Source organism: Bos grunniens, chromosome 13 (genome assembly GCF_055505025.1).
Source record: "Bos grunniens cultivar Pamir isolate PY7600 chromosome 13, Bosgru_T2T1.0, whole genome shotgun sequence".
In the NCBI taxonomy this organism is placed as follows: Eukaryota; Metazoa; Chordata; class Mammalia; order Artiodactyla; family Bovidae; genus Bos; species Bos grunniens.
This window is the reverse complement of record NC_141177.1, coordinates 26433491-26504731: the sequence shown is the minus strand read 5'-3', so window position 1 is coordinate 26504731 and position 71241 is coordinate 26433491. Positions and strand designations below refer to the sequence as shown.

The window sequence follows — 71241 nt, the reverse complement described above, 5'->3', positions numbered from 1 at the left end:
TTGCATCTTCCCCTTTCCAACAACTCCAAAGAAGCTCACTTGTGTAGGGAAGAGGGTCAAGGCTTCAGAGCTGTCCTGCAGCAACCAGCCAGGTTCACATGATAAAGAACAGCAGAGCCAGGTGACCTCTGACCCTGAAAATCCTCCATCCTTCTGGGAGCCTCTGCTCCTGTGTCTGCCCAGACCCTCATCCACCACCTCCCTGCATTTGGCACCGGCTGCATATCCTGGACTATTTACCATCGAAAGTGGGTACCTCTCATGATACCTGGGAGAGTCCCCATCTCTGGACACCTGATCCTAGTCAGAGGCCTTCATAGCACAGAGTTCAGGGCTGAACTGATGAAGGGGATGAAGGGGCAGAAGATGCTCAATTCTATGGTTTGAGGGACTGATTGGCCTGTGCCCCTTCGGCAATCTGTTTTAGGAGTCTCCTGGGGACACACATTCTTCCGGATTCGATTTTTCCTCCATCAATTAAGGATGCTGTGTGTGAGCCCACTATGTCAGCTAAAGATCAAACTCTAAATAATGTTTAGTGTCTGCCCAGGAAACACGTTTGCTGAGCCTAGATCCTAGGCTGGAGCAGAGAGGCTGTGAAATGTCAAATGCCCAACGCAACGCAAACACCCCGGGGAGCAGCCACGTGCCAATCAATTAAAAGGATGGTGATTAGCATTTTGGTGAAGGCAGCCAGAAGGGAGACGAGACACAGAGGGGTCTTTTCTCAACTACAAGGTCATTTCGACTTCATCAATCTATCAACTGTTTTCATCCCTGGAATTAAAAAATACGGTGTGTTACCTGAGTAAAAAATGCGGTGGTGAGATATCATTACCACTCAAGTCTGGCTTCCTGGATGTCAACTAGGAGAGAGTGGAGTGGGCAGGTGGCTCCGAAATTCTCTGCTTGCCCTGACCGCTGGGAAGGAAGTTTCCAGGAGGAACTTGGAGTTCTAAAGTTCTGGGGCTGACAGCTTTCCCCGAGGAGGGCTGCTGGGAGGACATTTGGCTCATTATGCTGAACTTGGACAGCTGGCGTGTCCCAAGATGTGCATGGGCGGGGGTGAACCCACCCTGGGTCCCCACAGACACCAAGGACTATTTCCTACCCCATTTCTGTGCTCCGGCCCGTGGATTCTCATTTGCTCTCTCTATCCCTTTGCGCTTTGCCTCTATTTCAACTCCTTCTCTCGACTTTCTCAGCCCTATGTGGGTTTTGATTATTCCCTGGTGGCTCAGATGTTATAGACTCTGCCTGCAATGCAGGAGACATGGGTTCAGTCCCTGGGTCAGGAAGATCCCCTGGAGGAGGGAATGGCAACCCTCTCCTGGGAAATTCCAGGCAAGAGGAGCCTGGTGGGCTACAGTCCATGTGGTTGCAAAGAACTGGACATGACAGAGTGACTAACACTTTCACTTTCACACTTTTCTTTCTTAGCCCTTTAAAAAAATTTATATGCTTCGGGGACCCTGGTGGAGCCACCCTTTGAATGGGAAATGAACCTGCTGTGTGGACACCAAGGCCGGCTCCAGCCTCAGCTTCTATGTAAAGCAGAGCTGCAGGACCAGTCCCTCCCAGCCTGTGTAGGTCAGCCCAGTCCATTGTAGGCCAGTCCAGCCCAGCCCAGCCTCAGTCTATCTGAGTAGACTTCTCTCTTGCCATCACCCTGGGCTGGAGAGGCCAGAGCCACGGGGGCCAACAGGAACGTGCTTGTCAAGCAGCCAATGTTATGAACTGATGGAACAAGGAAATTGGATTCCTGATATTCTAAATTAAAAATTATGCTAACTTCTCTTTCAAAATGCCCACTCTAAATACAAATCTATATTAAAATGCACGGAAGGAGAAAGCAAGGGAGGGCTGTGAGCAAAGTGGGACCTGTTGAAACTGGGGGCATGAGACAGCCATTTCCCCATCCTCCCCCCCCCACCCCTCAGATTCCAGAAAGTCTTCAACATGCAAATTTCTGGCACTCAAAGGAAGAGCTAATATAAACAGTAAATGAGAAACTATGACTATGATAACTTCAGCTTCTGGGGCCCCTCTCAGTTTGAGCGGAAGACGCCTGCTGGGTGGCGGAACATCCAATTGGGAATTTAATGAGGCTCCAGTCCCTCACTAACCAGTACTCCCCAGGGTAGGCCCCCCGCGCCTGCAAATTCACCCGAGGGCCGGAACAGACGGACCAGGCCTTCTGCGCACCAGGCTGCTGCTTCTTGCTCAGAAATTAGCCCAAGAGACTCCTGGGGAGTCAAAGTGATTTCTTCAATAACTGTGATTTGAACTTCTTCCCCATGTTCATGGGGGCCTTAGGTCTACATGGACCACACATATCAGCATCCACATCTGCCTCCTCTCTCTCAAGATCAGAGATGCTCAGTCTTGGCAGGTGCAGTTTTTCTTCAGAGCTCCTCTGTAACCCCACCATCCCAACTGGCCTGGCTGTAGAGGGGTCGGATTGATCAGTGGCCAGTCGGAGAGAGAAGTGGAAGGCCAGCCCGGGAGCAAGGGTGCAGTGCAGGAGAGGTTGGCTGGTCCTGAGCAGGGTGTCCAGGAGAAGTAGCCCAAATCTGGCCCCAAAGGACAACTTCTCTGTGCCTCCTGGTGGCCCCTCTGCTCTCCTCAGAGTAGTAGTTGGGGGTGCATCTTTAAACTTCTGTGCAACTGTACAGAGAGGGGCACAGCACCCTGAGGCACTCATTGATCCTCCAGGCCATGACACCCGGTAACCGAGCTCTCAAGCCCCATGTCACCACCCTGCAGTCACCACTGCCTTTGGAAGGGCAGTTATGACCCTGACTCCCACTAGCATCACCTAAACTCTTGGCACATTGTTAAATGGAACCATTCAGAGCAGACCTTTGAAATACCTGGCTCCCTTCACCCCCCGAGTCTGGGATTCATCCAGGTCACAGAGGTTGCCAATGGCAACTAGCACAGGATTCTGTCATGGGGATGGACATGATATGTTCATCTCGTGTCTAGTGACCAGTCTTTGGGCTGCGCCAGGCCTGAGCTCTTGGGGAAAAACTCTTCTGTGAATACTCAGTACCTGAGTTTGGGTGGACGTAGGAATCTGTACCTGGCAGTGGACTGGGGCCAGAGGCCAGGCATGCATATCGCCAACGATGCAAGGCGAGTGTTCATACAGATTCTACAAATGAGTCTTCTTATTCTTCACTGGATTAAGCATTTTGATTTTGGGCATTGCCAAGGTAGCTTTCTCTCTGGATCACAAAACCTTCTCCCTTGCCGTGACAGTGACTGCTACGGCCACTGTGTTTCTCACTGTTATCGGAGTGGTAGTCTCCGACGAAGTCTGCCGAAAGTCAGAGCAGCTCCTCGCTCCCAAGGTGGAAGAGTCGCGGAAGTACAGAATCGAGCAGGTGGGAGTTTAAGCTTAAGTCACGGAGTCAGCAGCTGCCTCTCATCTTATCTGAAGCCTGGATATCTTTAGGCCTTTGGACCTTTTTAGTCTCTTGAGCATTTTAAAAAGGAATAAATGTTGACTTTTTAAAAGCTTTAAAAAAAAAAAGAAAGAAAGGCTGTCTGGCTCTCACCATGCAGGGTCCATCCAAATGCCACGTGCCCAGAGGTGCCTCCCCAGACCTCACAAGCTGACACTCCCCACCCCCTTCAGGAGGTTCCTCCTTTCCTTCTCTGCAGAGCACTTGTCAGAATTTGTAGTTGGATGTTTATTTTTGTATATTTGTTTAACACCTCTCTCCCTGTGGTGCTAAGACCCCCATAAAGCGGGGAGCTGATTCTGCCTTCTTTGCATTCATCCACTCCACTGACATTTATTAAGCTCCAACTGCATGCATGGCACCTGAGATTCAGCTGTGCATGAGACCAAGTCCCTGTCTTCAGGCATGGTGAAGCCAAATGGTGCAGGGAGATTTTAAGCAGACAATGTTGGAGTCATAGGTACTCAGAGCAGAGTGGGGGATGTGTAGAAAGAGCAGGGGCTGCAGAGGAGGAGCAGGAGGGACGCAGAAGCTGCAGCAAGAAGCTCAAGTGGGAGGGGATGAGGTCAAGAGATAGGGTGGGAATGAGGATGGTGGTGGAGGAACATCAGGGGGTCTGCTCAGAGGGTGGGAGCGAACCCCAAGCCCAGTCCAGTTCTCAGGTGTTTGTTGAATGAATGAATGAATGTCCTCCTAATCATTCATATGGCTGACACAACTTCTGAGCACTCTTCCTGTCTACCCCTTGGAGTCCTTGTCCCTTCTGGAAACTGCAGCTTCAGAAGGTCCACTGAACATATTTGTACATAGAGAGTCTCTCAGTTCCCCTCCCTGACCTCACTGGGCAAAACCACCCCTGCCAACACCTGGCCACGTTGAGTGGCATTTCCAGGTGGTGCTAGTAGTAAAGAACCCTCCTGCCAATGCAGGAGACATAAGAGAACCAAGTATGATCCCTGGGTCAGGAAGATCCCCTGGAGGAGGGCATGGCAACCCACTCCAGTATTCTTGCATGGAAAATGCCACAGACAGAGGAGCCTGGTGGGCTATAGTCCGTAGGGTCGCACAAAGCTGGACACAACTGAATCGACTTAGCACATTGCAAGTAAAGGCGCAGGAAGCTACATTCAGGACATGGGGACAAGTAGCAACTTAGGATCCTCTGACCCTCAAGGCTGCTGTTCCATTTCTATGGAGGAAATCAGCTACTTCTAAGAGGCCACCCAGGGCCCCTCAATCCTTGACACCTGTCCCTTCGTCCCCATCTATTCTCACTTTCCAGAAATGCCACTGGAATGGCAGCAGAATACACACTTCTCTTTAGAACTTAAATGGAACTCTGGATCTTCAGGGGGGATGGGGGGATGTGGGGAGCCCTGTGGGCACCAAGCCTGTAGAAATGGCCACACTTGTAGCAGCTGTTTCCATGGGAAAGAACCCCCAAGATTAAACAATGATGGCTTGTTTTGGCCGAGCAAACTTGGGAGTTGAAAGTCTCCAGATAATGCATGTGAAGTTTCACAGCTCTGAGAACAAGTACATGATCAGAGGCAGCTGAGGAAATCCAGGCAGAGGTCAGTATTCCGCTTTGAGCTGTCTGCACACAGGAGGGCAGAGCGCCGGGCCCAGGACGGGAGCCAGGAGAGACTGCTGTCTCCACGGTTTGGCTTTTCAACATCGGGACTGGAAACAAACTTGAGAAAGGTCAGTGAGAGATAAACAGGAATGCAGTGTATGCGGGATGGTGGGGTCTCTCTTTTCCTTCACCCACCCATCTCTCTCTCTCTCTCTCAAGAATCAAGCCAGTGGAAAGCATTTTGTTCATCAATGCTAAGATTCTGAATCACCCATTTAATCATGCCATCCTCTATCCTAATAAACAACATTTTGTTTATCCATATATTCAACTATCCTGGCATTGACTCATTTACCCATCTTTCTGATCATCCACCCACCCATTTGTTTATCTGTTTGCCCTTCCTTCCATCCATCTAACATTCAACCATCCATTGAACATCCAACCATCCATTCAAACAGAACTATCCACCCATCCTACAAATACATCTTGTACCAACTCTGGACCAGACACTGTTCTAGGAGGGACATGCATGCTGAGTTGCTTCAGCCATGCCCAACTCTTGGCGACCCTTTGGACTGTAGCCCACCAGGCTCCTCTGTCCATGGGATTCTCCAGGCAAGAACACTGGAGTGGGTTGCCATGCCCTCCTCCAGGAGATCTTCCCAACCCAGGAATCGAACCCACAACTCTTATATCTCCTGCATTGGCAGGAGTGTTCTTTACCACTACCGCCACCTGAGAAGCCCTCTAGGAGATACAGTGGTGAACAATACAGACCCAGCCTTCCTGGAGCTCATTTCCTAATGATAAAATCCCACAGATACTCACTGACTGCCTAGGTTGGCCCTGAAACAGGAGAGACAGATGCAAAGTGAGCAGTTGCCCCAGACCTCTAAGAGCTGGGGTGGGGAGACACAGAATCCAGGGGGCATCAAAGAGACCCCTGCCTCCAGCTAACATGTTCAGGAAAGGCTTCTGGGGAGAGATGCTCTGTAGGTTCTGGGCAGGGAGTGGAAGCGAACCCAGCAGGAAACAGTCCATGCATGGGCCCTACCCTGTCTCCCCAGCATCTAGAACAATATGGAACATGCAGTGGGACCTCAAGAAAACCTTGTTGAATGGACATCTGGTGAAAGTGAGAGAGAGAGAGAGAAAGATAGTGCTTTAGGGAGCCAGAGAATCCTGTTTGGCACAGGGCCCCAGATACATTGTTAATGGAACGAAAGGAGGTTAGAGGGTATAACTGTTAGCCTGTCTCTACCTTGAGGATGAAAACAGTGCCTGCCTCACAGGGTTGTGATCAGTTACAGTTCTCAAAACACTAGTGGCCTGGCCCAGAGGGGTACTCAGTGTTACGGTTAGTGAAAAGCAAAAGTGAAAGTCAGTCAGTCACGTCCAACTCTTTGCGACCCCATGGACTGTAGTCTGTGGAATTCTCCAGGCCAGGATACTGGAGTGGGTGGCCTTTCTCTTCTCCAGGGGATCTTCCCAACCCGGGGATCGAACCCAGGTCTCCTAAATTGCAGGCAGATTCTTTAACAGCTGAGTCACAAGGGAAGCCCAAGAATACCGGAGTGGGTAGCCTATCCCCTCTCCAGAGGATTTTCCCAACCCAGGAATCAAACCAGGGTCTCCTGCATTGCAGGCAGATTCTTTACCAACTAAGTAATTAAGGTCAATAACGATCACTAATAACAATAGAGCAACAACATCGATACTTGGGACTACAGTATCAGCATATAGCTGTTATTATCGTCATCGAATACTGTCATCCATCACAGGGTGCTTTTCTGTATCATTTTGTAGGAGGAATTTGCCGGGGAGTCCAGAGGGGGCCCATGGCCTTATCTCTTCTCTCCCCCTCCTGAGCCCTGAGTGAGAGCAGGAGCTCTCAGTGGAGGAGCTCCCCTCAGGCTGGAGGGACTCAGGTTTTCAGGAGGTCCTGCCATGAGCCCAACCTCAGGCCATGGCAAGGGCTGCAGAAACGTGTAGGCGGGCTGGTTCCCACCTGACTGGAGCCAGGCCTCGCCCATGGCCCCATCAGTGGTGCATCCTACTCTCTAGATCATGCCATTATGGCTGTCACCCACGAATGTCACTAAAACCTTTTGGAAATTGTATTTTCAGCCGATTGACCTCTTGGGGTAATGAGTTTCCATAATGACTAATGGGTGGCCCACATGCTTCTGCCAGGCAGGGTACTGCCGGCTCGGCGAGTACCGATGGCTCTTCCCGTTCACGTTCTTCTGCAGGTGAGGGTGCAGTGTGGGAAGGGCCTGGGCCTCTGGCTTTGCCCCTGACCACCCTGTGTAGCGTGAGCCTGTCCCCACTTGGGGCTGAGGGGACAGCCGTGTCCGGCTGGAAGCTTGCAGAAAGCACTCCTGGATCCGGACTGGAGGGCGCCAGGGCTCCAGGGCCATCTCTGCAGCTAAGCAAGGGGGCAAGCTTGCAACGCAAGAAATTGAGGGTATAAATCAAAGTGTCAGCATCCATGCCTGGGCTTCTTTCTCTGTCTGCTGTTCCTGGCGGTGGGGGAAGAAGAGAAGAGGAAATTTAGAGAGACCCCGACAGACCACCTCCAGTGGAGGTGGGTTTTAAAATAGAATGGGTCACCTCTGACTTGCAGTAAACATGTTGCCAGCCAGCATGCTATGCTAAGTCACTTCAGTCGTGTCCGATTCTGTGCGACCCCATAGACGGCAGGCCACCAGGCTCCCCTGTCCCTGGGATTCTCCAGGCAAGAACACTGGAGTGGGTTGCCATTTCCTTCTCCAATGAGTGAAAGTGAAAAGTGAAAGGGAAGTCGCTCAGTCGTGTCCGACTCTTAGCAACCCCATGGACTGCAGCCTACCACGCTCCTCCGTCCATGGGATTTTCCAGGCAAGAGTACTGGAGTGGGGTGCCATTGCCTTCTCTGGCCAGCCAGCATACCCCAGCCCCAAACCAGGAAGCCCCAGTCAGGCCCCCTCCCAGCCTGAAATTGGGAAGATTGGGCTCAGTTTCCAGCCTGGAACACTCTCAAGCACAGTGCCCACCAGAGGGCCAGAGGGGATGTGCTGTGCTGTACTTAGTCGCTCAGTCATGTCCAGCTCTTTGTCACTCCATGGACTGCAGCTCACCAGGCTCCTCTGTCCATGGGATTTTCCAGGCAAGAATACTGGAGTGGGTTGCCATGCCCACCTCCAGGGGGTCTTCCCAACCCAGGGTTCGAACCAAGGTCTCCCCCATTGCAGGCGGATTCTTTACCAACTGAGCCACCAAGGAAGCCCAGAGGGGATAGGTGATCCTAAACTGTTTTCCACAGGCACGGGTGAGCTGATGGACAGCTCTTAGTGAAGGATTAAGAGCCCAGGAAGCACCCAGCAGATGTCCACGGCCTCAGAAAAACTGTCTCTTTCTGTCTTGCCTCTCACCAGAACTGAGTTCCTAGTGCCAGTTTCAACTCCTCAGTCTCAGGGGCCTTGGTCACCGACAAGGTGAGGTGGGCCCATCAACCCTGAAGTCCTTTCTGCCAGAATCAGAGGCCATCGGACACCTGCTACCTCCTTTACAAATCTAGAGTTGCCTGGAGAGTGCCCCCAGGGTGGAGACCCCACTAATAGCTACCAGGAGAACCCTCCCAGGGCGATCAAACCACTGGGACCTCTGTTCCCTCCCTCAGCTGCAAAATGAGAAGCTCTAGAGAGATGAGCCCGGACTCATAAAATGTCATGGCTACAAAAGGCCCATAATGATAACTGGGCTCTGCCCCAGGGCCTCTGAAACTCAGAGCACGTTCATTCATTCATTCCACTGACATTTTTGAACATCTTCTTTGTGCCGGACAAGGGGCCAGGTATGCCAATGCAAGGATGAAAGGGCATGTTCTAGTGGGGCAGGAGGAACATAAGCAGGTAAACAAACTGAATAAAATTCCAGGCTATGATAAGGCGTGATGCCGTATGAAGGGAGACAATGTAACCTGGAGAAGTGACCATTGAGTTGAGGATTAAAGAATACGACGGATTGGCCATGGGCAGATCAGAGCATTCCAGTCAGAGGAATCAGCATGTACAAAGGGCCTGGGGTGGGAACCTACTCAGAGAGTACCACCGGCTGAGCAAAGCCTGGAGTGGCTTAGGAGAGTGAAGGGGGAAGGGGAGGCATGGGTGCAGGCAGAGAGGACAGAGGAGGACCTGGGCCACTGTCCCCACCCCTGGCTTCACTCCCAGTGAGTTGGGAGCTGCTGGTGAGTTCTGAGCCAGGGTTTATAGTTTAAGGTTCATTTTGGTAAAAAGCGTGGATGTAGGAGCCAGATAGGAACTGACCCCTGGAGATGCTAAATCATGGCTCCTGGGCAGAGCCAGGCTGTCAATATTTCTGAAGAGTTAAGTTCTTGGGCAGAGGTAGACCACTCTGCAGGCTCCGGTCCCTCGGTGGTGGACACTAGCGAACTGAGACCCTGAAGGATCAGCAACGCTCAAAGACAAGCCCAGGGCTGCTGGCTTCTCTGCCTTCCCTAGGCACAGAAGTGAAGCTGTGCCAACAGAGGTGAGAACTCAGAAGCGAGAAACTTTCTGAGACTCTGTTAGTCGTGCCTCAAGCAGAAAGGAAGAAAAGAGCTTAGAAATGAGGGAGGGGGGTCGACAAGCCACATAAAATTGGGCTTATGAAAGAAAAATCAATTTGTGCTCCTTTGCAGGAAGAGGGCTGCATGTGGCCCGAATTACTCCTCTGGGTTATTTGGTTTTGCCTTCAAACTAGAAAATTGTAGTTATTACAGCCCCAGGATTGACTGGCATGGAGGCAGCTTCAGGTCAGCACCTCTGGCTTTGTCTCTCCAGGTGCAGCTGTGAAGTGGGTCTCATTTCCTCCCTGGTAGGGTCCTCTCCAGGGTGATGAAGAAGGGAGGGCAAAGGCTGGGCATCTCCAAGCGGCTGATGAAGCAGCAACAGTTCCCAGTATGTACTGAAGCCCTGGTTCCCTGGATTTGGCACTTGCCAACATATTGCTTACCTCTGATAGTCAAAGGGGTGCAGTCACAGCAGCCCCCCTCCGAAGTCCCTGCCCACAAGGCTACAATGTGCTGTCCCCCACTCCAACATGGCAGTAATTGCCCATTGATCATCCACAGGCTTTAACCTTAATTCCCTTAAGCCTCAGTAAATAGCCCTTAATTCACAATCACCTGAAATGCTATTGATTTTTTAAAAAAATTTAACCTGTAGTAAGTCTCCAGCCCACTGCCTCCCAGAAGGAAGTAGATGATTTCAACCCCCATCCCCAGAGCCATTAAAACACCTCCACCCCAACCCACTGCCCCCCCCAAATAAAATCCCATCTCTCAAGCACAAAATAGATGTATTTTTTTTCTGGTCTTTTTTTTTTTTTTTCCAGAAACAAACTCATTTAAGATTTTTTTAAAGTCTTATGACTCCTTTACCAACAAATGTTATATTACTGCAAGATTGTAATTCAGTTTTCTCTTTGTTAAAACTGATCTTAGAATATTCAGTCTTTTCCCTAAAATGTGGATGAAATCTTTGTTTACACTGTGGGTTGTCTGCCCAAATAGCAGAGGTCTCATATTTCCTCCAAATAACTTGTGCTTTGTGCTAACGTTGGCGTGTTTTGGTCATTATTTATTGTAGTTCAATGACCTTTTAAATTCCTAACAGCTCCAAGAACAAAGACAAGGGGCTAGGGTGTGTTAGTTTTGCAATTTGTTATTAATTTGCAGCCCTTGGATGTGAGCAGCTACCTTCCCTCTGGTGTGAGGGGGGCCTCGTTTTTGTTCAGTTGCTAAGTCATGTCCAACTCTTTGTGACCCCCTATGGACTGCAGTACGCCAGGTTTCTCTGTTCTCCACTATCTCCCGGAGTTTGCTCAAAATCATGTCCACTGAGTCAATGATGCCATCTAATCATCTCATTCTCTGCCGCCCCTTATCCTTTGCCATCAATATTTCCCAGCATCAGAGTCTTTTCCGATGAGTCGGCTCTTCGCGTCAGGTGGCCAAAGTATTGGAGCTTCAGCTTCAGCATCAGTTCTTCCAATGAATACTTAGGGTTGATTTCCTTTAGGACTGACTGGTTTGATCTCCTTGCAGTCCAACCCTCATCCTGTGTGAGGTGGGTTTCCATTTGCCAGCGGTTTCTCCCCCAACCCTGACTGTCCCTGGTCACTTTTGCCCACCCTATTAGACTAGAGACATGTGACAAAGAGCCCCTTCTCCATGACACTCCACCTGTTCAGGTACATTAAGGCCATGCCCAGACAGTAAGACACTTGCACCACACTGATTTTTTCCCTAAAGCTCTGTTCTTTGCATATCATCTTTAGAGGAGATAAATTGATAAGAAGACATTTTTTTTTTTAACCACAAACTGTGTTTGTTGTTCAAGTGCTAAATTCATCCACTAGTCAAGTTCCCACATATTAATCATGTTCCCAACTGGGAGGGGGGTGTGTATTGGAAAGCCTAGAGGGGCAGGTGGAGTGTGCAGGCATCTGAATTTGATATTGCTTGGCTTGGCCACTTACTAGTTATGTCATCTTGGACAAGTCTCTCTTCAGCCTGTCTACAGTGTAGTTTCCTCATCTATGAAAAGGATATCAGAGTGACAAAACTGAATAGAACCACACACACATATGCATACACACACACACACACACACACACACACAAATGGTGCACGAAAAACCAGTGATTTCTGAATAAGGGCTACAGATTCAACCAGTCAAGATCCTGCCTTCAATACTATACTGTTGTCACATAAGATACCACCCTTTGGGGGAAGCTGGGTGAAGGGTACATGAGACCCCTCTGTTCTTTGTTTGCAGTTTCCTGTCTATTTCAAAATTTAAAAGTTGCTTTTCATAAGCAACAAGGTCCTGTTGTTTAGTGCATGGAGCTATGTTCAATATCCTGTAATAAACCATAACAGAAAAGAATATGAAAAAGAATATATATTTGTATAACTGAATCACTTTGCTGTAAGCAGAAATTAACACAACATCGGAAATCAACTATATTCAATAAAATGAAATGTTTTTAAAAAAAGATTGTTTTCCTAAGGATATAACAGCATAGATTTCACCAGAGTTGGATGGGATTCAGAGAACTAAGTCCATGCAGAGTGCTGAGTGCCAAGCCTGGCATTAGTATGTGTTTAATAAATGGGATTTATTTTCGACCTACCAGTCTATGCATTTAAACCACTGGCGGCTCCTTTTCCCATTAGGAGTGCCCAGAAAATCAGAACAGTTTGTTGAAAGGGTGTCTGCCCTGCTTGGGAAAAGTGAAACCATTCCTTTTGTGGATTCATTTATTGTCAAGGTTAATTGTTGCTAATTGGCCAACAGGTGTCAAAACACCAGCTCAATTAGATGTGCTGGTTGTTCATTGGCTCCTGCGAAGTGAGCAGGGAGCAAGCAGAGCCTTGGGGAGAGTTCGGGGTCAGCAAATCAAGACAAATAAAGTATGAATAAGGTACGGAGGACCTTGGCTGCTGGCTGTGTGGTACTTGTCCCTCCTACCCTGTAGGAATTCAGGTCTCCTCCAGCCCCTTGCAAAGCAAAGTCCATCTCAGATAGAAATAAAGCTTTGCCCTCATTTCCGCTCTTAAGTACCAGACATCACCTTCTGCAGACACCGACAGCTCTGCTCCTTACCTCTGATAAAGACAAGCCCCTGCTGCTCCTTTTTAAGCCCTTTGGTTGTTCACACTGACAGGCAGCTGAAGGGCCACAGGCAAAGCTGCACCCAGATTCACACTCACATCGTTGCTGTGTGACCTTGTGCAGCTTCCTTAACCTCTCTGGGCCTAAACTTTCTCTTAGAGACTGTCCATTAAAAACACTTTGATGTTAACACAGAAAACTGGCTCAGGGGGCCTATAGGAATACTATTTTTGCCACTCTTTTCTAAATCTCAACTGATCTAAAAATTAAAAGTAAAAAAAAAAAATTAACCCGAGCACTAACTTCCTAGGTCGTATGAGGACTGAAGATGACAAATGTGAAGTTGCTTGGCACGTACTCGGCAATCGCTAGCTTTTATGCAGAAGAAACAAACAGCCCAAACATCGCTTCATCTTTTTTTTTTCCCCTCTACCCCCTGCTGTACTCTGTTTCAGATTAGGAAAACAGATTGATCCAGCTCTAAAGGGGTGATGTACATTAAAGAAGCCGATGGTGTACGAAAGCACAGTGGCGATTCCCTGAAGGGAGGCATGTTTCTTCCCCTTGGAGTTACAGTCACAACCTTAAAAACAAATTCCTGGGACCACCAGCTGAATGCACTGCCACTTCTCCCAAATGAGGGATTTGGGACCACCTTCTCCCCAGGGCCATGCCAAGCAGGAGATATAGGGGGGCTGGCATTAGACCCACCTGGTGAGACTAGCAGGAGGCTGAGCATCTTCCAGTGGGTAATCTCCTAGGCACTCCTGGCAAGTTTAATGCTTTGTGTCGTTCTGGATCCTGGGGACAGGTGAAAAATGCCCTGTATCATTTCCGCTATTAAAGCAGGAGGGGTCCCTGATTATACTTACAGGGAGAGTTGGCAGGTGGAAGGCAATTCAATTAAACCAAAGGCAGGACACAGGGGAAGTTTGGAAGGAGGGTTGATGGCTGAAATGCTTCATCCACACACAATTCCATCTCCACCTGGAGGCCGCAGAGAAGCCACGTCCTGCCCAAGATTTACAGCCCAGAGCATCGCCTCCACAGGGTAATAAACTGTGTCTTCTAATCGATGCTGGCGCTGGCTGCTGTCTGCAGCCTGGCCGCCCATTTAGCAAAATCACTGAGTAATGGAAAACGCAATCAAGTTGCATAATGAGTCTGGGTAATTAGATGGACCGGGCCGAATGGCCCAGCTAAATATATTCAGGCCAGCGTATTAATTAAAAGGTTGACACTACAAGCGCCGCCCGAAGTGCCCCATTAATTATTCTTTGAATCCAAAGGTCAGACGTAGTGGGAGAATTACAGGACGTCGATCACATTGCTCAACGCCAGGCCTTTGCGATGAACATCCACCATCCACCATCCACTGCGGCGTGGCCTGGACTGACCTGTGGCTCCCGAGGAGGTGGACTGCCAGCCCATCTCTGTCACCTGGGCACCTTCACTGCCAGATCCGGGGAGGGAGTGGGGTGAAGGGCCGGCACCTGCCGGAAGCACTGACCCGGTTCAGCCCCCACGCAGGCCTGGGGCCACAGTCACCCAGAAGCCAAGTCTCCCCTGCATGGGCCCAAGGAGGCACTCACCCCATTAGGCCCGTCATCTGTGAGCGCCACAGGCACACACAGGTGAAGGGACTTGCCCAGAGTCAGCAGGTGAGGATTCAAATAAGGCTGGCTGTCTCCGCAGCCATACATTGGTGCCAAGTCGCTTCAGTCCTGTCTGATTTACTGCAACCCCATAGACTATAGCCCACCAGGCCTCTCTATCCATGCATGAGACTCTTCAGGCAAGAATACTGGAGTGGGTTGCCATGCCCTCCTCCAGGGGATCTTCCCAACTCAGGGATTGAAACTGCGTTTCCTGTGTCTCCTGCATTGCATGCAGATTCTTTACCGTTGAGCCACTGGAGAAGCCCCCACAGCGATAACGTGGTTCTTCTTTTATATAAGAAAAAAATAGGAATTTTGTGCTCAAAGCAAAAAATGGAGCTTCCCCTGGGAATCTGACAAGCTGGGTGACCTTGGGAGAGTCACTTTGCCTCACTGGGCCCCTGTTCGCCTGAAAATGAACAGACCACCTCATCTCTGGGACTTGAAACCATTTCACAGAGGAGTGGACCATCAGGAGGGGTGGCCCTACTTAGTGGCTGCCCATGGGGCTTCAAAACACTCCTTAAAGTAAGTACAAGGGCTCAGTCCATGTCAGCTGGAAGAGCAGCAGCCTCTAGAGTCTTCCATCTCTACCGTGCTGTCTCCCAAGCCCGGAGGGTCAGGTGGAAGGACTGTCTGTTTAAGACTGGGGAAAACCAAAACCTGTTTCAAGAGTCAAGGATGAGCTATCTCTTCAGATGGGTCAGCAATATGGCAATATCCATCAGAATTAATGACTTAGCCCGTCTGACTTGGGGACTCCGCCTCCAGGGATTCATCGGTTTATGCGTCTAAGAAGCAAGAGGCTGCCAAAGCAGAATTTCTCACAATCCCCACTGCCAGCTCCGTCGGGCCCTGAGAACAACAAGGGGGTGTCACATCCATCATGAGAACCCCACAGCCAGCCAACAAGGAGGCTCATCTGTATTCCTTCACTCTTCCCAAGTATTTCCTGGGGGCTACTTGGAGCCAGGTGCTGAGCTAGTGAGCAAAGTAGGGCCTCCACACCTCTGGGCTAATATGGGAAGAAGTCTCAGCAGATTCAGAGGAGAAAAAGCTAGTGGGAACCAGCACACATGCAGTTCCACTGTAGTTGTTAAAATATAAGATACATACACACAGGTGAGTAGATATGGAAGACTTTCAGAAAATGTAATGTCAGGGTGAAGAAAGGGGGAACATTTTTTCTTTTTATCGTATTTCCTCCTGTCATGATTAATTTGTTTTTGTACTGTCATGAACACGTATTTTATAATACTTTGAAAAACAGTTTGAATTTTAAAACTTCCATGACCAGCTCAGAAGTCTGTGGATGAGACAGAATTCCTCCTCCCTCCAGGAATGCACCCCTATCCACCCCACCCCCTGGGCTCTGAGTAACCCGCACACACATCAGAGTTCAGAAGCCATCAACCCCCAGGAGGGGGCAGCCAGGCGGTGTTCTGAGCTCGGCTAGCCCTGGAAACCGCCTGACTATTTATTTAATTGATGGCGGCTGTCTTCATTCAAATGATGTCCTCCCCATAAGCAATGAATGCCCCGAATCTGTCACCGTGACAAAGTGCACCTGTGTGTATCCTTCTGCCACCAAGCTGAGAGTTTAAGATTTTGTACATTAATATTTAACACCTTTTTAAAAATGGATCTTCAGCAAGGGAATCCAGGGGACATCACATAGGGTCTCCTCACTTCTTCCCTCTCCCAGGATTCAGCTGGAGGCGGTAGAGACACACTGAGGGGCCCTGCTGTTGGAACAAAGGTCATGTTCCCACCAAGCTGTGGGCAGTGGGCAGAGAGAGAGGCAGGAGACTTTCTAACAGTGAGAGGCCACCCTGGCTTGTGCCCAGATGCGTGTGCCACCAGTATGAACATCCCACTCTCCTTGGAAAATGCCCAAACCTTGCTGAGGCCCCTGGGCTGCCTTCTCCCCTCACTCAGCCTGCACTGGCCACATGAGCACCATCCCTACTCCTGGTCTTAGCCCCTCAACAAATGTTCACCAGGCAAACTAATTTATTCTGTTTCTATGAGGCTCTGACACATTCTATTTTGTTCAGTCACTCAGTCATGTCTGACTCTTTGCGACCCCATGGACTGCAGCATACCAGACTTCCCTGTCCTTCACTATCTCCCAGAGTTTGCACAGACTCATGTCCATTGAGTCGGTGATGCCATCCAACCCTCTCATCTATAGGGAAGGACAGCATACCAGACTTCCCTGTCCTTCACTATCTCCCAGAGTTTGCACAGACTCACGTCCATTGAGTCGGTGATGCCATCCAACCCTCTCATCTATAGGGAAGGACAGAGTGATCCTGCTGTGTAAGCTCATTCACTCATTCTCAGCCTGTATGAAGCTCCTGCTGTGGTCCAAGTACCACGTTGGGTCTGGGGACCTGGTGATGAACCATCACACAGGAAAGCCCATCCACAGGAAAGAGGCAGTCTTCCCAGGTCTGGTGGGTACTCAGTAATGGATGCCCCCTCCACTACTGCCCCCGTGGTGCTGGAAACCAAACGGTGCTCAGGACGTGTGAATGGGTAAGATTTGAAGGTGAGGGGAGACAGCCAAGGTGTCTTTCCGGGGTTTTTCTGGTTTCTAGGGGCTGGAGCTACACCGACCTCGGTGGTGTGTTTCTGTTGCTGTGTCCCATGCACCTTGGCTCACACTGAGTGGAGCTCATCCTTAGACCCTTCCCCACCCACTGCCTGCACAGGCTCCCTTCAGCCCTTGAACTCCCTGCTGCCTCGCTACCTGATTCCGCCAGCGGGGATGGAACAGCTCCTGCATTCGAGCATGGCTGGCTGCCCCCGAGCCCTGTTTATGCTGTGTCCCTGCCAGTAAGCCCAGCAACCAATGCAGCCAGTTCCAGCTCTGCCTTCGTGACCCTGAGAAGGAAACCAAGACTCAAAGAGGCCAAGGAACAGCCAAGGCCACGTGGCCACTGAACAGCACAGCTGGGATTTGAACAGTCACGTCCAACCTGAGCGCCGATGGCCTTGACCACCCTGCCTCCCCCGTGGATGGGGGTGGGGATGTGCTGGGCTGCTGCATTTGGAGGCCAGGGCTTCATACAACCAGGCTCCCTTTCAGCTTCCTTCCTTCTGTCTGAGGTCCAGCCCGCATCCGGTCAGCATGAAATACACCACAGATGACCTCGTCCCCGTATCCGGCCAGGATGCGGCCTTGGGGCAGTGCCCAGAGGGGGTCCAAGGCTGGGCCACAGTGAAACCCCCAACAGCAAGTTTCCCAGGTTTTCCCAGAGCTGCAGCTCAAGCCCACTTGGGAGCCCACCAGGTGGAGGCAGGGGCCCCCTCCATGTCTGGAGAGAACTCCTGGTGTTTCATCTCAGTCTTTTGTTTCTCAGAGGGCGAGTGCTGTGAGCAGGTGGGGACAGGGAGACAGACATGGAGAAAGAGGGGGTAGCTGTCCTGGGGACAATGGTGAGCACAGCAGAGAAGCCTGGCCCCAATTTCCATGCAGCTGAGTGGGGCGGGGGAGATGTGCAGAGGTCAGGAAGGCCAGGCAGCACTTCCCTTCTGCTGTCCTGAACTCCAGGAGCCCCTTGGCACATGTCCCTGTGGTTCCCTTGGGGCTGTGCCCGAGCCCCTGCATCCCAGTGATAGATCCATGATAATGGGGGCTCCCCTGAGGCCCACTTTCTCCTTCCCCATGTGCACTGTTAATAATAACACTGAGGATATTCAAAATAGCCACTTCCTGAGCCCTGGCCATGATTCCAGCAGACACTCTGGGAGAGGCGCTGTAGTCACAACCATTTTTCAGGTGCATAAACTGAGGCTCCAGGAGTCCAGCAGCCCGCTGTCCAAGGTCATCCAGCTGGGACAGCAAGACTGAGCCTGTGACCCTGCCTATTGTTTGCTTCACCAGTCAACTCAGTGATTAGACCCCCTGTGGAAGAGTCTCTCCACTTAGAAAGGATCCCCAGATAGGCCTGCCTCCCCAGTGAGAGCAGACTCACCCAAAACAAAGACTCCAGGCCGGTGACCCGGGGCAGTTTGTTGTTGTTCAGTCGCTCAGTCATGTCTGACTCTTTGCGACCCCATGGACTGCAGCACGCCAGACTTCCCTGTCCTTCACCATCTCCTGGAGCTTGCTCAAACTCATGTCCATTGAGTCGGTGATGCCTTCCAACCATCTCATCCTCTGTCATTCCCTTCTCCCCCTGCCCTCAATCTTTCCCAGCATCAGGGTCTTTTCCAGTGAGTTGGCTATTCGCATAAGGTAGCCAAAGTATTGGAGCTTCAGCTTCAGCTTGGCAGTTACAGAAGCCCAAACTTGAACTGTTTATATCCAGTCTCAGCCTTATTAGGTAATACCATACATTTGTATAATTATACTTCATTGAAAAGGATCAGAACAAACTGTGGAAAATTCTTCTAGAGGTGGGAATACCAGACCACCTGACCTGCCTCCTGAGAAATCTGTATGCAGGTCAAGAAGCAACAGTTAGAACTGGACATGCAACAACAGACTGGTTCCAAATTGAGAAAGGAGTACATCAAGGCTGTATATTGTCACCATGCATATTTAACTTACATGCAGAGTACATTATGAGAAATGCTGGACTTGCTGAATCACAAGTTGGAATCAAGATTGCCAGGAGAAATATCAATAAATTCAGATATGCAGATGACACCACCCTTATGGTAGAAAGTGAAGAAGGACTAAAGAGCCTCTTGATGAAAGTGAAAGAGGACAGAGAAAAAGTTGGCTTAAAGCTCAACATTCAGAAAACGAAGATCATGGCATCTGGTCCCATTGCTTCATGGCAAATACATGGGGAAACAATACAAACAGTGACAGACTTTATTTTGGGGAACTCCAAAATCACTGCAGATGGCGACTGCAGCCATGAAATTAAAAGATGCTTGCTCCTTGGAAGAAAAGTTATGACCAACCTAGATAGCATATTAAAAAGCAGAGACATTACTTTGCCAACAAAGGTCTGTCTAGTCAAGGCTATGGTTTTTCCAGTAGTCACGTATGGATGTGAGAGTTGGACTATAAAGAAACCTGAGCGCCGAAGAATTGATGCTTTTAAACTGTGGTGTTGGAGAAGACTCTTGAGAGTCCCTTGGACTGCAAGGAGATCCAACCAGTCCATCCTAAAGGAAATCAATCCTGAATATTCATTGGAAGGACTGATGCTGAAGCTGAAACTCCAATACTTTGGCCACCTGATATGAAGAACTGACTCATTTGAAAAGACCCTGATTCTGGGAATGATTGAAGGCTGGAGAAGGAGACAACAGAGGATGAGATAGTTGGATGGCAACATTGACTCAATGGACATCAGTTTGAGTAAGCTCTGGGAGTTGGTGACGGACGGGGAAGCCTGGCGTGCTGCATTCCATGGGGTCGCAAAGAGTTAGACACGACTGAGCAACTGAACTGAAGGGGAAGTGGCTTTTATCACAAAAGGCATACTTCTGACTTTGCTTTTTCATTTAAAAAGTTCCATTCATTTAAAAAGCAAAATTAAAGGCCTAAGGGGATAGCGAAAGGGGTACTTTGGCTGAGGCAGGAAGAGCCAGCCAAGTGAGTGTGTTGGGAAGAGCACGTCAGCAGAGGGCACAGCCGTGACTCTCATGTGGGCCAGCAGGGCTCTGGCTAAGGAGACAGGGACCACCAGTCTCTGCTCTGTGCAGATAGAATGAAACAAATGGTCGTAGCAGTGGCCAACTGGGGGTCAGCGAAATCTATCGTGGATGACTATTTTAAGAAATGACTGACTAACACTATCTGGGGAGGCCAAACGCTGTGAGGAGCAGAGAACAGGGTTACCCAAGGAGACCCCCAGAACCATCACTGAAAAAGTAGAACCAGCCAGAATCCAGCAGGCCAGGGTGAAGGGCAGAGGGCAACGTGCTCCGCAAGAAGGAAAGGAGCCCCGCCATCCCCTGGGAACAAATTACTAATGACCCAGATCATTCCGGTGGCACCAGTCCTGGATTCCTTGAACAATTCAGTGCTGAGTCGGGTTGAGGCTCAGGTGGATGAACACCACCCGCCCGCCCTGGGAGGAGGCGCACAGCATCCGCCCATCCTCAGGTGAAGGGTTTCAAGACAAGAGTGGCACAGTTGCCACCACACTCCACCAGGGAAAGCAAGTTTCAACCACTCCAAGGCCTCCAAGGGATTATGAAATGCCACCACGGTTCCAGAGGGAGAGAAAGCCATTTTTCTGTTTGTTTCTTTTTCGCTCCTCAAACTTCGCTTCACTTGCTAAGGCTTGCACAAGTCTCCTGCTGGCAGGTGGGGTACCAACTCAGCAAGCTGGCATACATGCCTCACCCACCCCTACATGCTTCTCCCACCTGCCTCGCTCTGCCCCTGCCCTGCCCTGCCCGCAGGAGAATGGGCCCTCCCTCCCCTGCGTCCCCACGACCTGTTAACACCCTTCATATGACTGAGCTGAAAAAGAGGTATTGATTTGATTGTCCTTTCCCACCATGATTAGCGACGGACCTCTCGAAGGATCACCACTGTATTCCTAAGGGCTTCGTGCGAAGATCACATCATGGAGGTACTCGGTGGTACTGGATGGGTAGATCAAAGGAAGGAAGCAAGGAAGACTTGCTGATAATTAAAGCAGTGTCATCAAATTTTAGTGTGCAGATGCCTCATCTCCAACATGGGAATAGTGGGATGTCCCTGGAGGTCCAATGGCCACGACTCCACTCTTCCAATGCAGCAGATTCAGGTTCAATCCCTCTAAGATCTCACATGCTGTAGGGCAAGGCCAACAAATAAATAAAATGAAAATAGTAATCCTGCCTCTGCGTCAGGGATATTGTTGCCTCCAGTTTACTGATGAGAGTGCTGAGGCTTCAAGAACCCAGGATCTATCAAGCGAGAGCACACAGCCCCAGCCTACCTGGTGATGAGACACACTCAGTTCCTGTGCCCTGACACTCAAGTCTAGGTGGGGAGGGAGGTGGGCTTCTGGCTAATTTGTTCTCTGGCTGCCACTGGGTAAGGATGTGGGAGAAGCAGAACAGAAGGCAAGGAAAGGGTTAAGGAGGCACTGCTACTGCTAAGTCACTTCAGTCGTGTCCGACTCTGTGCGACCCCATAGACGGCAGCCACCAGGCTTCCCCGTCCCTGGGATTGTCCAGGCAAGAACACTGGAGTGGGTTGCCATTTCCTTCTCCAATGCATGAAAGTGAAAAGGAGGCACTAGTAACTGGCAAAGTAAAGAACCCACCTGCCAATGCAGGAGACGTAACAGACTCAGATTGGCTCCCCAGGTCAGAAAGATCCCCTAAAGAAGGGAATGGCAACCACACCAGTATTCTTACCTGGAGAATCCCATAGACAGAGGAGACTGGTGGCTACAGTCCTTGGGGTTGCAAGAGTCAAACATGACTGAAGTGACTTAGCATCCATGCACAGGTTACTCAGAGAGCTGTAGAATGGTGACCTGGCCCAGTCAATCTGTCAACACCATCACCCCTTGGAAGGGCAGGTGGTGAGGAGGAATTCCTATAAAAGAGCTGAGGGCTACTCTGAACTTGCCCCAGGCCTTCTTGTCTTAACTGACATCTTTAAGAGCCAGATTGTCTTCTGGGTGGCCTGCTGAAGCACAGACTCATAGCTTTTCTGATACATTAAATGGTCCCCCCATTAAAGAGGTCTGTTTGGCTGTATATCTTCAGGGGAGAAAAGGAGAGGTGCATGATGCCATCTGTGCAGAGAGTGACAAACAGCCCAGCGCCTTGGGCAGGCCACATTAAATGTTCATGTCCTCATGCCTACTTTTTGTTCCTTATGTATTTGTTTAGATTACAACATAATCCCTGGAAAAGGTAAAAGGCCGTTACAGAATACATGTTTAAGATCCATTAGGAAAACCCTGCCGTATTCAAATGCAAAAACAGAACCTCAGTGAGTGACCTGCTTACCTGTGTTTATTTTATCTTGGTGTCCTAGGGTGTCAGTGTTGGTAGCAACCTGGATGGCCCTTTCCTTGTGTTTTACAGAGGAGGAAGCTGATGCTTTCTGGACAGTAGATTTGTCACTGTTAGATGGCATAAGCAAAGAGGGGAGGTGAAAGTGATCCATGAAGTAGTGGGTTATACTTGGAGATACAATAGGAAATTTCAGTAAACAGCTACCCTAGGTTTTCTAGCAGCTCAGCCACTGTCCATCAAGAGCCTGACACATAACAGGTATGTGCTAGGTGCTTGGAGGAGGGAGGTTTGGTGTTTGAAAGGCCTAATGTAGCCTCTGTCCATAATCTGTCCTTTGGTTTTCAAGGTCAAGTGTTACTATCTTCCCTTTTACCACAAGGAAAATGAGGCTCTGAAAACTTAAGTGACAACTGCCAAGAGGCAGGAGAAAACCTGACCTGACCTGAAGTCCATGCTCGTGACCTTGATGCCACACTTTTTTACAGGCCTGTCCATCTTTCTGGACACCATTCTCTCGCTTCTCTGCCTCGTGGGTAAGCAGAGTTATTATCGACATTACAATGGCAAAGTCAGGACTCACGAAGTCCTGAGGGTGGCAGTGGGTCCAGGCCAGGATTCAGGACTCACCTGCCCACACTCCCCTGAACTCCCCTTTGCTTGGCAGAGCTTTGATTTCCAGGGGCCATGTGGACACAGAAGAGCATTCACATCCATTGCCCTCAGTTGCACTTTCTAGAACTGTGAGCTCCTCCCAGCCGCGTGCTTCACCAAATGAGTTTTGCTGTTACTCCAATTAGTGCTGCTTTTGGAATCATTGTCTGTGTTGTGTTTCTCTCGCCTTAGTGCAGCCCAATATGTTCATTTCTATGAGCCAGAAGCCCCCACGCGGTGCTTAGAAACAGAGTCTGAGCTACAAACATGCCTGATGTTCTCTCACTGCTCAGCCTGGGAGACAAGGGCCACTGCAGAGACTCCGGGCCATGAGCAGTCAAGACGTGATGCTGCTTCTTTCTCTGGTAAGTTTTTTTTTAGGTTATTGAAACAAACCTCCTATTGACTCTGGTTCTGTTATTACAGGGACTGGCTCTACTGGAGCTGGAGTCTACACTCGGGACCCAGCATCCACCAGTTGTGTGATTCTGGGTTGTCACACAGTGACAGGTATCTCCTCTGTCTCCTGTACATCAGATAGCATTTGCTGCATAACAAACAAGCCCCAGACTTGCTCCCTCTGTGTCTACTTCCTCTCATCTTCCAGGAACACCATATCCCTAAATATGAATATGCATCTGGGCCTAAAGGTGGCCAGTGCCAGGAGGTCCTGGTGTTTGCCTTTACCTGATTGGTGGGCTACCAGCGGGCACTGAATTGCTCTCAACTTTCCATTGTTCACCAGGCCTGGGATGGACAACCTTGGGCTTATATGCCTGCACTACTGAGGGGTTTCTTCCTGGAGGTGAACCACCGAATCCAAGAATACACCAACTCCACGTCTTGGCCCCAGCCACTGATGACCCTCCAGAAAGGAGGCCATCACTCCGGCTTCTCCCAGCTGTGTATCAAGGTGTCTACCTCCTCACACTCTTTCCTACAGCATGCAGGCAACTTTCAAGACCCCTGGGATTTCGCCCCATGACTGACCTTTTGAACAGCCTAACCTGAATGCAACCAGTGCCTTGATAATGTGGAACAGGAAGGGGCTGAAGGTGTATGGAAATCCCCCAAGACTAACTCAGGCTCTGAGGCAGTGCCAGTGAAACAAAATATGAATCAGAAAGGCACATGCAAGTCTCAACCCTTGGGAGACCTTTGCCCACAGCCTGACCATGTCAGGCATGTCACAGCCCAGCAGGTCAGACCCACAGGGAGGGTGGGTGCTGGGGATGGGTCGGAAGAAAGGGGGCAGTGGGAGGCACTCTGCGGTCACCTTAGCCTCCCTAAGGCATGAGTTCTCAGCCAGATTGATTTTGCCCCCAGGGCACATCTGGCAGATCTGCAGACATTTTGGTTGTCACAAGTGTTGGGGGGTGCTACTGGCATCTCATGGGTAGAGGCCAGGGATGCTGCTAAACACCCTGCATACACAGACAGCCCTACGACGGGGAAGGACCCAAAACAAAACATCAGCTGCAGCGGAGCTGAGAAACCCTGGTCTACAGAAGTGGTTCAAGGTCCACAGTTCAATATTAGCCCCTACCCGTTCTCCTGAATCCCTCTCCTTTCCTGTTTCCTTGCCTATGAGACATAGATGGGCTTCCCAGGTGGTGCTAGTGGTAAAGAATCCACCTACCAATGCAGGAGACATAAGAGACGAGTTCGATCTGATGAAACAGGCAGCTGGGACCTTAGCCCAGAGCAAATGACGAGGACCCCCATCACCAAGACCCATGTCTCTGAGCAGATGCCCAAGGCTGTTCCTGGACAAATGTGCAGCTCACGCGGCAAAGTGAGAACAAGGCAGACTCAAAGCAGATGCCACTGCCCTGTGACCTCCCCAGGACACCTCGTCCCCATCTTTGGGGACAAGCATCTTGAGGCCACACTAAAGGCTGCCTTCTCCAGGAAGCTCTCCGGATGCCTTCCCCCAATCCCAGGGCAGAACAATAACAGGGAGCTTGTGCAAGTTTTCCAAACGCTAAGATTATTATCTCATTTAACCTTCACAAAAATCACAGATGAGGACACTAGCACAGAGAAGCTGAGTAACTTGCCCTAAGTCACAGAGCCAGTAAGTGGGGAGCCCAGCCGCCCATCAGATGGCGGTCACCATGCTGCCAGGCGGCATTTTCTTTGACAAAGGAACTCGGGGCTCTGGAGTTTTCTGGGAAAGAATCTGTATTCCACGTGCACCTGAGTTCAGCAGCAGCCAAGCTCCCTCCACATGGGATAGGCCAGGAGAGAGACACATCGCATTGTGACCCATGGACCTCTCTTGAGCAGACTTGGGAGCTTGCCAGCAGCCCCCCGCCTTTGTCACCTTGTACCCAGCTGGACTGTTGTCGCAGTGCCCTAGGGTCTCTGGGGCTCTGTCTAAACCCACCACCACTGGTGAGGAATCCCAAAACCGCCCCTTCTAGAGTGAACCTAACTTCTCTCCTCCCCGCTCCACTTTATGGCTGCCCAAGGAGGCTCATCCTTTGAGGCCTCACTACAGGCTGCCTTCCCACAATCCCAGGGCAGAGCAATAACAGGGAGCTTGTGCCAGGTTTCCAAACACTTAGATGTAGTACCTCATTTAACGCTCACAAAAACCACCAGCACAGAGACGCCGAGTAACTTGCCCTAAGTCAGAGAACCAGTAAGTGGGGAGCCCAAATTTACGCCCTGGCCATTAGGCTTTGGGCTTAGAGGCTTAACAACTGCCCTATACTGTGGTCTCCAGAATGCTCATCACCCTGCCCCCAAGTCCGTTGCTGTCTCTTAAACTTTGATCACGCTCCCAATGGCTCCTGGATACTGCTGTGGGATTCTAGTAGGCAAGGCCCAGCCCCAGAGCCCCAGGGCCGAGCCCAGAGCCTGGCGCCCAGTCAGTTCTGAACTGTTTCCACCAGGCCCTCTGGTTTATGTGTGATTCTGAGTTGTTTGAAGGACAAGCTGGAAGACTCCCCTTTCATCCACATCCATCTCCCCAGCTGCTCCCAGGCAGGCACCCCAGCCTCACCACAAGGCTGAAGCAGCACACTGCCCTTTATGAGTGAACCCCAGCATCCCTCGAGTGAGCACCCTGCCTCCTGCTGGTCTTTCAACACATGACTCTTTGCAGAGATGACCAGTCAGGGATTCCTGGTCTGTCACGGTACACATTGTTCCCATAATCCAGATCAGGCTGGGGCTTACCGCGGCCAGAGGGAACTTCTCAGGCCACACAAGGTGGGCCACCAGATGATGGAGGGCTGCATGGCAGACACATAGAATGCTACGGGCACAGACCCCAGCACAGACCCTGCTAAGTGCTTACAAGCACCAGCTCCCATAGCCCTCATAACCATCTTACAAGGAAGTATCCTTACTGACTCCACTTTACAGATGGGGAAACTGAGGTAGAGAGCGGTCGAGGAGCTTGCAGTGGGCACCCAGAGATATGAGGAGACCAGGTTTCCAGTTCCGAGCCCTTGGACCTCCTGGGGTGCTGCTGATTAAGGTGATGCTCGGATGTTTGGGCTGCACCCCAGCCCAGCTTTTGACGGCAGGGCATCAATGCTGCCTCCTGGCTTCTGCCCCCACCTGCACAGGTAGAATTTCTCGGAGTCCCCACGGTCCTCTCAAGTTTTACAGACACAAGGCCATGCACAGCCTCTAGCAGGACACCGGCCCTGCTTCCTTTTCCTGAACTTCCAGGAGAAAATCCATCCTCAGAGAAAGACCTTGCTGAGCAGATGTTGAAGGTGCCCAGAACCACGTGATGGTTTTAGTGGGTCCCAGGCACTTTCTCCTTACTGGTCCCCTTCTTCTATAAAAAAGTATGGAATAGCGTATTTTACAACTGCGTTGGTGTAAGGATGAATGTAACCCAGGCGGGATGTGTTATTAGATACTTATTTTCCTAATGTTCATTTTTCTTCTGACTTGAAATGTCAGCATTGTCAAAGGGACCTGGAAGCCTTACATGCCCCTGCGCTCTGCTCACTGTGTCTAGTGGGGGTGCTGGCCCTGAACTCTGGGCTTGCAGCACAAATGGGGTAGAAGCCCTATCCTGAACCCTGGCCCCCGGGGCTGATTCCACAGTCTTGTGAAACTGCAGCTCGAGTCCACAGGGCAAGAGAAAGAGAGATCAGGGAGACCCCACAGAACCCTCCTGCCTTGTTTCTGCCCTACAGGAAAGCCTCTGTTGCCCCAAACTCTTTCACACACATCAACGTTATAGGGAACCCACAGCCCATCAACTCCCCAAACATGAGGCAATGCTTTAGATTCCAGCCTCAGCTTGGCCAGACCACCGTTTACCGCCCCCCCTTCCCCCGTCCCCCAGCATTCCAGGATCTGGCAAGCCTGTGACTGCTTTGGCAACAGGGAGCCTCACCCCACGCTGGAATTGAAACCACAAGAGCACCCTCCCAGTGCACTGCTGCCAGCCTGACCTGAGCCTGTCTGGAGCCCTTATACCACCTCAGACGTCATTAGGCAAAACTGTTGTTCCTGATGGGTTATTCGTGAAAGGAATTTTCAATGCATTTTATATGTTTCCTAAGACACCAATCCAATACTCTGATTTCATTTCTATGAGCGTAAGTCGCTCGGTCAAGGAATCAGCTGATGGTGTGTGAGTGAACTCTGAATGGTAAAGGGGCCAGTGCATCTGCAGGAGGAACCCCTCTGAACATGGACAGTCACCTCCAAATGTCCATCCCCAAGATGACAACAGCCCAACCAGAAGACTACATCATGTTTTTTTTCTAACCCCACCGAAATCTTTGATAGCCATCATCAGATTCCTTGCTTCTTGCTAGAAAATTTTGGGGAATATTTCAAATTATGCAACAGGTTTTTTCCCCTCAGGTTTTTTGCTATTTTGAGTAACATAGTGATGAATACCTTTGTGATCAAAGTTCAGGGTATGAACATTTGCAAGTTCTCCTATCATTTCGACAGACTGTTTACAGATGGATCCTTCCAGTTTGCACTTCTGCCAGGATGCGATGCAAATGGTAATTCCTCTGTATTCCTGTCAGGTTTGGTAATTGCCCAAGTCAGTTCTATACTCAGAAAACTGCTGTTTTGTTTTGTTTTCCAATTAGGGAGTAAAGGGGCTGAACCAGGCCAGAGACAGACATCTGTTGGAAAGTGTAGAACGAAATCCCCTCGATCTTGGGTTACCAGAAGAAATACAGGACACACAGTTCAGTTTGAATTTCAGATAAACAACCAGTAATTTTTCAGCATAGTATGTCCCAACGATTGTATGGAATAGACTTCTACTAAAAATGTATTGTTTATCTGAAATTCAAATTGCACTGGGTTTCCCACACTTTAGTTTGCTAAATCTAGCAACTCAATCCCCCATTTATCTGCTCTTTTCCTTCACACATCAGAGTGAAGCTCACTACCTCTAACATTTACACGCTCTTACACTATGCTAAGACCATCCTAAGCACTTCTCCAACATTGACTCATTTCATCCTCAGACTAACCCTATTGGTCAGTATTACTATTAGCAGTATTTTTTGGCTTACAGTAATTAAGCAGTTTATTATCTTAAAAGTTTTTGGTTAAGAATCCACATTCTAATGCAGGAAACACAGGTTCCATCCCTGGTCAAGCCCCACATGGCTTGGACCAACTAAACCTGAGAAATGCAACTAAGGCCCAATGCAGTCAAATAAATTAAAACTTTTTAGAAAAGCTTCTGGGAGTCAGGCATGTAGGAGGGCTTAGTTGAGTGGTTCCTGCTTGGGGGTCTTTCCTGAGGCTGCCATCAGGACCGGCCCTTGGCTGCAGGCTTCTGACTCGATGCTGGAGGATCCACCCCCAAAGTGGTCCTTCTGGCCAACCTGGCACATTGCTTATGACTGTTGGCAGGAGGCTCTATTACCCCCATTTTACAGGTGGAAAAGTTGAGGCTCAGAGACGGTAAGGACTCAACCAGGGCAGCAGGTAGCAGAACTGAGGCTGGAACCCAGGCCACCTGACTCTGGACATGAGCCCTAAATTCCTTATCAGCTTCACTGTGGATTTACTATTCCCAGTGCATCAAAAAGGAAACAGTTGTAATGAGCTACATCAAGTGCTTCTGTGTGTGACTCAAGGCACAACCAAAACCAAGAGCATGTCGCCCACCAGAATCCTGATCAACTTGGAAAAGACTCATCAGTAATTACCCTATTAATTTACGACACAGTAACAGATGTGCAGAAAGGGCATGGACTTTCTTTCTATAGGCACGTCCCATGCCATCAGGATTATGCTCTTAATTTGCTTTTTCACAGATAATTGGAAAATCCAATCCGTTCCCTACTAGAACAATTATAAACTCGAAATTTATGGAGCCCACATTACCCAGTGCGGGCCACACAATTCTGCAGGTGCAGAAAATCTGACATCAGGGGATGATTTAATTCAAACCTGAGTGCAAAATAGTGCAAATTCTCCTGTTCCGGACCTTATTGCTAATTAACCCTGAGGCTCTGGGAGGCTTGCAGGCTGAACACCCATCTCCCTAATCCTCTCAACATACAGTTGCTTTCCAGCTTCCTCTGTATTCCCCCACAACTCCCCAGTGGGAGATGGCAGGCCACTCCTCCCCAATGAGGTTGGGGTAAATGTGAGAACCAGAGCAGGTGGGCACCACTTGTGGTTGGCTCCAATTCCAGGCACACAGCTGCTGCCCAGCTGCAGGGAGCCAAGTCCCAAAGTTTTCTGAGGATTTTCCCAGCATTTGCGTTCAGGAACTCCCAGGCCTAGAAGCTTTCTCGTGAGCCAAAAGGGTCCAAGTGTCCCATTTCGGATGTAACCAGTGCCTTTCCCAGCCCATTCCTGACCCCATGAACATTTTAATCCTCTCCCACTAAAGCCCCCGGCCCCCGCCACCTCCCGTAGCAATGAGGCCCCATCTGTCCTTCAGCAAGGACTGTCCATCAGAAGACAGGCTTCTGCCCAGACCTTCATCCGTGCCTGGTTCAGAAAGAGCTTGGAACCTCTCCAGCAGTATTAGGTTACCCTTTGCTGTCACTGTGGTTTTACGTTCTATCAGAGAAAAGAAGAGCTGACTCATTGGAAAAGACCCTCTTGCTGGGAAAGATTGAGGGCAGGAGGAGAACAGGGTGACAAAGGTTGGATGGCATCATTGATTCAATGGATGTGAATTTAAACAAACTCTGGGAGATGGTGAAGGACAGGGAAGCCTGGTGCGCTGAAGTCCATGGGGTCATCAAGAGTCAGACATGACTGAGCGACTGAACAACAACAAGAGAAAAGCATCATCTCAGATTTCTCAGAAAAAGCCCTTTTCCCATCCTTCAGAAGCCTCGGGTTATTCACCCATTAGCTTTGTAGCAGTCCAGACATTCGACACACAACAGGGTACCAGGGTTCTGTGTCGTTCCTCAAGAGACCCCTGGAGCCTGGCCAACCGTCCTTGCCTTCTTTTTCTGGCCTGCACTCTATTGCTCTGCTCTTGAGGAGCAGGTCTCAAATCATTTGCTCATTCATGCAACAGACCTCCCCAGCCACAGACATGGTGCTGGGCTCCAGAGGGGGCCAGCAAAACAGCAAGAACAGTTATATTTATTGAAGACGTTAATGAGCATGTCAAGCCCTCAGCATATATCACCCAAGTCCACATGGCAGCCCTCTGAGGGAGACAACACTGCCACTCCATCTTGAAAACAACCGGAATTCAGAAGATCGATTCATTGGCTCAAAGGCAGATGGCTAGTGAACAGCAGAGGTACAAACCTCAGAGCCCAAGTCCTCTGCTAAGACTTCGGAACCAACATGAACGCTTGACCACCACGCCACTCGGTGCTGGCGAATGCACAGGTTGCATCTTTGCCACTTGACATAAGGTCCAGGCAACATAAATTGCATCATATGGGACAGACAGAATTGGGATAGAGTGAGGTTCCATTTCTTGCCAGAGCTAAAGGTTTTGTTGAAATATGAAACATGAATGAGGGATTTGCTGTCCATCTCTGATAAATACACAACTGTAACTCCAATTTCCCACCTCTCTCCATATCCACGCCCTTTGCAATAGGATTTTAGGGCCCCTAATATCCAGAAAGAGAGTTCGTTTCTGGACTCCTCGAATACAAGCCACCTTGTGCTTTGCTTTCAGAAGCTGATGCACCCCCAGACACCCAGCATCACCCCTCTCTTTCACACTCCTGCCTCCAGCAGGAGGCCAGCCTGTGGAAAGACGAGTGACCACATGGAGAGGAGCCAGGTCAGCTCAGCCAAGGCCATGCTGGCTCAGACAGCCCTGAGCCAGGCCACCAGCTGATGGCACATTATAAGCCAACCTGCGGACAGCAGCCAAGCCTGGTCAATAGAACCACACAGATGGTTCACAGACTTGTGGGGAAAATAACAAATGACTATTTTTTTAATCCACTAAATTTTAGGATGATCTGCTACAAAGTAGGCTTTCCTGGTTGCTCAGACAGTAAAGAATATGCCTGCAAGGTGGAAGACCCCCCCTAGGTTGGGAAGATCTCCTGGAAAAGGGAATGGCAACCCATTCCAGTATTCTTGCCTGGAAAATTCCATGGACAGAGAAGTCTGGTGGACTACAGTCCATGGGGGTTGCAAAGTAATGGCTAACTGAACTGTTCACAGAAGCTAACCCCCAACTTGAAGCATGTTGCTTTATTTCCAAAGACTGATCATTTGAATGTAGGCAGTTCTTGGAGCCGTAATAATTAAGAACCCAAGTAACAAAAAGATAAAGAAAAAAAGAACCCAAATGGCAATCTGGAGCCATTTTACCCTGAAGCACTTCCTTATAGGAACAAGGTTTTGGGTGAGAAAACTTCCAAGGGATCGCATTTCAAGGCTGGAAAAAAAAAAATCTACTGGCTCAAAAATACAAACAAACCTTGCAAAACAGAATTGATAAATGCTTCATTACATGCCTTCAAAACATAGCATTGTGTCAACTAGTAAGTACAACTCTACCATATCCGCACGTAACTGTGTGAATTAATTCAAATTCAACACGCCCAACCCAAATGAATAATTGCTTCTTAATAAAACACCCAAATGTTGAAAATCATGAGAGTTTGCATTGTGATCTTTTCCACCTTCACTGAACCTAATTCCAGATACCTGTCCAAAGAAAAACAAAGCTTTTGGGGAATTTTGCAGCCCCCGTAAAGTCATCCTGTGCGGCTGCCGGTGCACTTCCTGTAGTCGGTACATAGTAACCCGAGTCTGCTGACCATGACCGTGACTGAGGCCTGTGGAAGCCTATGAACAGCTCTGGGAAAGCATCCTCACTTCTCAGATGAAAAAAGTGAGAACTTGAGAGGCTAATTGCTCCTAAGGGGACATTAGCACTGATCTGAATCAATAAACATGCCAGAATGTGGGGACTCTTGGTGAGAGAGTGGAAGAGCCCCGCGGTTGGCAGGTACCTGTTAGGTGCCCCGGAGAAGAGGTCTGCTTGGCCCTTGCTCCTGTAGCATCCTACAGGTCACCGAGCTCCCAGGCTGATCATGCTCGGTCTGTTGGCTTGCTTTCTGCTGGATGGTGCACCCTGCAGGCAGGGACCAGGCGGTGCTTCCTGTGAGCGCTAAGTGGTGGGCTGAGTGCTGTGATCACGCCGTGAACACGGCAGACTTCAGCTCTACCTGATGAAGGCGACAATAAGCAAAGTGACAAAGGAAGTGTGTGCAGGGCAAAGTCCTCATGAATGAACAAGGAGGCCTGCACCCTCAACTTTACCTCTCCCTCTGGCTCCTTGACCGACCCGCCCCAAAGGGTGAACCCTTCACAGGCCAGCTCTCTGGGCCCTCTGGGGGGTGACCCTGGGGAGGGGCTCTCAGCTCACTGGAGATGTGGAGAAGGTGCGAGCAGGGGCAGGTGTGCGGGGAGATGCTCACAGGCATCCATCTGCTCAGTCTCCCTTCCCCACATCTGGGAGATTCAAGTAAAGGACTCAAGTCTTTCTGGTCACTGAGTTGTGCCTCTTTGTGGCTCCCTCCTGAGACAGGACCATGTGGATGAGGACTTGGTGTGCATAGTGAAGGTCACTAGGAGGAGAGGAATTCAGGAAGCTGCAAGGAGTCTTGTGTGGCTGGAGCATCAGGAGTAACTGGGCAAGATGAGGTTGTTATATTAATAGATAAATACCAGGTATTTGACTATAGGTCCCCAGGTATTGCACGGGGACCTACAGTCAATATCTTGTAATAACCTATAATGGAAAACGATCTGAGATTGTATACCTGAAACTAAGACCATGTATGTTGTCCATCAATGATAGTTAACTTTTAAAAATAATTAAAAAGATGAGATTGTGGATGAAGAAGGACCAGATCAAATATGGGCTCACAGCCACATGAAGGATCTGCACTGACTTTACCTTAAGAGTATCTGGTAAATAGTGCATTCTTAGGAACTGACTTCCCCCCCCGCAAATACTGACTTAATGTTTATAGAAACCAAGTCAAAAGTGAAACTGTTAGCTGTTCAGTCGTGTCCAACTCTTTGCAGCTTCATGAACTGTAGCCTGCCAGACTCCTCTAATCCATAGAATTCTCCAGGCAAGGATACTGGAATGGATTGCCATTCCCTTCTCCAGGGGATCTTCCTGACCCCAGGATCGAACCCAGGTCTCCTCCATTGCAGGCAGATTCTTTACCATCTGAGCCACCAGGGAAGACCAAGAGAAAAGGTAAAAACCTCTAGAACTCATCCTATCCCAGTTCTAAGCTGGGATCACAATTAAACTTCCTGAGCCAGTTGGAAGTCCCTCTGTTACCAAATAACTTTGAAGAAGATTCAAGAGTAATTCTGATTCATACTGCTGCTTTCTTATCTCTAACCTCTACCTGCATTTAGGACTCCTTGATCCCAAGTAAATCTATTAGTTACTAGGAAAATGTTTCCCCTGATTTTTGATTCAAGCAACTGAGTACACAAGTACTTAAAATATGAAAGGTTTGACTTTGAAACTTGACACTCTGACCCTGGGTATGACTTGGGTATGGCTGTAGGTGATAGTTTTTTGGGCGACCCTGTAAAGTTTCACACACACACACACACACACACTCATTGATCTCATTGCTGTTTGAGAGGCAGTCTCCTCTAATATACTTTTCTTAAAAAGAAGGCATATTTTCCCTTTGAGTTTTCTCTTTCCCCCAATTAAAGTCTAAGGGTCTTTCTTGGGTCACAGGGCATGGAGAGAAATAAAGATGGCACCAAGTCTCTTCTGATGAGAATTGCTAGAAGATGTGCCTAGAAAGAAGTCCCTGAATAGGATGGGGGACACATGTACACCCATGGCTGATGGATATCAATGTATGGCAAAAACCATGACAATATTGTAAAGTAACTAGCCTCCAATTAAAATAAATAAATTTTAAAAAATAATAAAAAAAAGTTCCTGAATATATCCGTCAAGATGCATTTCACATGGGCAGGCTGGAAATTGATGAAAACCATAGTTTCTCTTGCAAGCACTTAGTTCCCTTAATTCAAGGCAGACATGATGTCTTAATCAACACCCTTGGGTTACAGCCCCCTGTAATAGAGCCCTATGCATTTAGCTGCCCATATCTCATTTCCCTCACTTTCTGAGAAGAGCATCTACACTTCCTTTGGTCCATGAGCAGAGAGAGTATCAGAGCCCAGGCCAATTCTTATACTGTATCCTCTTGACCCAGTAACTGGTTCAGCTATAGACCAATGATCCAGTTTGGTCCAGTCCCAATGAATGCAAGACTTTATAGGAGCAATGGACTCAAACCTCTCTCTTTTCCCTTGGACTTGAAGCCATAAGAACTGGTAATTACTGGATCCTCTTTGGTAAGTTAGAGGAGGATGCCCACATTAGAACTTGTATCGCATTACATGAGCTTCAGGAACTGGAGGGATTTTTCTAAGAGAAGAACATGCTATTTTATGAAATCCAAGTGTAAAATACAGCCAACCAGCAATCACAACAAGTAGAGCCAGAGACAAAGCATCACCAAGAACCAGGCTTCATGCTCTCATGTCTCCTGGTAAGGACTTCATCTGAGGGAAAAAAAGGGGAGCCCATCTCGAGAATATCATAATTCAAGAAAATAAATGCACCAAAGAACTGATGGTTTTGAACTTTGGTGCTGGAAAAGACTCTTGAGAGTCCCTTGAACTGCAAGGAGATCAAACCAGTCAATCCTAAAGGAAATCAACCCTGAATATTCATTGGTAGGACTGGTGCTGAAGCTCCAATACTTTCACCACCTGATTTGAAGAGCTGACTCATTGGAAAATGCCCTGATGCTGGGAAAGATTGAGGGCAGGAGGACCAAAGAGGATGAGATGGTTAGATAGCATCACAGACTCAGTGGACATGAGTTTGAGCAAACTCCAGAGATAGTGAAGGAAAGAGAAGCTTGGCATGCTGCCGTCCGTGGGGTCACAAAGTATCAGATTCAACTTAGCAATTGAACAACAGCAACAACAATGGTCATAGCAGCACTATTTACAACAGCCAAGACATGCTGCTGCTGCTGCTAAGTCGCTTCAGTCGTGTCCGACTCTGTGCGACCCCATAGACGGCAGCCCACCAGGCTCCCCCGTCCCTGGGATTTTCCAGGCAAGAGTACTGGAGTGCGGTGCCATTGCCTTCTCCAATTCGTGAAAGTGAAAAGTAAAAGTGAAGTCGCTCAGTCGTGTCCGAGCCTCAGCGACCCCATGGACTGCGGCCTACCAGGCTCCCCCGTCCATGGGATTTTCCAGGCAGGAGTATCGGAGTGGGGTGCCATTGCCTTCTCCGAGCCAAGACATGAAAGCAACCTAAATGTCCATCGACAGAGGAATGGATAAAGGAGATGTGGTACATATACACAATGGAATATTACTCAGCCATAAAAAAGAATGAAATAATGCCATTTGCAGCAACATGGATGAACCTGGAAATTATCACACTAAGTCAGACAAAAACAAATATAGTATATATTTGTCTTACAGTATCATTTACATGTGGAATCTAAAAATCATGATACAAATGAACTAATATCCAAAACAGAAACAGACTCCCAGACTCTCTGAAAAAAAAAACTTGTGGTTACCAAAGGAGAAAGGGAGGGAAAGGGTAAATTAGGAGTTCTGGATTAATGTATACGTACTACTATATATAAAATAGATAGCCAACAAGGATCTGCTGTATAGTACAAGGAACTATACTCAGTATTTTGTAATAACCTATAAGGGAAAGGAATCTGAAAAAGAAAATATCTATATCTATATATATAGATATGTGTATATAATGGACAACTCAATCATTTTACTATATACCTGAAACTGTACAATGCTGTAAATCAAACTATACTTTAATAAGAAATATACCTTAAAAATGAAATTCAATTAATAGGCACTCCTGAGAAACAGAATGGCAGAGCAGCAGTATTGGGGGCAGAGCAAAAAGCCTTCCAGAAACTTTTAAAATAGGAGATGGGTGGGAGAGATCCTCAGATTGAAAATAGATACCAAGTACTAATTGATACACACTGGAGGGAAAAAAAATAATCCCCAGCTAGACCCTTGCTACTGAAACTGCAAACCATCAAGGATAAGGAGAAAATTCCTAAATCAACAGAGAGAAGAGACAAATTATGCACACAAGAAAGGCACTCTTAGAAATTTTCCACCATTAATAACTGACACCAGGAGAGAATGAAATAACATTTTCAAGCAACTGAGGGAATACAGCTGTCAACCTAAAATTCTATCCCCAGCCAAACTATAATCTATAAATTCCAAAGTAAAGACATTTCAGATGGACAAGAACATAGAAAACTCACTCCTCATGGAGTACTCCAGTGCAAGCGTTGGCAAACTGCAGCTCACTGACTGTTTTGGCAAATGAAGCTTTATGGAACACAGCCAAACCATCTCATCCACTCACATACGTATTATCGAGGGTTGTTTTTCCAGTTAAAACAGCAGAGTAGCTGCAACAGACGTATATGGCCCAGATGGCCAAAGGTATTTACTATCTGGTCCTTTTCAGGAAAGTTTTGCTGATCCCTGCTCTGTAGGACTCATTATTTGCATGTGTATTTATTCATCCAACACATGTTAGATAAGCACCCGCCACGTGTGCCAGACCCAAACAGTGAGATGAAGGATGGCAGGTTCGTGGTCTAGACAGACAGAAGCTTAGCAAGGGCCGTGCTCAACAGCCACCCCTCTTTTCTGGGCGATGGTGCCAGGGAGCACCTGGGGAGGTGGAGCCCACAGAGGTGTCTGAAAACAGCAAAATAGAAACCTGTCTTGACCTAGACAACTCAGTCCCCTTTGAAGCTCATGTTTCAGACAGGGAGCTGGCACTCTGAGATAGCTCATGGGTCATGGAGGTGGTCATGAATTCCTCATCTCTCTCTCTTTCCAGCAACGTCTGCTCTCTCCCACCTCTCCCCAGTGCACAACAGGTGCTGGAACAGCCCAAGTTCCCTGGCCTTTTCCCAGCACAGTGCCCCACACGGACCTTCCCCAAGCCTCTGCTGAGGCTCTCCCCATCACTTGGGGCGCCCGTACTCCATTGCCTGGCTTGGCTTATTCTTGCTTATGTCCTCCCCAAGGAAGTTTTCCTCACCTGCAGACTGTCAATACCCACTTCTTCATCCCATTATATATTACATTATAAGCATCTCTGGTGGAGAAGGCAACGGCACCCTACTCCAGTACTCTTGCCTGGAAAATCCCATGGACGGAGGAGCCTGGAAGCTTGGACATGACTGAGCAACCTCACTTTCACTTTTCACTTTGATGCATTGGAGAAGGAAATGGCAACCCACTCCAGCGTTCTTGCCTGGAGAATCCCAGGGACGGGGGAGCCTGGTGGGCTGCCGTCTATGGGGTCGCACAGAGTCGGACACAACTGAAGTAACGTAGTAGTACTAGTAGTAAGCATCTCTGGAGTGCCTCTATTGCTTATCTCTGTGTCCAGGTGGGCTTTCTCTCCACCCACTTTCTGAGACTGATACATATCTAACACCACGATAGCCAAAGGGGACATTCACACTATGCAATCTACCATGGAGGAAGACGCGGAAAGCCTTTGCTGTGAGTACCTTACATGAGATGAACAGAAGTGTGCTAGAGAAAGTTCTAATGCTTCTGCAGATGGTACGAAATACACCCCCCACCACCATGCCAGCTCCCTCAGGTGGTGTTGAAGGGGAGCTGATACTGGGCACCAGACTTGACCTTGGTGGTTCTTGCCAATTGTATAGATATATAGGAATTGACATACTCCATAATGGAGGTCTGTTCAAAGATAAGAGAGGAGAAGGGAGGAAAGAAGAGAGGGGAGGTGATGAGCTCGTGTTCGATACACGACCTCCCCGATCCCACGGGGCTCTTTCCCCGTCACGAATTCTTGATCCCTCTGCCTCTTCCGTTTCTCGCCCACCTCTTGTCACTTAGAGCATCATTCTGGAATGCTGCAAGGATTAATGACACACGCCTGGCAGAAAGTTGCTTGCATTCATTCATTCCAGCCCCCCGCAGTTATTAATTCTTACAATTTCCCCGCACTCAATACCACTCAGATCTCAACAATTCTGAGCATTCCTGCCAGTGAAGAGAAAAGAAATCACATCTTCAGTGACAGAAGGACCCAAGTGGATTCATAATGGTGTGAATAACAGGTAACTTGATTTGCTTCAGCTTTGAGATACTTAAGAATTCATATAAAAGGATTTGGGGCTTTACAGAATACATGTCTTCCGGGGGTGGGGTGGGATGATTGACTATCCTGACAATTTCTATAAGTCCAATTCCATTACTTTGAAGAACATTCAAAGATACGCTTCCGTAAGAAACTTTTAAGTAAAAATAGGAGTGACTAAAGTTCAGGGCAAACTTTGAAGACTGTATCTTTTCCTTGTGTGAGATTAGGATTAAAAAAATAATTGTCTATGTACATCATTTCTTTCCATTCGGCCTCCTAATAAGGCTGATAGATAAGTGGTAGCCAGTAATCACATCCATTTATAAATGAGGAAACTGAGACTCAGTGTAAAGTTTGTTCCCTGTGGGGATTTAGCAGGCAGCAAAGGCAGGTCTCCAGCTCGAAAAGCCCCTTGTGCTGGATTTCCCAGGCCTGCAACCTGGCCAGGTGATGGACCCCATGCTCAGAAGGGCTCCTAGCTTGGTTCCACCATCGCCATCTTGAAATTCTCAGTAATTTTGAACTGTGTTTGTTCAGTGTTGCTGAACCAGTGTCCGACCCACAAGCCAAAATGCTAAGATGCAAAGATGTGCAGCAAAGAAAGGGTTTACTCACATGGCAGCCAGGTGAGGAGATGAGAGACCGACTCCCAGGCGACCCTTCCTGGAGGCAAGGGGTTTGGGTGTTTTCATGGGATAAAAAAAAAAGGGCAGTCTTAGGCGAGGGCAGCATGGGGAAAGCTGGTTGGAAAAAGGTGCAGTAACTGTCACCTACACAGTGTAACCAAGCCCCAGGCCGCTGCATGTTAACAAGCGGAGGTGGGCTTTTCAGCTTCCTGACATCACAAGGTCACCGGGCAGACACTCACACATGGCCAGTTGGAGGGGTGGTTGTCCCATCCAGTCTTAACCGACTTAGCTTGAACTAGACACAGCTGACTCCAAGTTCTCGGAACATATGCAAATATCTTGTTGTTTAGGTGCCCCTTGGAGGACAAGCAATGATTTAAATGACCTTGATGTGTGAAGGCAGGTTACAGGTGTAATGGATTTAACTAATGCGTACCCATGGTTTCACAAGGAGTCCTGCATGGGTGTTCTGCACTGGATCCTGCAAGCCTTGTAGCCCATCTCACACACAACTCCATGGACTCTCCTTCTAGACCTCCACACAGATCCCAGGAGCACTGGGACTCTCTGTCTCCCGGCTCCTGGCACTCCTTGACCCTTCTCCTCCTCTCTGGGTCTGCAGCAGCTATGAGGGCTCGAGCCCAGGAGGAGTGCTTCCCATGAACACTGGCAGCTCCTCCCGTGCTGCCAAACAGCCTGAAGGGTAAATCAGTACCCAATTCTATCAGTTCATCAAAGTCGAAACTCTCTAAAGTTTGTTTAATTAAAACAAGAAGTTCTTGGGCTTTCTCAGGTTAGATGTGCTCAAACCCCAGAATACTAGATTTCTCCTGGCTCTCTGGCTGAGTCTCTTAGTCCCATTCCCTGATGGTCTCCAATGCTCGACTCAAAAGAAAGAAGGAAGGGAGAAGAGCCTGGCACTCCCACCCCCCCAGATGTCTTGTAAGTCTCGGAGGCTTAAAAACATTGTAATTGATAGAGAAGATCAAGCAAACATGGTCACTTCTGGCTTTTAATTCTCAAGAATCGTGAGTAGCAGAGCAAAATAAAATGCTACTCAAGGATCATGAGTAGCAAGGCAAAATAAAATGCGAAGGTCCACTGTTGGCTACGACTGTCTTCTCCCTGGGATCCTGCTCAATACCTCTGTGCCTGTGGGGCCAGAAGACAAAGGTGTGCATCGCTACGAAGCCGACAAGGGTGGCACCAGGGGAAGGAGCCATCGTTCCCCCAAAAATATCTCTTCCCAACCACCTTGAATGTTTTATCTTCCTCAGACAGTCCCCCAGATCTGCTCCTTCCTTGCAATTCAAGCAGCCCCCTTGCTCATCTTGCTCCATAACTGACTTTAGATGAATCTGCTTCTGGAACTGGAACTGTTTTCCGTCCTCTCCCAGGGCCCACAGAAAGCTGATGTGAAACAATGTGTATCACACCAGCCAGAAAAACCCACAAATCAGAGCAAACTTTGAGATTTTTTTATTTTGCATTTGACAGTATTTTCTGAGTGTTAGCACAATGAATGCGTTTCCGAGATACCATCCTGCCACAGAGCCAAACGGTGCTTAGGCGTTTAACAAAAATATAATTCAAGCCCTAAGGAACACAAGCTGGGATTCAGAACAGAATTTAACATCTCTATGTACAGAGATTCTGCTGCGAACACATCCACCGAAAGGAGTTGATGTAGAGACCAGTTTCACAATAAATAATCGCTTCTCGAAACTGTATACCATCTCGCTGGTACATCAGTCCTTTCCATTTCCGTATGATGGATATTCACATTCGTACCTTATACTACTCATTGAGAATTTAGCATTTGGCCAAGGCTAACACCCCAGCATCCACCATTGCATTAGCACCTTGGCAGGGGAAGGGAGAGGGGATGGGCGGCCTCTCCCCATCCCTGCGGTTGAAAAACACCGTCTTCTTCAGCTGCTCAGTAATCTCAGCGTAGCCACTAGAGCGCAGCTGAAAGAGATTGCGAACTGTCAGGCGTTACAATTCCCAGTTATTGCCAATTATATAGATAAATAGAAATTTACATAATTTACAAAGCGCTTGTGTCTGTGGCTTATTTTGAAGCCATTCCCCAAAGATCCACATTTCTTCCTGAAAACAAATATCACTCTAAATAGCCTTGTGCTGGGGCTGCCTTCACAGCGGCTTCCAGGGAACCAGGTCTATGGTTCATCAGTGTGCCTGTTGGCAAAGGGCACAGAAGTCCCTCTGCTGCACGGCCTGGGGTTCAACACCTGAGGGTGTTCATTTCCTCCTTTTCTTATCACAAACATCAAGAATCCTTTCTTTCTTCCTTTCCTTTTCTTTTTTAGATGTATTCTTTTAGTGGGTACCAAACACAGCTGAAAATGTCTGTCTAAATCCCATAAGCTTCAAACTCATCAACTCCTGTAGAGCTGTGATCTGCTAGCTCACCCCTGGTGCCTGCCCCCTGTGATGGGTCGGACGTCGACATGCTCCGACGGAGCCTGCATCTGTTCCCAGATGGACATGGGTTTACATTTGCAAAGAGTTAGCTTGGGGTCCACTCACTCCCAGAGAGAAGTGGCTTTGCGACATGCCATACCTCTCCAAAAACAATTTCCTGAGTGAAACCGGAGCCTTGGGCTGCGGGCCCTGAGGCACAGCTGGGATCGTTTTACCCATTAGGGAAGCTGGGGTCTTTGGATGGGGCATTCTTGGGAAAGGGCTGTATTGTTAAGTGAGGACCCTTTGAGTGGGTTTTCTCCCCCAGGCAAAACTCATTTCTTTTCCTCAAAGAAGTGGAAATGTGAACCAAGGAGGAGCCATAACTGAGGTCTTCCTGCTGCAGGCCCTTCTCCCCAGGGAGCTCCCGAAAGGGCCAGTGGAGGGGCAGGCAGACCACGGGGCGGGGACGTCCACTTTGATGGAGGTCTAAAGCCTACTTGCTTTGTCTGGCCTTGACTTCAGCCTACCTCAGAAAAGGCGGAAGGGATATGCAAAAGAGAAGAAAGAAGCCTATAACAAAAGCCAAGCTCTCCACTACCTGAAAGGGAGCCACCCCATCCTTCTTCAGCCTATTCCTTGTTTTGAACAAGCTCCTTGGCAGAGCTTCTTGGCAATTTCAGAGCCTGCCATTCGCCTGAAGGTGTACACCCAGTCATCGCTGCCAACAGAGCCTTGGGAGCTCTCTCTCTATTGCAGCCTGGTCCCATCTTTGAGGATCACAAACTCAGGACCGTGGCAAGTCCCACTCTGAAAATGTCAAACTAGGGATGACTAACTCCAGTCTTGCAAGAAAGTCAGGACCATGCTTATAAGGAAAGACTTTTTCTTTCCAAGTAAAGCTTCTTACAGGAGCTTGACAAGCAACGTTGTAAAGCCTAGAAGCAGATCCTTTCCGGGCCCAGGTGGGACATCTGTGCCAATGTCCTCACCTCCTGAACATCAAGCCAGGACAATGACAACAGCACTGGCCTCCCCTGCCTTCCCAGAACGTGCCCAGCACAGCACGTTCCTACTGCAGGGCCTATGTGCTTACCCTCCCGTCTGACAGCCTCCCTTCCTCATCACTCTGGCTCACCCTGCCCCATTTCCTCTAGGTCTTTATGCCACTGTCACCTGGCCAGTGAGACCACCCCACCTGCAACCACCCCCAGTCCTCCCTACCCCCAGCCTGCTCCTGCTCTCCTTCACATGCCCTGCTCTGTGTTTTATGTACTGGTTTGCTATCTGCTCCTCCCACTATTTAAGTGCCAGGAAGGCTGAACTTTTGCCGTATTCTCAGTAGTGTCCCCAGCATTTAGGATGGTGCCCTGTACCTCACAGGTGCTCAATGAATCCTTGCTGAATTGAGTAAATGACATAATAGTTGGATGGTTTAATCACACTACTCCCTCACTGAGACTGGTTTGGGTTTGGGGTGAGGAAAAAGAGGCAAAGTGGGGACTGGTGGGGGCCTAACTCATCCTCTCTAGGGTCTGCCTCTGCCACTTCTCTGCGTTTTTATTGTGGATGCTGACAGAGTCCTCTCCAGATGACTCGAAGCAATCTGCTACCAATTTGGAATGTCTTGTATATATCCAGAACGGTTTAACCCTCCCTTGATCAAACCATGTAGGAACCCAAACCCCCTCCAGGCCACTGCTACGAACATAAATTACCATCCCATTGCAGATATGTAGACAACTCATTAATAATAATTTCTGATTGATAGAATGACAAATAAACCCAGTTGGGCTGCTGGAAGCCCTTGGGATCATACAAAAACCACAAACAGGTTAAAAAATTTTATAAAATGAACTGGAGGACTTGGAGGACCTGGTGCCCAGCTGCTGTAATTCATCTCTGTCCAGAATCAGCTGCTGAAAAGAAGAAATGATTCTTTTTCTAAAGATCACATTTTGCTATGGGAGCAGAAGCATAATGTGGGCCCCAGCAGATGAGCCTGCAGGGACTCCAAGAAGCAGTGGTTGGTGAGCTTGATCCAGACCTGGTGAAATCCAGGGCTGGACATCACTGCTCAAAAGCTACAGAGAATGCAGAGGTCAGCTCCTAAGACAGAGAGCAGGCTGTCCATAGCTTTTGGCTGCTCTGATCCCAGGGGACAAAGCAACCCCCCCACATGCAGTGGGGTTCCCGCTAGCCGCCTGCACAGACCAAATGTACCCCACATGTCCTCCATGCCACCCAAGGGGCAGCGACTCAGAAAGCAACTTCACCTCCTCGGACGCACGCCCCCCAGGGCACCACCAGTCTGCTTTCCCACTTCTTTGTCAGATGTTTCTGCCGACCTTGAATTCCTGTGGGGAGAGAGCCAGTTCAAATGAGTCAACCTACTTTCCATGTGGCTGGTTTTCCAGCATCCAGTAAGGCTTGTCTTTCCACCAGTATAAGCATGGTCCCGCAGGACTGCCTCTCGGGTAGTTTCCGAAGGCTGAGCACACGGGGGTGGAGTCCCACTAAAATCCAACCTCCACCCACACTCCTCAGTTATCCACTGGATATTAAGGAGCCAAGAAGAAAAATGTGGTTGTGCTGGGGGTTCCAGACAGCAAGCCCTGGGTGCCTGGTTGGGGTGGCACCTGCTGCATAAAGAGCCCCCCTGCTGGTGCTTACTTGCCCAGGAAGCACCTGGAGGTGCCATCCCACCAGCGACGGCTCTCAGAAGAGGCTCGGCAGGGTAGCTCTGCCTGGCGGGGTCTTGGCCCAAATTAATGAAAAACAGGAGCGAGGAGCATTAATAGGAATGGCTATTAGGTAAAACCCAACTTAAATGGCCATGACAGGGCAGACCTAGGGCCTGCTGATTTATCTGAGTCCACACTGACCCACAAGCTCCTCCAGTTGCTTGTAGGAGACTACAGGGTCTCCAACTCAGGGACAGGGGAGGCAGCCACAAAGTAAGACGATGAGGAACACAGGTGAATGGACGTTGCACATCTCACCCGTGGCCTTCACTCGGTACCAGCCTATCTGGCCATGAGGGCATGTGGGCTGGTGAGACCAGATGATCCCATTTGTTACTTTCGAAGAAGCTAAAAATGTGCATTTGTAGGGGTGGTAGTGGTATTCTTTAACTTTTAAGAGTTAGCAACTTATTCAGATTTTGGCAAATTGCTATGCAATCCAGAAGAAATACCTCTGGAGACCAGACAAGGCCGCGGCTCTGCTCTGAAAGGCAGCAAGGGGATGGGATACCATGCCCACGGCCCTCCAGGAGCCGGGGCTCCACATCCCCTCTGCACGGTCCCCACCCTCACCGCACGTCATATGGTATCCCCCAGGACAAGCCAAGCCCTCCTGTACCCACACTGCCTAGGGCAAGGATCTCTGGAAGTGCGGAAAGCCGGGGAAGGGGTCATACCCGCGGGCAGCCAGGGACCAGGTGCAGAACTGCAAGCAGGCGTCGTCATCGCTCTCCGTGCAGGCGCAGCGCAGCGTCCCCTTCACCAGCTGTGGGCTCTGTGGGAACTGCCCAGCCGACCTCCTGCCCCTGCTTCCGCTGCCTCTGTAGCTGGACAGTCCATAGGGCGCAGTCCGTCTGCAAAGGAAAGAGCAACGTCAGGGCCACTCCTGGGCCTCCTCGCTCTTGGGCGCTGGCAGGTGTGGAGCTGGCGAAGGGGTGGGAGATGGTGGGCACAGGATGGGTGAGGCATGCGCTGCAGCCACGTCCCAGGATCTGGGATCCACACCCTCCCCAGGCTTTGAGCCTTGGAAAGCTTCTGGAGTGAACCCTTCACCCCTACTACCCCGACTCCCTGTCTCCTGCTCTCCCCTAAGCCCCAGGCAGTGCGCTGGAGCCTCAGGGTTGGAAAGATGGGAAGTCCCGGTGGAGGATGGAGGATGGCCTGTCTGCACCCTCCCAGCAGCCAGCCCTCTCTGGGCAGGAGCCAGCAATGCCAGGTGTGTGCGTGTGTGCATTTTCAGTCTTTTCAAGACCTAACCTCAGCAAGCACGCCTCCCATCCCGGATCCTTGCAGGGCAGTTCTGGTTTCCCCTTCCTGCATCCAAACCCCTGACATGGATATTCCTGCTGGCCCAAATGCTGATCCCAGTCTTCATCCTTCAGCCAGCAGCACCTGAGCCTGGTCATCCATACCAGTACGATGCCTTCCTACCCCGCAGCCCAAAGCCTGGTTTGTCCCTGCCCCGCCAGGCACTGAATTTCTTCTGTGCATACACCAAATGTGTAGTCTGTGCTAACTGGAATACAAATTCAATTCTGGCCGCTGAAACACACTGTGGCCTTGGAACAAGGCTTCCTTAAAGACGCAGACATGGACGCCTCTGTGCCCTGAGAGATACATAGCCAAAGACAGAAGTGGCTTTGGGAAAAGTCTTCTTATGAAGAAATAAATGCCTGAAACTATTTACCCATTTCATTTATGGTTGGAGCTGGCATGAGGGTGGTGGTGTCACTTGAAACAATAAATGTTTAATCTGTTTCTTATGCTCATGTCCATCCAAACCAGTGCTCTCCGGGGATGGGAGGACACTACCAAGCAATTCAGTGGGAAAAAGTTAAAAGCGGCTGCTTAATTCATTAGCACTACTGAATAGGATTTGGGGCAGATTAATAATAGCTAGAGGAAACACATGTGGCCAAAAGTTACTTTTCCAATAAATTCTGGCTTTCCTTCCAGTCCCCAGGATTAACCACCTTGGTTTCTGTGAGCCCCATGAAGTATCACCAATCAGCCACCTCAAAGGGGGTTCTGACATCCTCTGCATGCTTTCAAAATAACATCAAATTGAATTTCCTTTAATTTAAAACACATGCCATGGTGCCTTTTGGGGGTGGTGAGGACAAAGTGGGGGGTGCCTCATCCTGACCTGATGCTTGGGAGAAACCTGCTCCCTGCTGGACTGGAGACTGGAGCTGAGAACATAACCACCCCCACCCTCTTTCTCTTCCCCTCTCCCCACTCGCTCCTACCCGAGTTAGTTATGAAATGGTTCCTGGATCCAGGCAGGCCCAGTACGGAGCAGTCTGTGCTCACAGGATGGAGAAAGCAAGCAGGGGCCCTTCCCGTTCTGAGCTGTGCACGTGTTTTCAATCACTCAGACGTGTATGACTCTTTGCGACCCCATGGACTGGCCCACCAGGCTCCTCTGTCCATGGGATTCTCCAGGCAAGAATACTGTAGTGGGTTGCCATTTCCTTCTCCAGAGGATCTTCCCAACCCAGGGGCTGAACCCTAGTCTCCTGTGTCTCCTGGATTGGCAGGCAGATTCTTTACCACTGAGCTGCCTGGGAAGGCCCTATTCTGAGCGGAACCTTTGCTAAAACCTCATCTTTTCTCAGGAATGGGAAATGGTAGGGGTAGGGTAGCAAGACAATACCGACATTGTGAGGAGGCAGGATTTGGCTAAAGGTATAGATTTCTAGTAATAGGGCCACATTAAATCTCTAGGTGTTGACATTAAACCCAGGCCCCCATTTCTTGGTGAAAATTACACACAAGGATTAACAACCACGGCTCCCATTTTTCTATCAACAGCAAGACCTGCAATTTTGAAGTTGCTGTCAGCTGATTAGGCATTTGTGTGCTCAGAGCCAGTCAACTTCACAAACGAAGTGTTTTAAGTGAGGAAACAGGGCGACCCGGTATTCATTAACAGAATTGCTAAGCACGTTCCCAGCAGCCTAGTGGGAGGAGCTAGTATGCAAATGAGCCCTTGAAACTTTCCAGGAATGTTCATGGAGGGAGAAAACCCTGCTCCAAGCCTGGGTGTTCTAGGTGTGCACTCTGCTGGCTGACCTAGGAGCCGGTAGCAGGTGATGCAAGCTGAGAACCAAAGGACTTGGGAGATGGTCCTGCCCACCGAAGGCCCACCCTCCGCTCCGCACGGCACAATAGCAATTCCAGCTCCAACGAAGGCGCACTTCGAATAGGCTGAAAATTTAAAGGTTTTTAAAAATCTGATAAGCACTTAAATAAGAGTTTGGCTTCAGAATACCTTGGAAATCAGAACTTGATTTTAGGATTCTGGGGCTCCCTGGAGTCCTGTGTTGCAACATGGCAGCACTGGGAGATTCGGCACTTCAGCTTCCCATCCTGCTCGATCCCAAGTGCACCCCAAGCTCCACCCACCCCCACCCCCATCCTGCAAGCAGCTGCGCCTTGGCTGCCCTGTAGGCCTTGGGAGATGTGCCCTAAGCCCTGTTCTGTCCATGGACGTCAGACCCTGAAGTGGGCTCGGAGACACCTGAGGAGGGGGGATTCCAGGGTTATAAATACTCGGTACATGGTCTAGAAGAAGGGGCATATGGCTTTCAGTCCCATAGACTCCTTGCAGTGGGTAGGAGATAGGGCCAGAGGAGGGTCAGAGACGCCCTCTACCCCACAGAACCAAGGCAGGGGTCTTTCTTGTCCAGCTCTGAGAGTGGACACCAGCTCCAAGAGAGTAGGAGACAGGGCTCCGTCTTTTGCACCTGCTGTGGACCCAGCACAAAGCTGAGAAAATGAAGACTATTAATTAAGTAACTGGTTGTTGAGCGTGAGATAAACTAGACCAGTAAGACTGGATTCTCTCCAACCTACAATGTTCAACAACCACAAAATTCCTTACAAGGAATTTCTAACATTTGCCAAGCATCCACTATATCTGGGAATACCTTATTTTACTGCACTTCACAGATAATATGAATTTTACAAATTGAGGTTTTGTGGCCACATGCATTAGATGATGATTAGAATTTTTAGCAATAAAGTAGTTTTAAGGGATGTACATTTTTTAGATATGCTATTGCATACCTAATAGATGGCAGTATGGAATAAACAAAAGTTTCATAAGTGTTAAGAAACCAAAAAATTCGTGTGACTTGCTTTTTCACTTTGTTGAGGTAGCCTGGAACCACATGTGCAGTATTTCCAAGGTCTGCCTGTATCTCCCTGGGATTATGCCAAGTGTGATGAGGACGCAGAAAGGCCTTAGGGTATTCACATACTACTGGTGTAGTAAAACAGTACAGGATAAAGAAACCTCACCAGCCAATATGCACAGGTATGTACAAGGTACACAGAGCACAGAGAAAGGTTACCTGGATCCCGCTGTGTAGCACTTACATGATGATCACTCCACCCGCTCCAGTTTCCTGATTTACAAAAGTTGTTGGACTGAATGATACACTGCACTGCATGAAGAGTACTTAGCAAAGAGCTCCTAGCAGTGAATGAATGTGGCTACTGCTGTTGCTTTTTTAGTCTGGGAATTCAAGTGAGTTGTACCGGGCATAAAAAACCCTATCTACCAGCCCTGCATTTAAGATGTGTGACTAAGTAAGAAAGACAAGTAAGAAGGAACCAGAATGCCACCTGGCACAGCAGTGCCATTCTCTGTCAGGCTTCCTTTGGCTGGGCCATCTTTCTACATTGTCTGCCCAATAAGCACTCATGTTTTAGCTGTTGTCTTGGTACCTTTGTCATTTCTTGAATGATAAAGAAACGAATGTCTCTTGAACGGTGAATTGGAAGGAACTGATGAAAGAACTCTGAAAATGAAGTTAAATTGGCTGAGAACTTTGACCAGCACACCGTCTGACCTGTGGTTTAGCCTCCTGTTCTACAGTGGGGCTTACAGAACACAGTTCTTTATAAAAGTAGGCAGCATTTCAACCTGCTCATGTTCCAGTTATAATACAGAGCTCCAAACAAAAGAGAAGCAGGTAAAATCAGTCCAAATGCTCTTAGACAAAAGAAAACACCCCAAAACAATCACATTGGCAATGTCTAGTGTTGTGTGTCTTTGATATTAAATTGTCCTCAGCGTATGCTCAGAACATTCATTATTTGATCAGTGATGGTGATGCCAAGATCATACTTATCACAGTGTTCCTTATTTCCCATTTTCTCCCAGCTGTCATATATAAACGTTAGTAAATACTAAACTTTCAAATCTCCTGTATTCATTCTCCATCTGCATCATCACCCAGCCAGACTCTAAATTCTCAGCAAAGTCGATCGAATTGTCCTAGAAAGCCCAGTTTTCATAACCCCACCTACCCACCCCAAACTGAATAGTACTCAACAAATATTTGCAGAGTGGTTTCCAATGTACGGGCCTGGACTAGACTTCTGATGATTCATGACGGGCCCATGGCCCTGTACACACACAGTTTAATCTAGTGCAGAGGTTAGAAAATTGGCATTCCTGTAGGCTTCATCCAATCACAAGAGGGTGGTGTTTTGTTTTTTTTTTTTAACTTGAAAATTTCACACAAATATCCCAATTTCCATCTTCTCTCAGTTATACTCACTCCAGTCCCACACTCCAACATAGCAGCAGCTGTCTGCCGCTGAGTGGTACCATCAGAGCCTGGCTCAAACACTCTTGCTTGGCCCCAGTCCCTACTCCTGTGCTTTTCTTACCTGTCTGGCCTTCATGGGCATCTCAGGGTACAATCCCTGCTCTAGTGGCTTGTTCCATAAAGCAAAGCCAGACAGATCATGTGACATGGTGATAAAATTAGCACCAGCTACTATTTTTACAAACTGTTGTCATTTTCAATTTTAAAAAGCCCAGGTTCTGGTGAGTGTCTCCTCAACAAACAACATTTTCACTTCACACTCAGATGCCAAGATGATGCTGTCTCCTCCGCTTCACGTTTTCCTTCTGAAACGGAAGAGCAAGGTCAGGACCGTCTTTGGGACACATCGTACAGGAGGCACGACGCTGCTGACCGGTCCTGCAGCCGAAAGGAAGAGGAACAACTGTTTGCCAATGGCAGGCAGACGGCGGGGGCCCCCCAGCTGCCAGGCACCAGCGGTCATCAGATACTGCCCCTCACAGCTCCCCGGAGAATCAACTTCCAGACTCCAACAGGCTTTCTAACTAAGGCTCAATTTCAGATTTTATTAAATTTCTTCCTTAGAAGGTACCACTCAGTTGCTCTCTCAAGTTTTGAAACACCTTCTTGGGCAAGGAAGAAAACGTGGATCAGCTTCATTGACTGTCTTTGTAAAACTTAATCAGGAAAAAGTGTGAACTAGGAACTCTGTTAGAAGAATAAGACAGAATGAAGTAACTATAGAAAGTGACTGAATATTCAAAGACCTGTAAAAGCATCCATTAACTGCAAGAAACATCTAGTGGACTGCCCCTCCCCACTTCCACTGTGCACATAGTCATAGAGACAAGGAGGAAACAATAGCTCAGAGACAGAAACACCCGCCTTGAAAAACTTAAAAGCCCAGGATTCTCTAGAGCCTGAATTCAATGCTGGCTGTTTTCGTCTCCTGGAATCCAATCTCTTGTCTTTCCCCTGGGGAATGGTCCCTCTCTCCCTGTGTGAGGTCTTGATGAGACTGTCAATCACTGTATCTCGCCTTCCCACACCTCAAGACTCATCAGGTGACCCAAGCTGGCTCATGGCACCCTCTCCTTCCCAAGACACCTGAGCAAACCAATTCGAGGTCAGAAAATAGTTTGGATGGGAATTCCCTGGTGGTCCAGCAGTTGGGACTCTGAGCTTCCCCTGTAGTGGACACAGGTTCAATCCCTGGTCGGGGAACTAAGATCCCTCGTGCCACATAGTGCAACCAAGAATTAAAAAAAAAGAAAATAGTCTGGAGCTGCTACTAAGCATCCTGCATTGTCTGTCTGTGCCCTGGGACCCCCAGTCTTGTCCTGGTTTCTCTCTCTTTCTAAGCCTGGTCCTGCTTCTCCCTCCCTTCCAGGTGGTAGATCACACCATGTCCTTCCAATAAACTCCTGTGCTGTGTGAGCTACATTTAAGTTTCTGTTGCTTGCAACCAGTGACCTCAAGCTGACCCTGGAACTCACTCTCTCAAGATGGATGCAACCATGATCTCTTGGGTTTCATAGAAAGACCAGGAGTCTCTGCAGCTGCCAAGGACAAGTAGAGATTTTCTTCATGCAACAAAATACAAAAGAATGTGTTCCAATTCAGGACAAAACACAGCCAACAAAGCTAGCTGGAGTCCTTTCTTCCCAGGTGTGCCCACTGTGAAATGTTTGGTTTGGATCACACTGTCCTTTGGACAGGTGGGAGCAAGCATACGACCTCATGATGCTCAGAGATACTTGGCTAACCACCTCAGGAGGCTTGTCCTCCAGTGAATTTACTCCTTGTCCACTCATCAAATGCCTGTGAAAGTTGGCTTGGGACAGGCCTCATGCCAGACAACCACTGGGTGCCCTTCCAACCTCTAGGAAAGAAAATAACCAGGAAATACATCTCCTCAGTGACCTCATTGTACAAGCAGAAACACATGCTTTCTGGTTCTAAAGAACACGACATGATCTTCCTGCTCACAAACAACATAAAGGGAACTGGCAATCTGCAGCTTTGCTTCTGCAGAAAATTGCCGCATCTCTAAGTGGGAGGCCCCCAAGGCAGACTGTTCCTCCACCACCCACGAAAGGAGGAAGTCCTCCTGCAGCCTCAGGAATAGCCAATGACCAGAATATTTAGAAATATCAAAAGAGTGAGCAACATGCTGTGGGTTGGTAGTTAACTTTTTTTTAAAGATATCCCCCCCATCCCCCACTCAAAGAAAGCAACCCACAACTCATGAATTTATCCAGGACTTGGTTGTTGGGGAATTTTACCAGAATTACATGTATTTTCAAAGAGATCATTGACCCCCATCAGTCGGACCCAAGAAGAAGGGGTGTTTCCTCACCTGGGCTGCAGGTGTGGCTTCCTTCCTGTCCCCTGGGGTACGTAACAGCTGACCTCTGCCTGTCCACCTCAGCATCCAGGGCAGCCCAGGCAGTGCCTGGCTCAGAGCAGGTGCATAATAATACTGCTGCTGCTGCTAAGTCGCTTCAGTTGTATCTGACTCTGTGTGACCCCATAGACGGCAGCCCACCAGGCTCCCTTGTCCCTGGGATTCTCCAGGCAAGAACACTGGAGTGCGTTGCCATTTCCTTCTCCAATGCATGAAAGTAAAAAGTGAAAGTGGAGTCACTCAGTCATGTCCGACTCTTAACGACCCCATGGACTGCAGCGCACCAGGCTCCTCCGTCCATGGGATTTTCTAGGCAAGAGTACTGGAGTGGGTTGCATTGCCTTCTCCGATAATAATACTACAGCATCTCAATAGCAAGGGTCTGCTATGTGAAGAAAGGAGGGGAGGAAAGTGAAGTGAAAATTGCTCAGTTGTGTCCGACTCTTTGCGACTCCACGGACTAAACAGTCCATGGAATTCTCCAGGCCAGGATACTGGAGAGGGTAGCCTTTCTCTTCTCTAAGAGATCTTCCCAAACCAGAGACTGAACCCAGATCTCCCGCATTGCAGGCAGATTTTTTACCAGCTGAGCCACAAGGGAAGCCCAAGAATACTGGAGTGGATAGCCTATCCCTTCTCCAGGGGGTCTTCCCGACCCAGGAATTGAACAGGACTTCCCTGGTGGCTCAGAGGGTAAAGCGTCTGCCTGCAATGTGGGAGACCCAGGTTTGACCCCTGGGTTGGGAAGATCCCCTGGAGAAGGAAATGGCAACCCACTCCAGTACTCTTGCCTGGAAAATCCCATGGGTGGAGGGAATCTGGTAGGCTACAGTCCATGGGGTCGCAAAGAGTCAGAGACGATTGAGCATCTTCACTTTCACTTTCTCCTGCATTGCAGGTGGAAGGTATCAGGGAAGCTATCAGGGAAGGAGAGAGGGAAGGAGGTCTTAATTGGCCATTACTTCTCATTCCAAACCCAATCTCCCAAATGTTTAGAATTCTTAGCTGATGTATTGGATTTCTACTATCATTGTCCTGGAGGGAATATGGTCTCTAGATCACTTAAAATGGAAATACCACATCTTGATAGTAACTTCTGCAGACACATGAGGAAAAACCAGGCTGCCTGGAAGGATGAAGTCTCAGAGACAAAACCAGAGGCCTCCCTAGGCTGACAGACCTAGGATATTGGTCCAAATTGAAGACTAGCTCCCAGAGAGGCCCTGGCTGAGTGGTTTCTTTCTGGGGCTGAGAAATGAAAGGGCTGGATTTCTGAAGGCTCCATCCAACTCCAAATTCCATGGAGAGATTCCCAAATGCCCTCACCGTTACACCTGAGCATCTCCGAATAGCGCAGATGCTAGAGTAGGGCTTCTCTCCAGCAATGAAACCACAATGAAATGTGGGGTCCCTACCTACCCCTAAGCGGAGAGAGTCCCAGGATCTTACCCACTGTTTTCAGAAAGCTTCATCCAAAGAGTAGGACTCTTCCACATCCTACCGCCATATAACTGAGCTTAGAAATAATCCCAAAGCCAAAGATTGAATCGTGCCATCAGGTCCCTCAACACAGTAGCCTCCTCCCCTCACACAGGCACACGGGCTCTGAATGAAGTCTATTTAGAGGAAGCACAAGTGGTCAAAGCCACAGAGAGTAACAGAAACATCCTTCTGTGTGTGCTGTGTGTGGGGTGGGATTTCCAAGAGTGACAGCTCAAAAAATAATCAAGAAGTTAGGGCAACAAATGCCTGCAATATTCGCAACTGAAGCCATTTAGGGAATCCAACAGGTTAGCTGGTTTCCCCCCTGTCTGCTATAACCCAAATGCATCCATGTGAGTGAGGTTAGTTTCCCTCCCCAACCCCCAGTGACCCTAACACATTCCAGGTCAAATGTAGGCATGAGCAATCCACGTCTGTCTGGCACAGGCTCATTATAACTTATGCAAAGCTGCAGACAGATGTGGCTCAAAATAGTTACCAGCAGTGGAAACAGAAGGAGTAAAATAAGGAGCAGGTATTTTTTTAAGGATGGGGGTATGTGTAGGGGGATTAAAAAAAAAAGTCCAGACGCCATCACACATCCCTTTAAACAACCCTCAGAAAGAAGAGCCTGGAGAAGGCAATGGCAACCCACTCCAGTACTCTTGCCTGGAAAATCCCATGGACAGAGGAGCCTGGTAGGCTGCAGTCCATAGGGTCGCTAAGAGTCAGGCACAACTGAGCGACTTCACTTTCACTTTTCACTTTCATGCATTGGAGAAGGAAATGGCAACCCACTCCAGTGTTCTTGCCTTTAGAATCCCAGGGACGGGGGAGCCTGGTAGGCTGCCGTCTCTGGGGTCGCACAGAGTCGGACACGACTGAAGCGACTTAGCAGCAGCAGCAGCAGAAAGAAGAGAAGACACCCTCGCTAAGTTTCATAAGATTTCATCTTTAGAATGGAAAAACCTTACTGAATGAAGACATACTTGCCATGGCAACAAAAATAAAGACACCCATTTTCTTCCTAATCTAATTTTTTGCATTGTTGTGGTCACTCTGATCACTTGATTGCTTACCTCGAGCTAAGAAAACTTAAGTCCCTCTAGAGACACAGGCTCTATCCCAAAACAAGAACCAAGCAGAGTCAGATCCTGTCTTTATTAGAAATGTTGGTATTTGGTTGATTATGAAACTTCTGCACTCATTATCATTTTTAAAAAACATCGCATTCCCTTTCATTTAACTTTATGGCATCCCCTTCAAGTTTGCTCCTGAAAGAGTATGTCACGAGCCTCACCCTATCTTGCCACCCTACAAGAAATCTGTGGAAATCAGATGTAGAAAAACCCAGAAAAGCTACAGACACCTCTGCTCTCTCACGGACCTGCTTCTGGCTTTTGGCAAAGCTGTTCACTGTTCCCCAAGTTGTGGGTCATTCATGCCATCACCAAGCAGCACAGGACCGCAACACCTTGGCCGCATCTGAGAGCCTCTGAGCCTTTCTCATAGGTGCATGAATCTGTTTCTGTTTTTTAAATTACTGAGCCAGGCACAGGGCTCGCTGGCTGCCGCATTCTAGAGTTACTGTTTATTAAGGCCTCCTGCTCAGTTGGCCCTAAGAGGTCATAAAATAAGGGAAGACCTGTGCCTCCAGGACTCTGAACACCGCTAGGTTCTCCAAATGCTCTTGGCTCTCCCGAGACTCCAAACTGGGGCAGACGAGAAAGGGTGGGGATGCCCTGTTCTGCCGTCCGTTCCTGGGGGCTTGGTGGGGCAGCAAGACTCTAGAAGCCCCTGGAACCTTGTCTGGACCAGCAGCTTATCTACATTGTGGCCGTTGCCTAGATTTATTTTCCTTCTAAATAAAATTGGTTCCTGTCCTAAATAGAGGGAAATTGTGTGTGCGCACGTGTGTGTCCCGTTTTAAGGAATTCTGTTTCCACCGAAACATGGCTTAGACTGAGAGGGTTATTTCCTTCTGTTAAACAGTAAATCTACTTCTAATGTACTCCAAAGCTGAGCGATGCTTACAGGGGACTACCTGGAGGGAGGAAGTGGAGCACAGGCAGCCCCCATCAAACTTGCTGAGATGCTGTGGATCCAAGACGGGATTGCGATCTGGCGCTACAAAGCCTGTGAGTTCCAACCGGCTGTGGGGCCCCCCTAAGGAAAGCACTGTTTGCTTCCCAGCTTCCTTTGTTTTAAATTCTTGCAGGAACAAACCACACCAGAGATGTCACAGCCTTTCATCTGCCTTCAAATTTAAGGCCAAGTTCCTAGTTGCAACATCCTCTTCGTCTAGCAAAAATCCAAGTTCTCCCTTCAGGGGCACACAGGGTCATGACCTCCTCGATGCAAATCAACCTGCTTTCCAGCCTCAAGTCTCTTTCTTATCCAGTCGGGATCAGCAGCATTTCAATGAACCCATCTTTGCCCCCAGACATCTCACCTCCTCACATCTATTCTGGGGTAGAAAAGAAGACGTTAGGTCCAACTGAACCCAACCAGGAGGTCACCTTGCGTGAGCTGACCTTGCCAATAAACTCTGAAATTTAGCCCCACGGCTATCAAACTTTAAAAATGCATCTTGCCGTGAAATGTTCTGAGCTGCTGCTACCCAAACTCAAAACTGGAATGTAAACATGTATAGATTTCTAAGCAGGAGAGGGTTACGTGGGAGGGAAATGACTCAGAGAGTAAAAACATGATCAGTCAGAAAACTGAGTTCAAGATCATTTCTAGTCTGGCTGATACTGTCTTCTCTTTTTATTATTTTGGCTGCACCCCACGATGTATAGGATCTTAGTTCCCTGACCAGGGATCAAATCTGCAACGCCTGAATTGAAAGCGGGAGTCTTAACCACTGGACCACCAGGCAAGTCCCAATACCATCTTTTTTTATGTGTTCTTATGTATTTACCATTTTTGGTAAACAGATTCTGTAGTTATTCCCTGGGATGCCTTCCTGGTGGCCCACACTCAGGTCTTGGGTCCTGAGACCCAGGTGCTGTGTACAATGAGAAATGACTGCAAGGCATTGTGTTTGCTCTGTTGGGACTCAGCCTTACTAAGATTTCATCATTTAACAAAGGGGTTCCAAGCAGATCATTCAAATTATCCTGACATGCCCGGTGGCTCAGACTGTAAAGAATCCACCTGCAATGCGGGAGACCTGGGTTCAATCCCTGGGTTGGGAAGATCCCCTGAAGGAGGGCATGGCAACCTATTCGAATATTCTGGCCTGGATAAAAGGAAGAGGAACCAGTGATCAAATTGCCAACATCTGCTGGATCATCGAAAAAGCAAGAGTGGTCCAGAAAAACATCTATTTCTGCTTTATCGACTATGCCAAAGCCTTTGACTGTGTGGATCACAATAAACTGTGGAAAATTCTGAAAGTGATGGGAATACCAGACCACCTGACCTGCCTCTTGAGAAACCTGTATGCAGGTCAGCAAGCAACAGTTAGAACTGGATGTGGAACAACAGACTGGTTCCAAATAGGAAAAGGAGTTCGTCAAGGCTGTATATTGTCACCCTGTTTATTTAACTTATATGCAGAGTACATCATGAGAAATGCTAGGCTGGAAGAAGCACAAGCTGGAATCAAGATTGCCAGGAGAAATATCAATAACCTCAGATAAGCAGATAACACCACCCTTATGGCAAAAAGTGAAAAAGAACTTAAGAGTCTCTTGATGAAAGTGTAAGAGGAGAGTGAAAAAGTTGGCTTAAAGCTCAACATTCAGAAAACTAAGATCATGGCATCCAGTCCCATCACTTCATGGCAAATAGATGGGGAAACAGTGGAAACAGTGGCTGACTTTATTTGGGGGGGCTCCAAAATCACTGCAGATGGTGATTGGTGATTGCAGCCATGAAATTAAAAGACGCTTACTCCTTGGAAGGAAAGTTATGACCAACCTGCTGCTAAGCTGCTAAGTCGCTTCAATCACGTCTGACTCTGTGCAACCCAATGGACAGCAGCCCACCAGGCTCACCCGTCCCTGGGATTCTCCAGGCAAGAACACTGGAGTGGGTTGCCATATCCTTCTCCAATGCATGAAAGTGAAAAGTCAAAGTGAAGTCGCTCAGTCGTATCCGACTCTTAGCGACCCCATGGACTGCAGCCTACCAGGCTCCTCTGTCCTTGGGATTTTCCAGGCAAGAGTACTGGAGTGGGGTGCCATTGCCTTCTCAGATGACCAACCTAGACAGCATATTAAAAAGCAGAGACATTACTTTGTCAACAAAGGTCCGTCTAGTCAAGGCTATTATTTTTCCAGTAGTCATGTATGGATGTGAGAGTTGGACTGTGAAGAAAGCTGAGCACCGAAGAATTGATGCTTTTGAACTGTGGTGTTGGAGAAGACTCTTCAGAGTCCCTTGGACTGCAAGGAGATCCAACCAGTCCATCCTGAAGGAGATCAGTCCTGGTTGTTCATTGGAAGGACTGATGTTGAAGCTGAAACTCCAGTACTTTGGCCACCTCATGCGAAGAGCTGACTCACTTGAAAAGACCCTGATGCTGGGAAAGATTGAGGGCAGGAGGAGAAGGGGACAACAGAGGATGAGATGGCCGGATGGCATCACCGACTCAATGGATGTGAGTTTGGGTAAACTCCGGGATTTGGTGATGGACAGGGAGGCCTGGCATGCTGCAGTTCATGGGGTCGCAAAGAGTTGGACATGACTGAGAGACTGAACTGAACTGGAGAATCCCCATGGCAGAGGAGCCTGAAAGGCTACAACCTCAGACACGACTGAACGACTGAGCACAGCACAGCCAGACCCTACCACGCTGCCACATCACCCCAGCCCTCCCCACCCCACCCCCATTGTTACTGTACCCACCTGCTTATTTAGCAATGCCTTCAGAGAACACCATGCCCCTTTCCCCAAACATTCCAATTATTCACCAGGGAAGCAAACAACAAAGGAGGGGCAGAAAAGGGCAGGACCAAATCTCATCAAGCTTGGACAACCTTTGGCCACCAGGGTGCTTATCAAGCTGCTTATCAGCAGGGCAGTCAGCCAGACACACCTTTTCCCAGGGTCTGTAAACCTGATGCAGAACAAATGCTAAGCGATCACCCAAGAGGCATGGTGTAGGGAGGAACTGGGGTACCCAGGTGCAAGCTCCTCAGTGTTACTGCAGGAAGCTGGGTAAGACCATGGTTTAAGGGTCCAAGGAAGCTGACTTCGGCAGGACTTGAGCTTCTTCGTCCCAGGCTCCTCCAATCACAGACTGTGTGGAGTGGCAGGGAAGGTTATGCAGCCCCCAGGGTTGTACACTTATCCACATGGTCCTGCGATCTTGAGATATGGAGCCCACTAGAGTTCAGAGACTGTGCTGAGCACACTCCGCACACTCTCTCGTGTCATCCTCACATGTCGTTACTCACAGGAGTCATGGCCAACATCAGTGTGGACCATTGCCTGCAAGATCATGATCATGCTCAAAAGACTATCCCTCTGCCTCAAAAGCTGTATCTCCAGCAACAGTACTCCCAGTCCTGACTTTTGGGTCACATGATTGTTACTGGGATCCCTGTGATCACACAGTGGGTGGACAGCCATTCCCACATCAGCGGGAGGCTGGAGAACCAGATCCATCCATTCCACTGGGATGTTCTCAAACTTCAAATGTCCCCTCCCTAGAAATATGTGGCATACCTCTCTTGAACAACAGGAGGGGCAAAGATGACTCTGTCGAATTGTTGCCTTTCTGTGGGAGAATATATTGAATAATTATGATTATTTTTACACCTCTTCTTTGGGGAAAAATATCGTTCCTGCTGGCTGAGTCAGTGTGGCCAGGCTGGTCACCTGGTTAGGTCACCATCCTAGAGTCACACTGATGTCTGCACCTTACCTGGGGGCACGGGGAGAGGGTGTACCATCCCCAGGCCATGCAGCGAATCACAAACCGGACACCGGGCAGAGCTCCTGGGGCTGGAGTCTTCTCACGAGTCTACAGAGCCCAGATTTCCACCACAGCCGTGATTCCAAGCATCCTGCACTGCTCTTTCCAGAAATACATTCCTGCTTGTCAGACCATGTGGCTCAGATTTTTGTTTGGAAACACTGTCACGGTCACAGCATCACAGTGCCTCTGTCATTGCATCCTTGGAGGGATTAACAGATGGCAGGTCCACTCAGTTCTCAGGAACGAAGTGGGAGAGACTGAGCAGGGCTCCTTCTGGGGGCCCTGCGGCTTCATCGGCTGTCAGAGCTAGTGGTCTCACTCTGCGGCCAGGTGGATCGATGGTAGCAGGTGCAGAGGGGCTGCCCTGCTGTGGAGTATGGTTAGCACTGAGAACTCTGTGATGGTTAATTGTATGTGTCAACTTGACTGGGCCACAGTACCCAGATCTGTGACCAAAAACCAGTCTAGATGTTGCCAGGAAGGTATATTTTAGATGCAATTAACATTTAAATCAGTAGATGTTGAGTAAAGCAGATTACCCTTCATAATGTGGGTGGGCCTCATCTAATCAGGTGAAGGCTCTGACAGAGAGAAGTGAGATGCCCTGAGTAGGAAGGGAATTCAGCCTTCAGGATGCCTCAGACTGCAGACTGAAACATCAGTTCCTCTGTGTGTGTGTGTAGTGTGTTTATATACACATAGAGATCTATATATACACATCCTATTAGTTCCGTCTTTCTGGAAACCCCAACAGAGACAATCCCTCACCATGTCACAGGACACTCCTGTTTTTGAAGTATTCTTGTGGAACAGCCCCGAGTGCATAGGGATGTAAGTATGTGGCCTGCTGCTGATGCTAAGTCACTTCAGTCGTGTCTGACTCTGTGCGACCCCATAGACGGCAGCCCACCAGGCTCCCCCGTCCCTAGATTCTCCAGGCAAGAACACTGGAGTGGGTTGCCATTTCCTCCTCCAATGCATGAAAGCGAAAACTGAAAGTGAAGTCACTCAGTTGTCTCTGACTCTTAGCGTCCCATGGACTACAGCATACCAGGCTCCTCTGTCCATGGGATTTTCTAGGCAAGAGTACTGGAGTGGGGTGCCATTGCCTTCTCCAGTATGTGGCCTTCTTGTCCCTATTTCTCTCCTTATGATCTTATTCTTGGCATATTTTCCATGACCATGAGATGAGATGAGTATTTCCTCTGAGGTGGGGTTTTGTTTTCGTTGGCAATGGTGGGTTTGCTGGGGGTAGGGGCAGGCACGGTGGCTTCCTAACAGGGCCAAGGAGAGCCATGAACATCCCTCGCCTTGTGGGCGGGCAGCCGTCTCCGCACCTCCCCAGGTCTAAGAAGGCAGCTGCCCGGGATGCGGTTGGCTCATTTCTCTTCGGGGCCTGAGATCTTCTGGAGGAAACAATGGAAGCTATGAGCAATAGCCCCAGAAAAATCCACATTCCTGCACATGTCTCTAGGGATGTGAGACCTCTGGGACAGGACACCTCATTTGTGGGAGAAAGTCCTGCAGATAGAACCTCAGTGACAGCAAAGACCAGCATTACTAAGCATCTACTATGTGCTGGGTGCAGATCAAGCTCAGATCTGGAAGAGCTAAGTGCTTAGAAGGATGTGGGGAAACCAGAGAACGTGGATCTCATGCCTGGAAAACACCTCTGGGAGCAGCTGCTCTCTAGAACCTTAACTTTCCACATGAGATGCAAGAACAACATCCCCCCTTAAGCAGCTTGCAGGTCCTTAAATGCAGCTGAAATGACCTTCTCCAAGAAGGCCTTGCAACTTCCCAAGCATCATTCTGAGATAAAGCAGGATTTACCTCTACCTCCGTGCAACTGGAAGGCAGTAGAAGGAAAGACACTGGAAGCTGAAAATCACCCAAAGTTCCAGACTCTCAATTTAGGCATGAAGACCCAGACTCCTGTGGTCTCCCAGCACAGCCAGTGGTGGGGACAGGATGCAAATCACACCTGGAGAAGTCCCAGGAGATGAAGAAGGTCTGCTGAAGAAGAGGGGTGACAGCTAAGAGAGAGGAGCCCTCGACATAGGGTTCTGATGGTAGGTTGGGGAGGGAGTGGGAAGCAGACTCAGTCCTCAGTGTGCGTCACCCTGCCCTTTAGTTCACTCCAGTCATTTTCAGATGCTTCCATTTCTCTGAAAGCCCAAGTTCCCTAAAGCCCACTCTCTCACTTTGCAATCTTGTGCAAGATGTTTTAAAGTTTGCCAGTGAAGTTGCCCATACAGCAACAGACAATTTTCAGAAGGAAGGAAAGAGCAAAGGAGGGAGAACAGGAAAGAAAGGAAGGCAGAGAAAGACCATCTGGGAACATCTTCCGTGTAAAGGTTATGTTGCTTGTCTGACTTTACAATGCTCAAGTCTGGCTATTGTCACTTCTTGTTTCCCAGGGTAGCTCATGAAACTCCCAAACACCATATTTAATCCTTCCCTCTAGTGTTTAAAATGAATCAGGGTCTGGGAAGAAGGGAAGAGGTAAATCAAGTTGTGAGGGGAACATTAGCAAGTTGGATATCCTGGGAAAAGCCAAAGACCCATGGCTTCATCTCAGGTCACACATGACAGCTCAGAAGGGGAAGACAGGATTCCTACCAGGTCATGGGGATGGGGTGAGTGCTTCCATGAAGCGAGTGCTCAGAGCTTGGCAACAGGCAGAGAACTAAGGTGGTCTCCCAATATCCTCTCCTTTCTCCCCTCCTATCCTCTGCAAAGTCCCTTTCCCCTAACTGGCTTTGCTTTCTTCTTTCTGGGTTCTGCGAAGCTAATTTAGTCAGAGAACGATGCCAAGAGGATAAGAATCAGAGAGGATAAATGTCAGGGTGATGGAGACCGCAGGAGGAGGTGACGCTGACAGCTGTCTGGGAATAGAAGGCTGTCAGTGGCAGCCTGTCCAGGAGTCCCTCCCCAGCACACCTCTCTTTAAGATCTGGCCTGGTCATCCCTCCCTCTGTGTGCCGACCAGACATAACCCAGCAAGCAAGTTCTGGCATTGGGGTCAGCTCTCTATTGGATGGCCTGGGATAAAATGAAAATGTAGAGCCCTTGCTTCAAAGAATATTAAGCATTTCATTGTGTTGTACACCTGAAACTAACACAATACTGTACATCAACTATACTTGAATGTAAAAAGTATTAAGCATTTCAAGACATCAACAATACACTTTAGACTGTGAGGGTCCTTCTGAGCCCGGACCTTGTACACGTGTCCAGGCTCCTGAGTGGAGCCAGTCCTGCCTGCCATGCAGGACAGCAAGGTGACTTTCTAGACCAGATGTACTCAGAGGACTCACGACCTGGTTTTGAAAGATATCCGACCCCCTAGGTTCAGTCTCCTTTGCACTTCATCCTTGGGGTATCGGTAAAACAAGGTAGGTATGTGCGGCCCATCAAGCTGTCACCCAGGGTGCTCAGAGGTCACATGGCTCGGGGACAAAGGAACCCCTGGATCAAGGGGACCCAAACACTGAAGCAAAGTTGCCTGTCCAGGCCCAGGGCTCTGGAAAGGCTAAGCAGGATGCCCAAGGTATCCCAAGAATACCCAGAGACACCTAGAGACGTCTGGTCCAAGTCCTGGATTTTAGAGACCAGGAAAGCAAATTCCAAAGGCTGGTGACCAGATTGAGGTCAAGCCCTCTTCACAGTTTGCAGGAGGATATTTCTTTAGAAGGGGTTCCTGAGCTGAGTCATTACCCACAGCCTCGGGAGAGGGGCGACTTTACATTAAGGAGACTCCAGGAGGGACTCAGGTGGCACTGTCTCAGTTTTGCAGTAAGAGAGTTCTTACGGACTGGAGGAGAGAAGGGGAGCTGTCTGGTGCAGGGGTGACATGGGAAAGAGGAGGAACTGTGGGCTCACCACCCAGGAGGTAAGGAGCCTGAATTCCATGGAATGTCACCCTGTGGGGGAGGTTTCACTAGGCCCTGCCTAGCCCACCCCTGCACTCCCTAGAGAACAGGCTGCTTTCAAGGAATTTGAAACTCCTCGGAGCCTGGCAGGGTCAGCAGAGGGGCAGGACCCACATGGCCCAGGGGCAGGAGTAACTTTCGGGGCTTCCTCCCCCCAGAGGGATTTCTCAGGTGTCTAATCCCTCTGGCTGGCTCATTTCATTCACCCCTCGACCAGATCAGACACTCTGGGCTTGGGTTTCTCCCAGGCCAGGCCCTCAGAGGAGATGAGAGTCACACCCTTGACCTGCAGAGCTGACCTGGGTTGGCAGGAGGGCTGAAGGCTGTGCCAAGTGGGCTGTGGGCTGCCTGGGCTCAGAAGGAACTAGGTCCTCCTTCAGTGTGAAGAGAGGGTCCTAGCCAGGAGCACCCCTTCCCTCCCCCGGGCCAACTCCCCCCAGGGCTGACTCACTCAGGGGTGTTGATCCAGATGATGTCCAGATGGCAGTAGTAGACGCACTCTCTGTCCTTGTAGGTAAAACATGTGCAGCGCCGGGCTCGGTGGTGCACAGGGACCCCCTCGGCCCCCTGCTTCCCGAACTGACTTGGTCCCTGCTCCTGCCAAGGGCTTCTGGGGCTTGGACCCCGGGCTGCCATGGTGGCCACAGTCTCCTTGGTGTCCCCCTCCGATGTGGCTGCAGAGGGGGCCCGGGGCATGCTGCTCCTGCCAGCATCCCCAGACTGGGGGTGAGGCACCCATCCTGCAGGAGGCAGATGGAGGGGCTCCTGAGTTCCTAGGAATGCAGACCCTTACACCCACCATCCCGTAGAACCTGGGGAAGGGGACTATCAAACTTTCTGCCAAGTCTGCAAGCTAAGGGTACTTTTTTGTTAAGTCTCCTAGCTACTCCCAATGTTCGGAAAATTTTGCAAAGCTATGTGCAGCAGTTTCTGAAAAGCTTGCAAGTTGTGTGCACACTTTGTGACAATCTGGGGAGCTCTTCTCACTTACTGCACAGCGTGCAAGCCATCTGCACCCACTGAAAACGTGCAAGCATTGTGCAGGCTTTCTGAACACTTTGCAGTCATTTTGCACAGTTTCTGAATCGTTTGCAAACTTTTGGAAAAGTTCCCGACTTCATGAAAAATTGACCAACTCGGGCCCGGGCCCCAGGTCTCCTGCCTGCGTGTGGGCTGCAACCTCCCGGGCCCGCGGGGTGGTCCGTGCCCTCAGCTTCTGCCCTCTAGCCGGCCTCCAGGCCGCTCCCCCGGCGAGGCACCCTCCCCGCGCCCCCGATCCGGGGTCCTTTTGTGTGTACGCTCGCGCCAGGAGACGCGCGCCTCCCGGCCCGCTTACCTGCGGCGGAGGTCACAGCGAGCCCGAAAAGGAAGCACAGCCCCAGCTCCATGAACCCCGATCGGGGGCGGGCGCACCGCGCCGGAGGACGGGCGCCTGTGGCCGCCAAAGGGCGCTCGGGCCGGGCACAGTGGGCCTCACCCTCCAACTGCAGATGCTTCGAGGCCGGCCGCTGGCTCGCCGCGTCCCGGGCTGCGGCCAGGAGTCGGCTGCGACCGTCACAAACTTCAGAGCGCGCTGCCCATCCCGGCTCAGGGCTGCCGGCTGTGGGTTAGGGCTTTTCTGGCTCCCGCACCACCCCTTTCGCCTCCCCGCCCCCCGGAGGGGCTGGAGCTGCAGCGCGGGGGCCTTTGAACCCCGGGCGCACGGGGGTCGCCTCCCAGGCGCTGGGGAACCGGCTAGTCGCGCAGCGGCCCGCGGCGCACCCAGCACGGCGAGGGGTGGGGGCGGCGCGCAGGGCCGGGTTTGATGGGTGGGGTGGGGTGGAGTGGGGGCCGGGACAGCTGCCGGAAGGCCACGCGCGCGCACACACGCACATGCACACACGCACACGCGCGCACTCCCGCTCGCACCCCCACCTCGCTGCCTGGCTGCCCCGCTGCCCGGGGACCTGCAGCTCCCACCCCAGCACAGTGGGAGAGATAAAAGACTGCACGGGAAGCCTATCTTTTATCTCCAGGGTTCGAGAAAGCAGCATTTGTCAGCGTTCACCTAATGACACCTTACCCTTGCACAGACCTGCCTGCCAAGGCCCTGGGCGTACTTTACACTCGTGACTCACGGGCACCGGTAGAGTCTCCCAGCCTCTCCCAGGAGCTCAAAGCCGGTGGGTGTGGGCAGCAATCAAGAGCAAAGTCAACCGAGAAGTAGGGTTAGCGGTCCTGGGGTGTCCCAGCTCGCTCACAGCCCCTTCCTTGTGCAGGGGAAGTGGCTCCAGTGATAGGCAGGTTCCTCTCCTCATCGCCCAAGGTGGTCTTCTGAGCTTCACGTGTAGGGTATTCTCCCAGCTTCCCTGAGACTGGTCCCCTGGGCTGAGCAGCACAGGTGAGAGGGTCGGTTAATCTGTTTAACACCCTTTTTGCTGAGAAGGGCGCTTGGAAACTATGCTCAAGAAAGATTTGTGGATGAATGAATGAATGAACCAATGAATGCTTCCTGTGGACTCCGCCCTGGACTACTGACCTCTGAGCACATCAGGAAGCCCTTAGAGCCCCTCCCTGGCCAGAGTTCCCCCAGCAGAGGGAAGAGAGGCAGCACTCCAGGCGGCATCAGGCACTTCCCTTTTAGCTGCTGGCTGTTCCATCTGCTTGACTGATTTGGAGTTTGCTTTCCCTGGGAACCTGGGGCAGGGCAGGGAGTCGCAGGCCACACGGGGGAAGAAAAACAGGTCTGAAGTCATGAAATCACTTCTCATATCTCAGGACACTTGTTGGTGACTTGACAATGTCCACCAATCCTTTAACACTCCTCCCCCAGAAGATAAAGTTGAATATCACCCCACTCCCCTTTAGCCTGAATGACCCACTTGGGAAAAAGTAGAAAGTAGCAGAAGTGACTTGAGTGCCTTTGGAAGCAGAGTTGTGCAAGTTGATACAGCATCCACGTGCTCTCTCTCTCGGGATCCCCGTTCTCTGATACAGCCTCCATGTTGGGAGGAAGCCCATGCAAGCCTACAGAAAGAGAGTCCATAAGAGAAACTGAGGCCTTGCAGCCAACAGCCAATACCAACCTCTATGTGAGTGAATGAGCCTTGAGGTGACTGGCGCCTCCAACCTTGAAGATGTCCAACTGGGGACTAGCTGTTCTCCCCATGCCCTGTCTGAATTCTGACCCACAGAACCCATGGGCATAACGCATGGTTATTCTACACCACTCTTCAGTTCAGTTCAGTTGCTCAATCGTGTCCAACTCTTTGTGACACCATGGACTGCAGCACGCCAGGCTTCCCTATCACCAACTCACCTACACCAACCACTATATTTGGGGTAATTTGTTACAGAGCTGCAGTAACTAGAAAAGTACCCAACCACCCAGAACTGAGCTGATGCTTAAATTTCTCCATCACCCTATCTTCCTTTCATTCTACCTAGTCCCTGAGTTCAAGTCAGGGTGTGGAGAGGGAAAGACATCATCATTTAGGATCGTGTGTGCGTGCTAACTCACTTCAGTAGTATCCAACTCTTTGTAACCCTATGGACTGTAGCCCACCAGGCTCCTCTGTTCATGGGATTCTCGAGGCAAGAATACTGGTGTGGGTTGCCAGGCCCTCCTCCAGGGGATCTTCCTGACCTAGGGACTGAACCCATGTCTCTATGTCTCCTGCACTGGCACGAGGGTTCCTTACCTCTAGCACCTACCTGGAAAGCCCCTCTTTTAGGGTCATTTGTCACCAAACAAGGCAAATACTCTGTAGGGGCCTCTGCTTCATTTTCTGTGTTCCACACTTTGAAAATTAGAAAAGCCCAAGACTAGGATTATCTTCTGCTCCTACCAGGCTAGGATCTGGATCACCTCATTATATCTCTCTCCTTGGACTTAGAATATCCATCACCTACAAAATAAAAAAATCTTGGATTGTAGGATGGCTGGAGAAATAGAAAATATATTAATCGGCCAAAAAAGAGAAAAGAGGTAGAAGGTGGTTTCCTGGTATGTTCAGACACAGGAGCTCTTGGACCACTCACTGGGTCTGCTGCCTTCCACAACTTGGACTAAAACTAACACACCCTGGGTGCCTGCCAGGCACGTGCAAGCTACAGAACACTAGCATGGTCCCGGCCCTGCCCTCAGAGTCCTGTAATCTAGTTGAGAGAGGAAGTCCAGGGATAAGAGGGCCAAGGACACAGGGCTAAGACTAGGAGTCATCACCCAAGTTGAGAGAAGTATGATCAGATGGAGGGTCAGAAGAGGCAGGTCCTTCAGCAGCAGAGGACTGTGATGCAGTGTGCCCACCGTGACGCTCCACAGCATCCCCTCCAGGTGAGGAAGGTCTTCCTTCCTCTACTCCTTCAGTCCTACTGACTATACCGAGGACACTCCACAGTTGGGTGTGTCTTTAACATTCTATCTCTCATTTTCATGCTTAGAGTCTTGGGCAGGCCGCAGAATCTAGATAGGAATTTTTCCCCAGATTTTTTCTTAATTGGGGTAAAATATGCATAACATAAAATCTACCATCTTATCCACTTTTCAGTACACAGTTTAGTGGCATGAAATATATTCATAAGTTTGGGCAACCATCACTACCACCCATTTCCATAACTCTTTTCATCTTAGACTAAAACTTGATCCCCATTAGACATTAACTCCTCATCCTCCCCTCCACAAGCCCCTGGAAACCATCATTCTCTAATGAAGCTGTCTCTATGATTTTGACTACTCTAAGTTCCTCATATAAGTGGAATCATACAATGTTGGTCCTTTTGTGATTGGCCTATTGCACATAGCATAATGTCTTTAAGTTTCAGCCATGTTGTAGCAGGTATCAGAATTTCCTTCCCTATTAAGGCTGCATGATATTCTATTATATGGTTAGACTGCTTATCCATTCATCCTTTAGTAGACACTCGGATTCCATGTTTCAGGCAATGTGAATAAAGCTGCTATGAACATGGTGTACAGACGTCTCTTTGAGACCCGGCTTTCACTTCTTTTGGGTGCATACACAAAAATAGAACTGCTGGATTATTATGTAATTCAATTTTAAATTTTCTGGTGGTGATGGTGGTTTAGTGCTAAGTCATGTCCAACTCTTGCGACCCCATGGATTGTAGCCCGCCAGGCTCCTCTGACCATGGGATTTCCCAGGCAAGAATATTGGAGTGGCTTGCCATTTCCTTCTTGGGGGGCTCTTCCTGACCCAGGGATCAAACTCACATTTCTTTCCTTGTAGGCAGTCTCCTGCATTGCAGGCAGATTCTTTACCACTGAGCCACTGAGTAACTACCATATCATTTTCCACAATGGCTATACCATCTTAGACTCCCACTAACAGTGCACAAGAGTTCCAATTCCTTCATATTCTCCCCGACATTTGCTAGTTTTTGTTTGTTTTTTTGAACAGTAGCCATCTGAATGGTTATGAAATGGTCCCATAAGATAATATGGAAAAACCCAAATCAATTTTTGGCCAGCCCAAGAGTTTTGACTTGCATTTCTTTAATGATTATTGATGCTTAGCATCTTTTCATGTGCTTATTATTTGTAAGTATATATCTTCTTTGGAGAAATGTCTGTTCAAGTCCTATGCCCATTTTTTAATTGGGTTGTTTGAGGGCTTTTTTGTTGTTGTGCTTAGGATTTTGTGACATTGCTTTCATTGCATTTAATTTAATTATTTATCTTTTGTTTTTGGCACATGTGGTAGCAATATAAATTTCTCTCTAAATTATTTTAAATTAAAAATTGGAGTCAAGAGCTGGAGAAGTTGGGTGGTGATCTGATTTGAGCCCCTGGATCCAACTGGGCCTAAGATCCACACCATCCCTGTACTTTTCATTTGTAAATAGCTCGCAGTTTCTTGTTTTTTTTTTAAAGTTTATTTGGGATTCTGTTGCTTTCAACTGAAAAAACTCCGGGCTGGACACCACCAGTCTTCCTGGGCTCCAGGCTACACTGTTTGCAAAGGAAACATAATTCACAAACTGGTGGTGAGGGCTTTAATTATTGTTTTGCCTAATGCTGACTTGTAAACGCTAATGCTAATTTGTACCATCGTTAATCCTCCTTTTGCAGATTAAAAATGAAGGCTCAGAAAGGTTAAAGTGAATGTTTCACAGTCACACAGCTGTTAATTGAAAGAATCAGGATTCACATGCAGTTCTATCCAGTTCTGGGGACAGAGTTCATAACCAGGCAGCACTGCCTCTAGAGCTCATACCATGCATACCCCAGGCTTATAATCATACTCATTTCCTTCTGTGTGTCATCAGCAAGTCACTGCCTCTCCAGTCAACTTGTTGCTTTATTCCCATCATCTCTGATGAAAGGTCATGGAAAGAGTGGTGATCATGTGCTTCCCCTGCAGAGGACATTGAGGAAGGGTCCTTCTCCCTTTCTCAAGTTCCCAACCCTCCTTGGCCATCCTTTGCTGTCTCTGCCATCAGATGCGCTTCTAAGAGAAGTGATCTGTCCAGACACTTCTGAGCCACGGCCAACTACATGGCTAAGGTCCTTTAGTTTATTTTTCGGCTTTTTCCAAGCTGGTAGATGTGCAGCTAGATCTTTGAGACTACCTCTCACTTAAATTTTGACTCGAAATCCAGCTGCTAAGAATATTGTGATTTATCTAGATAAGCCTCCCCTCAAGATGCCTCTTCATGTGCTTTATGACTCTTTTGAAGATTGTTTTCCCTTAAAATTATGGGATTTAACTGAGAGTAACATAATATGTTATGTAGTTTTCCACTATCCTGGACTTTCTTCCTTTTGCCTGACCTCACCAGCGGAAACCTTGAACTTGCCCAGAAGTCAGACAATTAAGTGCTTTTTCATGCTGTCCAAGTCTTAGCTGTGTACCGCCTCAGCTTCACATGGTCACTGAGACCCACTGGTGAAGATACCAAGCTCTAAATTTCTTGCTTTAAAAGTGACATAAAGTTCTCAGTGAAATAAATTGATCACAATGAATTCCAAACTTCAGCACTGCCAACTTTATGGGCTAAAAGAAATCTGATGGCAAGTCTTACAAAAACTTGTTCAAAAGAGCACCAGAGTCTTTCCTTTGTTTCCTATTATGGACGCTTGCTGTTGCAGCCCCTTGGGCATCCCGTCCCTCAGCTCTGGTTCAGACTACATCTTCCCCTGGAAAACAGCCCCTCCAACATTATATGGTTTGGGTGGGGCTTCAAGGCCAGGCTTGTGTCTCTAGATCAACCAATGAGGGCATCACATCATGTTTGAGACAGGCAGATCTCCAGAATTATAAGATCATAAACTTGCTTTTTAAAAAGCCACTCCATCTGAGGTAATTTGCTATAGCAGCAAGAGGAAATTAACTCTTAAAATACAGAGATTGGTTCAGATACAGGCCCATGAGGTAAACCCAGTCCTATCAGAGTCAGTGAGATTCAGTTCTGGGACTTTGGGTGGGAAACTCTTCTCTTTTTCCATGGACT

General features: G+C 49.0%; 1 protein-coding gene and 1 long non-coding RNA gene across 3 annotated transcripts; both read right to left on the bottom strand.

Annotated features, from left to right (window-relative positions):
- Window positions 1-19878: 19878 nt before the first annotated feature.
- On the bottom strand, window positions 19879-40507 carry LOC147360547 (uncharacterized). Its single transcript, XR_015138673.1, has 2 exons — window positions 39246-40507; window positions 19879-21122 (listed from the first exon to the last, which is right to left on the bottom strand). It is a non-coding gene; the product is annotated as an uncharacterized LOC147360547 (long non-coding RNA).
- Window positions 40508-40722: 215 nt separating this feature from the next.
- EDN3 (endothelin 3) lies at window positions 40723-66215 on the bottom strand. 2 transcript variants are annotated; one of them, XM_086330956.1, is made up of 5 exons: window positions 65126-66215; window positions 64241-64529; window positions 45108-45284; window positions 43963-44043; window positions 40723-43605 (listed from the first exon to the last, which is right to left on the bottom strand). In XM_086330956.1, exons 1-5 carry the CDS (start codon window positions 65175-65177, stop codon window positions 43599-43601), a joined length of 606 nt encoding a protein of 201 aa, XP_086187082.1. In that variant the 5' UTR covers window positions 65178-66215; the 3' UTR covers window positions 40723-43598. The 2 variants fall into 2 exon arrangements, with proteins under 2 accessions (XP_086187082.1, XP_086187081.1); XM_086330955.1 differs by having other exon boundaries at window positions 40723-41230; window positions 65126-66210.
- Window positions 66216-71241: the final 5026 nt, after the last annotated feature.

What these genes read in the sequence shown, in the direction of transcription:
- EDN3 (XM_086330955.1), bottom strand. Translation starts at nt 65,177, where the DNA reads ATGGAGCTGGGGCTGTGCTTCCTTTTCGGGCTCGCTGTGACCTCCGCC. An exon ending in ATCTGGATCAACACCCCTGA is followed by an intron (nt 45,285 to 64,240) that starts GTGAGTCAGCCC and finishes TTTCCTTTGCAG; the next exon opens with ACGGACTGCGCCCTATGGAC. An exon ending in GGGGGCGTGCGTCCGAGGAG is followed by an intron (nt 41,231 to 43,962) that starts GTGAAGTTGCTT and finishes AATCTCTTTCAG; the next exon opens with CTGCGCTCTAGTGGCTACGC.